Source organism: Coregonus lavaretus, assembly GCF_964263955.1.
Source record: "Coregonus lavaretus genome assembly, chromosome: 3".
Lineage (NCBI taxonomy): Eukaryota > Metazoa > Chordata > Actinopteri > Salmoniformes > Salmonidae > Coregonus > Coregonus lavaretus.
In genome coordinates, this window is record NC_139990.1 from 16,138,329 (window position 1) to 16,210,417 (window position 72,089).

Here is a 72,089-nt window from a genome sequence, read left to right on the forward strand (position 1 = left end):
ACAAGTAAGGCGTGGCCTTACCTTTACCCTGCAATTAGACATTATGACCAGCAGAGATCAGCGTACTCAAACTTTTGACATAGTCCTACAGCTGCACAACAAGCATTATTGTAGCTTCAACAATGCAATCATATCACATTAAGATAAAGATAACTTTATCGGTGAATTGCACACAAGGTCCAACAGAAATGTGACTTCTGCTTTTAACCCAACCCCCTTCGAAATACACATACATACACATAATATTGGAGGGGGGGGGGGGGGGGGTATGGATGTGGGAAGACCCGCGAGCAACTATGGCCCCTCATGATGAGTTCAGATTTTTTTTGTGGCCCCTACCCCATCAAAGTTGCCCATCCCTCGCTTAGCTAGAGATAGGCCTATCTCTACAGTTATCTATAATTTTGATATCAAACTTCAATCATTTGGAGAGGGGAAGGGATCTTATTTTCCGTTTAACTTATTTAAGCAGCACATTCTTTCTTCTGCAACTTCTTTTGTTAATCAAAATGTTTGGAGCGCACTTCTAGTGGGCCACAAAGTAAGTACAGTGTCACGTCACTGAAAATGTGGGACGCTTCATCTTGCACCTTCATTACGCCTGTGCAGACTAATCTCCGTACACCTTCGACAGCGATTTCTGGGCACGGTATTCAAATTGTAGCTAGATAGCTACGTAAGCTAATATTGATCTAAACAGTCTAGCTATGTACAAATTAAAATGTATTCAATATAGTAACCTGATAATAGTTGTTGCCTGAGTTTTGGCACTTTAGGTAGCTAAATTAGCTGGTTAGTTTAGCTAGTTCCGCCTTCAGTTGTGTGATTGAACGACGTAGCTAGCTAACAAGAGATTTAAAGTCGAGTGACCCAGCTTTTGGAGCAATATTTCAAAGGTAAGTGCAGCTAGCTATTATATCTTATTTCTCAAGATACACAACTGTGTCAGTGAGAATGTAAATTATTGTGTTCATTTTTAGGTCAGGAAAGTTGTAACTGGTTAGCGAATAGCTAGCTACAGTAGTGATGAATTAGCCAGAACTCTGAAAACTAGCCACCTGTTGCTAGCTAGCTATTTTGCTTGTAAGCTCCAGTACTGTACTGTAACTCATCTATCATATCATATCACATCACTTTTTGGTATCAATAAGCTAGCTAGATTTGTCAATAACGTTATAATTAAAAGTACATCTTTATCTGTTTGAGTAAATGTTCCTATTTTAGTTAACCATCTAGCTAGCTGATAAGCTAGTGCAACTAGCTAGCTATCCAGGCAGGTCAAGTCAGGTGCAGTGCACAACCACATTTTCCATAAGTCGTTTGGCTATTCTTTTGTGCCACTATAACGTTAATGACATAGTAGTTAGTCGGCAAAATGTTGGTTAAATTGATGGTAAGTTATTTAGTTGGCACATTAGTTATTGCTGTTTGGTGATACACAGCCAGTGCCCTGCTGGTTTGGCCCCATGCAATGCCAAGTGCCAGAACAACAATATTGTGTACATAATTAAAGGTAATTGAAGTAGACTTGACTTTTCCCACAATTTCAGACTACATCTTTATGACATCAAATAGGCCTAAAAGCAGTTCAGCAGACACACACACAAAAGTACCAGCAAGGCATTTTTAAGTAGGCTAGATCTATTTTGTCTAGTACAGTCATCAGTTGGATTGTTTTCAGGACATTGTGTGTCATCGTATCAGCAGGTCAGCAAAAAACCCTGTAGATAGACCCATACAGTAACCTTGCTTCATCCAGCAACGAGCCATTGTTTACAGATGTCTCGTTGCGGAAGCTTCTGTAGCCTGGCATCCTTGATCAACCAAACCTGAACTATTGTCCCACCTAGCTACCTTAAGATGAATGCACTAACTGTAAGTCGCTCTGGATAAGAGTATCTGCTAAATTACTAAAATGTAAATGCCGGGTTGAATGTGTCCTTTACTATCACATAAGTGTTTAAAAACCGTTTTTATCCAGGGTCACCTGTAGAGATTACGTGGTAGCTTACTTTCACGTCACTGTGTGGTCTAGAATGGACTACAATGGCAGCCCACATGCGGAAAATGGGTTTCATTAGTTCAGTTTCATCTCTCTGGTTTCATTGTGTGTAACTATGTAAATCATGTTACTGCGCATTTATTTTCCACTCATTTAGAGAGTAGAGGAGCAAATACTTCTCAGGCATTCCATTGCATTCCTTTTCTGCTTGTTCCAACAAGTGTACATTGCCTTTAGTGCTGACTGGATGTGGTAAAAAGCTCTGTAGAATAGGAGACCTCAGGGTTTATCTGATTTGCCAGGTTCTTCTAGAGAGAAGACAAAAGAGAAGGATTGTTTTTCTATGGTTTTATCAGATTGTTGGTTGTTTTAAAGGTAAGGCTTTGTTTCTATAGGCTGCTTTAACACTTCACTGCAGAAGGTGATGGAAATCTGTAGTCTGGGTTCAAGTCCATGGTTTTAGGGAGGAGATTGGAATGTAATATTTCTGAACAGAAAATTATGGATTTCTTCACTTTCCAATTCAGTGCATGTCATCACATCTAGGCTACCCGGTAATATGCTTTATTTAGTTAATTAGGGCCTATTTGTTTGAAATGGAAAGTGAATGATATGTGGTTAAATATTGTTTCAGACCTGTAATGGTTATTGCACTGCTGTCAGTAGGCTATATGAATAAATTAGACCAAGGGCTAAACCCCCCCCCAGTGCTGCAGAATTAACTTGTGCCCACCCAGCTCTTCCAAGATCTTCCCAGCCTTGCGGCATGATGCTTTACTCTGCTCAAGGAACAAGCCGTTAATCAGATGTCAGGGAGTACAGAACAGGCTACACTGGTTGTCGCTCTCTACAATATTTATGAAAGCTATCAAAACAATTAAAGTGGAGAGCAGCTGATTTAGCACCAGAAGGCATTTTTAGGCTGATGCAGGTGTTATATCGCATCAGTTATTGCCCTCCTACATTTCAGTTTGAGAATTTACTTTTCAAATGCCAAGTACCGGTGTCATTACTAATCTATAGCCTAATAAGTAATACATTAATAATTTGTTGGGTGCTTATATTTGGCCTATCTCACATGTACAAGTGTGTATTAATACGCATGTGTGAATTGGAAATGTGTTTTTTGCTTATCCAACTCCCCCTTAGACACCCTTGGAGAGTGGGGTCACGGCCAGGGTCTGGCATTATCAACGGCGACCCTGAAACAATTATGGTTAGTTACCTTGCTCAAGGGCACATCAACAGATTCTTCACCTTGTCAGCTCAGGGATTCGAACTAGCGACCTTTCATTAACTGGCCCAGTGCTCTAACTGCTAGGCTAGGTGTGTATGTAATTGGCACAGTCAAGGAAGCATCCACACCGTCACACACGCTTTCATTTCAATGAAAGTACATACAATACTCATACCTTACCAAACCTGGAAATATGGCTTCCTTCATCTGTGTTACTTTATTCCTTTCTGTGTCATGTTCTGGTTTCCTGATACAAGAGAGAGGCCATAGGACTCTAAAACAGTCACTTATGTATGCAAACAACCTAAACATACCAGTAAGCGCAGAGAAACATGTCGTCACCTGCTCTGCTCGCTTACCCTGTGAAGCGATGTAAAATGGCGGTAGACAAAGGTGTGTGCGTGTAACTATGTGTTGTTTGTTCAAGTGTTCAGGCCAGGACCTGTTGTGGTGTATTATGGAGCCCCCCCCCCCCCTCCCCTTTGCACTCAGAATAGCCTCAATTCGTCGGGGCATGGACTCTACAAGGTGTCGTAAGCGTTCCACAGGGATGCTGGCCCATGTTGACCTCAATGCTTCCCACAGTTGTCAAGTTGGCTGGATGTCCTTTGGGTGGTGGACCATTCTTGATACACACAGGAAACTGTTGAGTGTGAAAAACCCAGCAGCGTTGCAGTTCTTCACACAAATCGGTGCGCCTGGCACGTACTACCATAACCTGTTCAAAGGCACTTCAATATTTTGTCTTGCCCATTCACCCTCTGAATGACACACATACACAATCCATGTCTCAATTGTCCCAAGGCTTAGAAATCCTTCTTTAACCTGTCTCCTCCCCTTCATCTACACTGATTTTGAAGTGGATTTAACAATTGGCATCAATAAGGGATCATAGCGTTCTCCTGGATTCACCTGGTCAGTCTATGTCATGGAAAGAGCAGGTGTTCTTAATGTTTTGTACACTCCGTGTACATGTAGGCCTACAAATAAATAGCCTATTGATTATGCCATTCAGTATAAGAAAAGCAGAATAACCAGGGCCAGGAAGTCACTTGGCAGGTTCTGTCTAGTTCCACCAAGTGCCTGATGATCCGGCTGCCCTGGCTGGCAGTGGGGATTAGTTGGGCTAATTTAAGTGGCGTACAGACGGACACTGCTACAGCTACTGCTGAGAGGAATGACATCGTGTGTCTGTGTACACTACAGTAACACTGGACTAGTCGCCAAACCGGTTAGACAGAGCAAAGCTGACCAGGTGTGAGATTGCTGCTACTGAAACAGGACAACCTATTAGTTTGTGACTGTTCTATTAGTTAGTTATTTCTCCAATGTGCAGCAGCTAAATGAGTGTGTAGGTTAAGCAGTTCAAGCAGTGTGTTTTTCATGTCACTTTTCATGATCAGGGCTGTGACTGTAATTGAATAACCGTGTAACTGACGGTTATGGATGAAGACTGCCATTAACATTAAATAACTGTTTAAATAGGCCTACATTATTTTTTTTTGTATTCACTTTATTTTCATGTAGATATACCTAATAGTGGGATTGTTCACTAATGATTTATAAGCAATTGTTATGCTAACTTAAACTGTTTACATCTCCTCTTTCCAACTGTCGTTTGATGCTCGAGCAGCTAATCCGCTAGATAATAATAATAATAATATAATATGCCATTTAGCAGACGCTTTTATCCAAAGCGACTTACAGTCATGCGTGCATAATTTTTTTTGTGTATGGGTGGTCCCGGGGATCGAACCCACTACCTTGGCGTTACAAGCGCCGTGCTCTACCAGCTGACTACAGATGCGCACGGGTGTAGAAGCGCTAGCCTATAGGATGTGTGGACTTTTTTTTAAATACAATGCACATTTTCATTGCTTGCTAGTAAATAAATCGGTCTTCTTTTAAAACAGGTTGGATGTGTCTGACTATTCATGAATTATTCAACAGCAGTCGACAAGGTTGTTCTGGCTCTGAGGCCAATAATGTGCTAATGTTGTGTCAAATGGACAATGCGTCAATCCTATCCAACCTGGCATGGTATAATTTGATACGGAACCTTTTCATAATTTATAGACTAATCAACGCTGATAAATAGGCTATTTACATGTTGTGTGTATTTGTTTCTATTTTAAAGATACTATCGCATAGCTGTCTCTCTCCCCTTCATACTTTCCTTGTCAATTCATTATCATATAGCCTACTTTCGGAAAGCCTAAGGTAGGCCTAGGTTTTTTAATACTTTTTAAGGAAATGAGAAATATTTGCTCTTGTCAGACATATGCTGGTGGCTTTGATTGACAGGTCCTTTTACAGGAGTGTGTGTGTGTGTGAGTTTGCTGATTCTCACTATAGGCCTAATGTCCATTCAGAAAGTTTCCTAAAGTAGCCTGTCTGACTATCTCTTTAATAAGAATCAAACGCACCCTTCATGATTTAATCTAGCAAAAGGCCTATTTTCAGAAAAGGCCCTTTCTCATCAATTTTGTTATTTTCGTCCGAATAATTAGGAAGAAAAAACAAATACGAGCACTTCTTTTTTTATTACCCAGTTCACACCAGTTGCGAAATATCGTCCTGCCACAATCCGTCAATTATTTATTCGGAACAGGTTAGATTTTTGCGTCTTTTCGCATGCGAAAATAAGCTGTTGGCCAATAGAAATTATCTGAGACACTGCCACTGACAGGCCGAGCACTGCCACTGACAGGTCTGTGGGTTTGTTGTGTGAATTTAAAATAATTTATCTCTGCTTGTTTTTTTTTTTTACATTTGCAATGCATCAGTGCAGCAAGGTATCAATTTAGCCAATGTGATCATATTACACCAGTGCTAGGCTACACGTCGCTCTCACCATTCAAGCTTCCCCACCAGTTCATTGCCAACGCTGTAGCCTATTTTATAGACATTCAGCAAGCAAGAGGTTTGATCGATGCTTCTCTCCTCGAATAGGCCTAGGTCTATTAGTTTAAAAACTTTTTTTGAAATAAGTTTCAAACTACAGTACCAGTCAAAGTTTAGACACACCTACTCATTCAAGGGTTTTTCTTTCTTTTTTAAACTATTTTTTACATTGTAGAATAATAGTGAAGACATCAAAACTATGAAATAACACATATGGAATCAAAAAAGTGTTGACCAAATCAAAATATATTTTATATTTGAGATTCTTCAAATAGCCACCCTTTGCCTTGATGACAGATTTGCACACTCTTGACATTCACTCAACCAGCTTCACCTGGAATGCTTTTCCAACAATCTTGAAGGACTTCCCACATATGCTGAGCACTTTTTTCCTTCACTCTGCTGTCCGACTCATCCCAAACCATCTCAATTGGGTTGAGGTCGGGGGATTGTGGAGGCCAGGTCATCTGATGCAGCACTCAACACTCTCCTTCTTGGTAAAATAGCCCTTACACAGCCTGGAGGTGTGTTGGGTCATTGTCCTGTTGAAAAAAAAATTATAGTCCCACTAAGCCCAAACCAGATGGGATGGTGCATCGCTGCAGAATGCTGTGGTAGCCATGCAGGTTAAGTGTCACCAGCAAAGCACCCCCACACCATAACACCTCCTCCATGCTTTACGGTGGGAACTACACATGCGGAGATCATCCGTTCACCCATGCCGCGGCTCACAAAGACACAGCGGTTTGAACCAAAAACTCAAATTTAGACTCCAGACCAAAGGACACATTTCCACCAGTCTAATGTTCATTGCTCGTGATTCTTGGCCCAAGCAGGTATTTTCTTCTTATTGGTGTTCTTTAGTAGTGGTTTCTTTGCAGCAATTCGACCACGAAGGCCTGATTCACACAGTCCCCTCTGAACAGTTGATGTTGATGTGTCTGTTACTTGAACTCTGTGAAGCATTTATTTAGGCTGCAATTTCTGAGGCTGGTAACTCTAATGAACTCATCCTCTGCAGCAGAGTTAACTCTGGGTCTTCCATTCCTGTGGCGGTCTTCATGAGAGCCAGTTTCATCATAGCGCTTGATGGTTTTTGCGACTGCACTTGAAGAAATGTTCTGGATTGACTGACCTTCATGTCGTAAAGTAATTATGGACTGTTGTTTCTCTTTGCTTATTTGAGCTGTTCTTGCCATAATATGGACTTGGTCTTTTACCAAATAGGGCTATCTTCTGTATACCCCTACCCCCTACCTTGTCACAACACAACTGATTGGCTCAAATGCATTAAGAAGGAAAGAAATTCCACAAATTAACTTTTAAGAAAGCACACCTGTTAATTTAAATGCATTCCAGGTGTCTACCTCATGAAGCTGGTTAAGAGTATGCCAAGAGTGTGCAAAGCTGTCATCAAGGCAAGGGGTGGCTATTTGAAGAATCTCAAATATAAAATATATTTTGATTTGTTTAACACGTTTTTGGTTACTACATGATTCCATTTGTTATTTCATAGTTTTGATGTATTCACTATTATTCTACAATGTAAACCATTTTTAATAAAGAAAAACCATTGAATGAGTAGGTGTGTCCAAACTTTTGACTGGTAGTGTATATTGCTGGTCATTGTCTATATATAAGCTACTCGTTCAAGAGCTAGAGAGAGAGGGAAGCGAGAGGCCAGTGGATTTGCCAGCAGAGATGCGTGATTTGTGCAAGAATGGAACAGTGAAGAAGACAGAAAGATGTGTAAGTTAAGTTAATTAATATATTAATGCATCATTCATATAGCCTATATATTAGCCTATATATTATAGGCCTGCAAAAGTTAATCTAGGTGACCACCTGTGCTATAGGCAGATTCTAACAGACATACTGTTTTTTGATACCCTACCAAAAGGATTTGAAGCTAAGGTTAGGTTTTTTAAATGTTTTTGGGAAAGGACAAATGTGATTTGCTTATGTGTCTGAGTGAGATGCGTTGTAGGCAGCTTTGATTGATTGGTATTTTTTAGGTGGGTGGGTGTGTGTATGAGTTCACTAATTCTCTATGTCCATTCAGAAAGTTTCCTAAAATAGGCCTGTCTGGACTTCATCTCTTTAATCAGATGGAAGAAAAAAATAATCTGTCTTGTTGCAGGGTCAGCATATGTGCAAGGAATGATGACAGGTGCCAATTTTGCGCTTCCTCTCCTGTTAAATGGGATGCAACGGAATGAAACGTAGCCAAGTGCCTTTAATGATTCATCCTATAGGATGCATAGCCTATATCCTAAAATTTTCAGTAGCATATTATTTTTCCATTAGCATACGATTTTTCTCTCATTACTGTATCCTCTGGCCTCTGAACAACATATTGCCACAGAAAATGACCTCAGCAGCATTGGTGACATTATCCGAATTGTTCAGAGGGAAAGACTTGATGATAATGGTTTATTGCGTCAATTGGAATCAGTATTTTTTAGGAATTCCTCTCCAATCGGACATTTCATAATTCGTATGCTAGACTAATATTTTGATGTAATAACGTTAATAATAATAATGAAATGCTACTGATAATAACGAAGTGTAATGGTAATAGTGAAGTTGCAGAGAAAAGCCACGTGTTTCTTTTGAGTCTGATGTGCGCCAACCCCCCCCCCCACCCCCCCCCCCCCCTCCCCCCAATTACCGTAACCTCAAATTCCAAGACCGTCACAGCCCTAGTCATGATGTGTCTGGATGTATTAGTCCCTAGTGACCGTCCCTGTCCTTCTCCTTGGCAGAGATATTGATCTGTGTCCCAGAGCACATAAGCCCTGTGTTGTCAGCACTCTGTAGTAAAGTACAACGCTCTACAAATCTGCACTAATATTCGCACCTCAACAGTCTGTCAGGCTGTTTTCCATGAGGGGTATGTTTTGTTTGACCTAGACTGACTTTGTTTTCTCTCTTTATAGACAGACACTATTTGGCTCCAATCACAGGAATCCCAGCTGCTACTACTGACTGGGGACGTTACAAGGCCAATGGTCTTCTGAAGTGAGTAAGTTACCTAGCTGTTGGCCCAGAACTGGCTCTACTCAGTCCAAGTCATGCTCACTGGGCACTTTGCCAGGGTTGGTAACTTCTGATTGATATGTAGGTCAAAGACTTGACTTCCTGTTTGAGCTCTGGTCCACGTTCACAAGGCAAATGTTGACGAATGTTGCAGATAGAAATGGCATAAATAGAGCCGACATGAGTCCTTATTTTACATTTCAGAGAGGCATGTTTGTTCTACATGACATATTTCTATTTGGACGTTCCACAACATTGCACCAAGCTGAACGCAGCCCTGCCTTTTTTCTGCTCAGGTTAGTCACATGGGCAGCAGGGAGGGATTCCATTTGTTTTGGTCAGGGACTACTACATTCCAAAGTGCAGCAACGGGCCGATACTGTACCTACCACTAACTGCCCCGCCCATTTCCTGGCACGACAGGCCAGGGCTGCACCTCACAATCAAATCACAAACTGGGTGACCACAGCATTCTGTGTTGCTGTGGTGACCGTTCAACTCAGTAGCGATCGGCCGTTTGTGGTGAACAACTTTGTCAGATTCTGATCCAGCCCTGGGTCTGGGTGCGTCTGCCTCAACGAACAAACACTCCCACTGACTGTCTCTCTCTCAGTTCAAAGAGCAGCTCTGAGCCTCCCTGCATACCCACTAAAGCTGTCCTTAGGTGTGATTACAGGAAAGGTACCTGATCGCTTGAAGAGGTGAATGTTCCTGCGGGCCACATACACAGACAGTAGGCTTCCATTTAATGCAATAAATAACTGGCTGCACTTGTCCTGTCCCATCGTCCAGAATAGAAAATAAAATAACTAACTAGTGTTTTGTTATACATTGTTTGCGTCATGTAGAAGGCTATAGCTTAGTAGTAAAGAAGCTAGGGCTGTCCCCGAAAAAAGTGATCTTCGTTGACTGAGAGTAATCTGTTCTTTTGACCAATCGATTGATGGAAATTTAAAAACGTGTATTTTAACATATCTATCTATTTGTTTTTATATACAGTGGGGGAAAAAAGTATTTAGTCAGCCACCAATTGTGCAAGTTCTCCCACTTAAAAAGATGAGAGAGGCCTGTAATTTTCATCATAGGTACACGTCAACTATGACAGACAAAATGAGGAAAAAAAATCCAGAAAATAATATAATAATAAAATCACATTGTAGGATTTTTTTATCAATTTATTTGCAAATTATGGTGGAAAATTCTTACCTGTAACAAGCTCCCTTTAAGAGTGTGCTCCTAATCTCAGCTCGTTACCTGTATAAAAGACACCTGGGAGCCAGAAATCTTTCTGATTGAGAGTGGGTCAAATACTTATTTCCGTCATTAAAAATGCAAATCAATTTATAACATTTTGACATGTGTTTTTCTTGATTTTTTTGTTGTTATTCTGTCTCTCACTGTTCAAATAAACCTACCATAAAAATTATAGACTGATCATTTCTTTGTCAGTGGGCAAACGTACAAAATCAGCAGGGGATCAAATACTTTTTTCCCTCACTGTATATACACCTGTTCTGAAAGGCCCCAGGGTCTGCAACACCACTAAGTAAGGGGCACAACCAATCAAGCGGCACCATGAAGACCAAGGAGCTCTCCAAACAGGTCAGGGACAAAGTTGTGGAGAAGTACAGATCAGGGTTGGGTTATAAAAAATTATCCGAAACTTTTAACATCCCACGGAGCACCATTTTTAAATCCATTATTAAAAAATGGAAAGAAAATGGCACCACAACAAACCTGCCAAGAGAGGGCCACCCACCAAAACTCACGGACCAGGCAAGGAGGGCATTAATCAGAGAGGCAACAGAGACCAAAGATAACCCTGAAGGAGCTGCAAAGCTCCACAGCTGAGATTGGAGTATCTGTCCATAGGACCACTTTAAGCCGTACACTCCACAGAAGTGGGCTTTACGGAAGAGTGGCCAGAAAAAAGCCATTGCTTGAAGAAAAAAATGGTGTTTGCCAAAAGGCATGTGGGAGACTCCCCAAACATATGGAAGAAGGTACTCTGGTCAGATGAGACTAAAATTGAGCTTTTTGGCCATCAAGGAAAACACTATGTCTGGCGCAAACCCAACACCTCTCATCACCCCTAGAACACCATCCCCACAATGAAGCATGGTGGTGGCAGCATCATGCTGTGGTAGGGACTGGGAAACTGGTCAGAATTGAAGGAATGATGGATGGCGCTAAATACAGGGAAATTCTTGAGGGAAACCTGTTTCAGTCTTCCAGAGATTTGAGACTGGAACAGAGGTTCACCTTCCAGCAGGACAATGACCTTAAGCATACTGCTAAAGCAACACTTGAGTGGTTTAAGGGGAAACATTTAAATGTCTTGGAATGGCCTAGTCAAAGCCCAGACCTCAATCCAATTGAGAATCTGTGGTATGACTTAAAGATTGCTGTACACCAGCGGAACCCATCCAACTTGAAGGAGCTGGAGCAGTTTTGCCTTGAAGAATTGGCAAAATCCCAGTGGCTAGATGTGCCAAGCTTATAGAGACATACCCCAAGAAACTTGCAGCTGTAATTGCTGCAAAAGGTGGCTCTACAAAGTATTGACTTTGGGGGGGTGAATAGTTATGCACGCTCAAGTTTTCTGTTTTTTTGTTTTATTTCTTGTTTGTTTCACCCCAAAAAAGATGTATCTTCAAATTGGTAGGCATTTTGTGTAAATCAAATGATACAAACCCCCCAAAAAATCTAATTTAATTCTAGGTTATAAGGCAACAAAATAGGAAAAATGCCAAGGGTGGTGAATGCTTTCGGAAGGCACTGTACAATTTCAGTAGCACATGCCTTAGAGTGATGTTCTGTGCCATCCTCACGGCTTCCTCCAATGGATTAGTCCACTCAGACAGGTGTGAATCAGATGGGTGTCTTGTGCACCATAAAAAATGTAATGAAAACATTTGTGACTGACTGCTCGACTAAAGAAATCTTGGTCGACCAACATCCTATCGACCAAACAATCGACCAGTTGACTAAATGGGGTCAGCCCTAAAAGAAACCCTACGTGATATTGCCTCCACACATGTTGCTGTTAATAACCAGAACTTGTGCAGCTGGTACTGTGGTTGTAAATTAGCTGGTTGTAATTGGCTAACACGCATTGATGACCTGTGACGCAACCCTGCTTGGATCTGTTCCCTAAAAGCTTACCTTGAACACATCAGGAAGACTGGGCAATAGATAAGTCAGCCACTGAATGCTTTTGGCTGTGTTAGCAAATAAAAAAATAAAAAAATACCAGATAGACATTCACATGATACTGGTTCATTCCTCCATCACCTGGGTCTCTTTCATATGGCCACAAACTTCATATCTGGCTCAGACAAAGTAATTGCTTGTTAGCGACAGGTGTTTACATTTGCCAGTGTAATGAAATTCGTTTTTGGCTTGGCCCAGCTTCACCTGCCTGGCTCATGGCTAGGCTGATTAATGCACAATTATGTCACAGCTGCTGGCTCAGGCTGGTCTTTTAGAAGTCCTCTTTCACTTCCATCTGCTCTCTGACTCAGTGTAAATTATCAATATGAGTCTGGAAAAGCTTGTGGCCTGGAACACTCTACATCAATTTGCTACTGTCCTAAATGAATATGGTGTGTGTGAAGGCGAGAGATTGATTTCTAAGCTCCATATATATATATATTAGAGACTCAAACCGTTTTGAATATGGGTCTAAAGCTATTAATTTTACAGTAACTAAACTGCTTCTTCCTGGCTCTAAGGCCTGTCGGGTGTCTGTTGGGGAGATGAGAGGAAAGCATCACTTTGCTACTCTCTCCTCTCCCCCTTTTACAGACTGAATGCTCTGCCTCCTGGAAAGATGATCTAATGTGGTGTCAATTATTATTTTTACACCAACGCTCTTATCTGAGAGATAATGACCTCTGTTGATAGTCTCCTATGAGACACACACACAGTCATGTAGGATGAGGCTGGCTAGGTCAAACAAGTGTCTAATTAGGCTATGTCATTTATTTGTGTCTGGTGCCGATTTTAATCTGTTGTTAGTTCTACTTCCTCATTTGCTCTGTTTCTTCCTTGTTTTGTCTGACTAAGGAGCTGCTGACTGCTGGGCTTTGGACGGATGGAAAATCAGGGTAAGAAAAGTATGATTTCTATTTAGGCCTAAATCCTATTCTATCCTAGCCTACTGCTTAATGAAAATTGATTTAGCCTAGCTGTAATAGCATGTCATGCCTTTTGTGTAAATGGCTTAGGCTTTATTGTCTAGGAAAATGTGTTTTTGTATGTGGTGGTCTTAGCTTTTGCCCTCAGTCAAAACATCTGAAAACCCACACTTAAGACTGTTCTAACCTAGCTAGATGTTATAAGTGTTGCATGCAATGGTGTTGTGCTTTGGAGATTACCATCAGGAATGGTATCAGAAAAGCCGAAAGTGGTGAGTCAACACTAACAGTGTAAAGTGCCAAGTTGCCTGTGCTGCGCAAGCGATACTAGCCTGTCCTTCCATTAGGGGTTGGGTGCAGCGTGACGCATGGCTCTGTTGACAGGGGCTATCTGGTTGGGCCTCTCTCCCAGCAGAGGACACACCTGTAAAGGTTAGGAAGCAGCTCAGTGTTGTTCTCTGCTGGCCCCACACGGCATTGGCTCTAGTCTCTAGTTTCAACTGCAGAAGAACCTCCATGTGAGTCTATGGAAGAGGAGACTGTACTTGATACTGTCTCGCTAGTTTCTCCCTGCCCTATCGCAGACTGATCTGTTGAGTTCTATCGTTGGATATATTGTTCAAATCTGTTTATTGATCTCTGAAAGGAATGGCTGTACGACGTGAGTCAAATTCTGTTTCTGTTGGTGATTTTGTGATTTCTCTGTTCCGTTCTTGTGTTGAATAGTTTATTTGTTTGTTTGAAACTGGTGAACAATGTCAAAGTAATTTGTGAGGCCATTTTATCAAGCAGAGTCTAAAAGACTGAACTTGATAACTGAATGAGGGAGCGGTGTGATTGTTTGTACTGTAAACTGGCTGAGATCATGTGATATGTGCTATGTGTGTGGCCTCCCCTGGTCTTCCTAAGCCAGGCATTGAAAGACGTGGGGGCTGGTCTGGTGCAGTTCTGGATTGGTCAGGGCACTGTCCTGGTTGACCAACACACACACACACACACACACAAAAAAAAGAGATGTTATGTTGTCACAATGCAGTGAAATTTGTTCTTTTAAGGGGTCAGCCAAAGTACTACGGTGCCCCTGGAGCAAATTAGGTTTAAGTGCCTTGCTCAAGGGCACGTCGGCAGATTTCCAGCTTGTCAGTTCGGGTATTCGAACCAGCAATTTTTCGGTTACCAGCCCAACGCTCTAACCGCTAGGCTACCTGCCACCCTATTACACCTAGAGGAACAGAGTCACAGTCCACCAGCTAGGACAGATTAGAAGGCCAGATCCACTGAACCCTGACCCTGGCTGGCTTTCTGACCCTGGCTGGCCAAGTGGCCCAGCTCAGTATAAATACACCTCACTGATTTGATTTCCCCCCTGTCTCTTGAACTGTTTTCAACGGAGGTGTTTAAACCGGACTGATTCCTTCCCTGTCATAGTGCCCAGAGCTGTATAGGGCTCTGATGGGGCCTTTTATCTCAATGATGGTGGTTTTGGCAGTGACTGGAGTGACATACACTACCGGTCAAAAGTGAAGTCATTAAACTATGAAATAACACACATGGAATTATGTAGTAACCAAAAAAGTGTTAAACAAATCAAAATACATTTTATATTTGAGATTCTTCAAATAGCCACGCTTTGCCTTGATGACAGCTTTACACACTCTTGGCATTCTCTCAACCAGTTTCACCTGGAATGCTTTTCCAACAGTCTTGAAGGAGTTCACACATATGCTGAGCACTTGTTGGCTTCTTTTCCTTCACTCTGTGGTCCGACTCATCCCAAACCATCTCAATTTGGTTGAGGTCGGGGGATTGTGGAGGCCAGGTCATCTGATGCAGCACTCATCACTCTCCTTCTTGGTAAAATATCCCTTACACAGCCAGCTATGGTTCCCAGGGTAGTGGGCCTGATTAGGACCTTTTATCAAAAAGCTGACCTATAGCCTCACATTCTTAACATTCCTGCATGTAATTTCCCCTTGAGAGAGGTCAGTTTTGTGTCATTACCTGGTTCCACCTCTAGAGAGAGCTACAGTGTTCTGCACTGTGACTCAACAGAGGCAAACAGGTTTTTGAATTGAGTAGTGTCAGATTTGAAAAGACGCACACACTCAATCTTTTTTTTTTTAAAGTCAAGGTCATTCACACACTGACTACTTCATTCAGAGCAATAAACAGTTGGCTACTTTTATAGGTTACACACTGTATTCAAAATAGCTACTGTTTGAAACATTGACAGGTTTGAACTAGTGTCAAGTAAGTTATCGAACCAAGAATTGTGCCACCTGTAACTGAACGGTTTAGGAACGTGTGCCGTGTCAACAAACAAACTGCACATTCCCACAGTCAATTAGTCATTCAATCATTCATTGGTTATGGTGGACCTTTTGTAGCTCAGTTGGTAGAGCATGGCACTTGTAATGCCAGGGTAGTGGGTTCAATTCCCAGGACCACCCATACGTAAAAAAAAATGATGCACGCATGACTAAGTCATTTTGGATAAAAGCATCTGCTATTATTATTCATATACACTCGGTGGACAGTTTATTAGGTACACCCATCTAGTTTCAGGTGGGACCCCCCTTTGCCTCCAGAACAGCCTGAATTCTTCGGGGAATGGAAACGTTACTCAATTGGTATCAAGGGACCTAACGTGTGCTAGGAAAAAATTCCCCACATCATTACACCACCACCAGCCTGTACCAATGACACCAGGCAGGATGGGGCCGTGGACATATCCTGACTCTACCATCAGCGTGACGCAACAGGAACTGGGATTCGTCAGACCAGGCAATGTTTTTCCACTCATCAATTGTCCAGTGTTGGTGATCACGTGCCCACTGGAGTAGCTTCTTCTTGTTTTTAGCTGATAGGAGTGGAACCTGGTGTGGTCGTCTGCTGCAATAGCCCATCCGTGACAAGGATCAACGAGTTGTACGTTCCGAGATGCCGTTCTGCGCACCACTGTTCTACTGCGCCGTTATTTGCCTGTTTGTGGCCTGCCTGTTAGCTTGTACGATTCTTGCCATTCTCTTTTGACCTCTCATCAACAAGCTATTAGCGCCCACAGGACTGCCGCTAACTGGATGTTTTTTGTTTGTCACACCATTCTCGGTAAACCCTAGACACTGTCATGCTTGAAAAGCCCAGGAGGCCGGTCATTTCTGAGATACTGGAACCGGCGCGCCTAGCACCGACGAGGATACCACGCTCAAAGTCGATTAGGTCACTTGTTTTGTCCATTCTAACGTTCAATCGAACAGTAACTGATTGCTTTGTTGCCTGTCTGCCTGCTTTATATAGCAAGCCACAGTGGCTGTGGTGACTCACTGTCTGTAGGTGCAAACCATTTTTGTAAACAGGGTGGTGTACGTAATAAACTGGCGACTGAGTGTATATTATATTGAGCTTGACTAGGTTTATTCACACAGTTACTCTCATGCTATGTGAGTTTGTTGTCTTTTAATGAGCTACATTTCCCAATTTAGTTTATTTACCTTCTGATTACTGTCAATATTGTAGGCTAGTCTCTAAAGGTTGAGTATATGCAGTTCTGTGACTGCCTAGGTTCATTGGGCTACTAGTTCACTTAGACTTAGACTATTATAGCTAGGCTAGGGGAAGAAGCAACTGTTGATTCCTTTATGCTCTGCAGTCATAGTTTGAGATGGACTTTCTGCACGTTGCTATTTGCATTATTTGAGAAAACATCTCTCATCCAGCAGGTCTTACTGTATATCATAACAGTTTATCACATTTTTAGGTAGGCTAATCTACTGTTTTATGTATTGGCACAGACTGAGTTTGAGTGTAGGCATTTATACAGCTCCACAAGCTTTCTTGTCCACTCCATGGAACAGGAGTGATTTAAGATCAAGAATAGTTTGTTAGGCTATAGGCCTAGCTATTCACAAATTTGCCTCAGTCATCCAGGCAATGCTGACTGGTCTGGCAATTGTCAAATCTGCTCTTGATAAGATTCTCAGTAAATGGAATGTGTTTGTGGACTCTGGGTTGTATCTTCTTGTAGACTTGAAAGGGTTGCATCCCTAGTGTAGTGTACAGCCCGCTCGGTCTGATTGGCAGTAGGAAAGAAATGCCTTCCTCTCCCACCCCCTCCTTACCTCCCTCCAGGAGCTATTTCTCCTCTCCCCCTCTCAGCCTAAACAGAGTGATTACATGTAACAACACCACTCACTGCTAACATTCAGTACAGCAGGGCTGAAGGAACATTGCTGTTCAACAGGGATTTCTGACTGACACATTAAACACTCACTGAAAGACCTGCTCCTTTTGTCAGTTCACTTCCCCCAATAGTCCCACTGTGAAAGAAAGACCAATAGAAAGCAGAAACACCTCTTGAGGGGGTGTAGCTCAGTTGGTAGAGCATGGTGTTTGCAACGCCAGGGTTGTGGGTTCGATTCCTAAGGGGGGCCAGTATGAAAAATAAAAAATAATGTATGCACTCACTAACTGTATGTCGCTCTGGATAAGAGCGTCTGCTAAATGACTAAAATGTAAATGTGTTCTGTAGAATTCAGTGTGCCCTGAGATATTGTGGTGGTGTTGATTTTAGCAGTGTGTTGACGTTGGGGCATCTTAGGTGAGCTGTTATGCAATTATGTCTTCTCTCTTCCTCAACAGTTGGGCTTTTTCAAAACTATCCATCCAAACTAAACTATCCATAAAATAAGAAAGGAGTGTTTTGATTAACCTGTAAGCAACAACTCTACCATTCAGCTGTCCTTCTGCACAACAACACACCCTTCACTCATGAGTGGTGCACTACACATTATAGGCTATGTAGTTGACTCCGGGAGTGTAATACGACAACTCAGTGACATCACTTCCTCTTTGCATGGTGTGGAGCTCCACCCTCCACCCTCCACCTAGAACCATCTCACCTTCTACCACTTCTCACGTTACCAACCTCTCCTCTCCCCAGCAGACCTGGGTTCAAATACTATTTTAATTATCTCAAATACTGTTAGCTTTTGCTCTAGTCTGCCTGTAGTACCAGATGGGTGGTGTTTGCACTATTGCACATATTCTATTGATCCCATTGTGCCAGGCAAGATCAATCAAGCCCAGATAAAATATCTGAAATTATTTTGAATAATATTTGAACCCAGGTCTGTTATCCAGCGAGCAGAGAGCCCTCCCATTGCCATTGTGCCTGGGTGCTGCTCTCTCTGCTCTGCTGGAGGGGACCCACTCTGACTGAAACCTCTCTGGGCTTGACTACACTGGACTGGCCTACCCTCCACCCCTCTCCTACCCCCCACCACTACCAAGCCCTCTCTCTCACCTCCCGTATACTTTGCCCCTGAAAAATCTGCGGTGAGGAATGACAGGCATCTGAGTCTTCCGGAATGCCGCTGCCTTATAACTGGAGTACCTTATTTATGAAGTCAGCTAGACAGACAGGAAGGAAGGGAGGAGGGACTTAGCAAACTGAGTGAGTAAGCAAGTGTGTGTGTGTGTGTGAGAGCGAGAGCGAGACCAAAACACACACAGTAATAGACGGAAGGGCAGGGCGAGACTAGAAAGAAAGAGAGAAAAAGAGAGGGGTAGGGAACGACATGAACTGAGGGAGTAGAAGAGTCTTGGGTTACAGGAGCGTTAAGGTGGTTGGGTTTGTTGGCGAGGATCATAGCTGGGGATCTATTTTTCCTCCCTGCCGTGGACCCGAGGAGAGGTAGGAGCCGGTGGGACAGGGGCGTGGGGTAGCATGGGACAGAGTGCCAGCAATGCTGAGACAGTGCCCCAGCAACACCAACAGCAACCTGCTCAACACAACACTGGTGAGTCCAAGGACAGAACAGGACAGGAAGCATGTACAGAACCTGAGGACATGAGCTTTTGTATTTGACTTTGTATTTGTTTTTGGAAGAGGAGGTTTTCTGTGAAGTAGCCTACTCAGCATAACGCTGTTTGTTTGTGTTGGCGTGGGAGAACAGAGGACCTAACAGGACCTAAGGACCTGCTTTTGTATTGGTTTCTTTGGAAGATGAGTTTGTTTGTGGAATGTTTTGTAGAGAAGTGTTTGTGTTAGCATGGAACAGAGAGGGTAGGCGGATATGGAGGAGATATAGTGCAGGTGTATTTGTGTTGGAAACAGAGACCGAGAGAGAGAGCGGAGGCAGAGAAGTGCAGGCACAGACCGGTATCAGGGAATTAATGTATGTTGATGGAATGTGGTGATTGTGTAATACACCAACCTCACTGACCACTCTGCTGTCTAAACTACACCAACCTCACTGACCACTCTGCTGTCTAAACTACACCAACCCTACTGACCACTCTGCTGTCTAAACTACACCAACCTCACTGACCACTCTGCTGTCTAAACTACACCAACCCTACTGACCACTCTGCTGTCTAAACTACACCAACCTCACTGACCACTCTGCTGTCTCTGTGTGTGTGTCAGGATTCCATCTCTTATTATGGTGTTGTACAGTTTGCCTAGCCTAAAGCCCCCATCGGTCCTCTCTAATACACAGAGACAAACACAGAAACCTGTTTTTGCTGCTGTGTCTGTCAGAGGGCGGAACACATAACTGTTGAATTTAGACTGTTCCTCTGTGTGCAGAGAGAGATCTCCAGTCTCCGCTTGATAGGGTGGTGGCTCTGTATAGTTGAGCTCCAGTCTATTAGGCTTGGATTGTGAGTTGTAGTCAGTGAGAAGAACACGTTACAGTTGGATTTAGGCCTAATTGTCTCAATCTCTGTACCGTGCAGCGTTTTGGTGGGGTGGTGGCTCATCCGAGATTGTCTTAGAGACATTGGAATGAAGCAGAATGCTAATTTCTGTGGACAACGGACAATAAAGTAATCTCCTTAGTATCCCACTACTTCTTGTGCTCAAGTTTGTTGGGCTTGTATTGTGAGTTTCTAATCCAACTAATGTGAACCGCATGACATGGTCTGGTCAGTCAGTGTTTGCTGTGTGATGTTGTGGACTTTGATAGGTTGGCATTGTTTTGTTGTGACCTTCGAACTCTTTAAAAAGGTAAAGAAATTGCATGCCTTGGTTTAGGTATTTTATCTGTACAATGTGGGTTTTATATTAGAGCCCGTTGGGGAATGTTAATGTAGTGTAAGCCTAGTAGGCATTGTGTACTTTAAACTGAGTTGGTAATGTTATGTAATGTAGTTATTGCAAACAATAAACTTGTAACACATGTTGACTCATACAGTGCAGTACATACATACAGTGAGGGGAAAAAAGTATTTGATCCCCTGCTGATTTTGTACGTTTGCCCACTGACAAAGACATTACATTTACATTTTTTTAAATTTTAGTCATTTAGCAGACGCTCTTATCCAGAGCGACTTACAGGAGCAATTAGGGTTAAGTGCCTTGCTCAAGGGCACATTTACGTCATTTAGCAGATGCTCTTATCCAGAGCGACTCACAAATTGGTGCATTCACCCTATAGCCAGTGGGATAACCACATTACAATTTTTTTTTGGGGGGGGGGGGGTGGAAGGATTACTTTATCCTATCCCAGGTATTCCTTAAAGAGGTGGGGTTTCAAATGTCTCCGGAAGGTGGTGATTGACTCCGCTGTCCTGGCGTCGTGAGGGAGCTTGTTCCACCATTGGGGTGCCAGAGCAGCGAACAGTTTTGACTGGGCTGAGCGGGAACTATGCTTCCGCAGAGGAAGGGGAGCCAGCAGGCCAGAGGTGGATGAACGCAATGCCCTCGTTTGGGTGTAGGGACTGATCAGAGCCCGAAGGTACAGAGGTGCCGTTCCCCTCACTGCTCCATAGGCAAGCACCATGGTCTTGTAACGGATGCGAGCTTCAACTGGAAGCCAGTGGAGTGTGCGGAGGAGGGGGGTGACGTGAGAGAACTTGGGAAGGTTGAACACCAGACGGGCTGCGGCGTTCTGGATGAGTTGTAGGGGTTTAATGGCACAGGCAGGGAGGCCAGCCAACATCGAGTTGCAGTAATCCAGACGGGAGATGACAAGTGCCTGGATTAGGACCTGTGCCGCTTCCTGTGTAAGGCAGGGTCGTACTCTCCGAATGTTGTAGAGCATGAACCTGCAGGAGCGGGTCACCGCCTTGATGTTAGCGGAGAACGACAGGGTGTTGTCCAGGGTCACGCCAAGGCTCTTCGCACTCTGGGAGGAGGACACAACGGAGTTGTCAACCGTGATGGCGAGATCATGGAACGGGCAGTCCTTCCCCGGGAGGAAGAGCAGCTCCGTCTTGCCAGGGTTCAGCTTGAGGTGGTGATCCGTCATCCATACTGATATGTCTGCCAGACATGCAGAGATGCGATTCGCCACCTGGTTATCAGAAGGGGGAAAGGAGAAGATTAGTTGTGTATCGTCAGCGTAGCAATGATAGGAGAGGCCATGTGAGGATATGACAGAGCCAAGTGACTTGGTGTATAGGGAGAAAAGGAGAGGGCCTAGAACTGAGCCCTGGGGGACACCAGTGGTGAGAGCACGTGGTGCGGAGACAGCTTCTCGCCACGCCACTTGGTAGGAGCGACCGGTCAGGTAGGACGCAATCCAGGAGTGAGCCGCGCCGGAGATGCCCAGCTCGGAGAGGGTGGAGAGGAGGATCTGATGGTTCACAGTATCAAAGGCAGCAGACAGGTCTAGAAGGACAAGAGCAGAGGAGAGAGAGTTAGCTTTAGCAGTGCGGAGAGCCTCCGTGACACAGAGAAGAGCAGTCTCAGTTGAATGACCAGTCCTGAAACCTGACTGGTTTGGATCAAGAAGGTCATTCTGAGAGAGATAGCAAGAGAGTTGGCTAACGACGGCACGCTCAATAGTTTTGGAAAGAAAAGAAAGAAGGGATACTGGTCTGTAGTTGTTGACATCAGTGGGATCGAGTGTTGGTTTTTTGAGAAGGGGAGCAACTCTCGCTCTCTTGAAGACGGAAGGGACATGGCCAGCGGTCAAGGATGAGTTGACATGCCAAAGACATGATCATTCTATAATTTTAATGGTATGTTTATTTGAACAGTGAGAGACAGAATAACAACAAAAAAACGCTTGACAAAAATGTTATAAATAGATTTTCATTTTAATGAGGGAAATAAGTATTTGACCCCTCTGCAAAACATGACTTAGTACTTGGTGGCAAAACCCTTGTTGGCAATCACAGAGGTCAGACGTTTCTTGTAGTTGGCCACCAGGTTTGCACACATCTCAGGAGGGATTTTGTCCCACTCCTCTTTGCAGATCTTCTCCAAGTCATTAAGGTTTCGAGGCTGACGTTTGGCAACTCGAACCTTCAGCTCCCTCCACAGATTTTCTATGGGATTAAGGTCTGGAGACTGGCTAGGCCACTCCAGGACCTTAATGTTCTTCTTCTTGAGCCACTCCATTGTTGCCTTGGCCGTGTGTTTTGGGTCATTGTCATGCTGGAATACCCATCCACGACCCATTTTCAATGCCCTGGCTGAGGGAAGGAGGTTCTCACCCAAGATTTGACGGTACATGGCCCCGTCCATCGTCCCTTTGATGCGGTGAAGTTGTCCCGTCCCCTTAGCAGAAAAACACCCCCAAAGCATAATGTTTCCACCCCCAAGTTTGACGGTGGGGATGGTGTTCTTGGGGTCATAAGCAGCATTCCTCCTCCTCCAAACACGGCGAGTTGAGTTGATGCCAAAGAGCTCGATTTTGGTCTCATCTGACCACAACACTTTCACCCAGTTCTCCTCTGAATCGTTCAGATGTTCATTGGCAAACTTCCGACGGGCCTGTATATGTGCTTTCTTGAGCAGGGGGACCTTGCAGGCGCTGCAGGATTTCAGTCCTTCACGGCGTAGTGTGTTACCAATTGTTTTCTTGGTGACTATGGTCTCAGCTGCCTTGAGATCATTTACAAGATCCTCCCGTGTAGTTCTGGGCTGATTCCTCACCATTCTCATGATCATTGCAACTCCACGAGGTGAGATCTTGCATGGAGCCCCAGGCCGAGGGAGATTTACAGTTATTTTGTGTTTCTTCCATTTGCGAATAATCGCACCAACTGTTGTCACCTTCTCACCAAGCTGTTTGGCGATGGTCTTGTAGCCCATTCCAGCCTTGTGTAGGTCTACAATCTTGTCCCTGACATCCTTGGAGAGCTCTTTGGTCTTGGCCATGGTGGAGAGTTTGGAATCTGATAGATTGATTGCTTCTGTGGACAGGTGTCTTTTATACAGGTAACAAGCTGAGATTAGGAGCACACTCTTAAAGGGAGTACTCCTAATCTCAGCTCATTACCTCCCTCATTAAAATGCAAATCAATTTATAACATTTTGACATGCGTTTTTCTGGAATTTATTTTGTTCAAGTTCAAATGAAGTTCAAATAAACCTACCATTTAAAATTGTAGACTGATCATTTCTTTGTCAGTGGGCAAACGTACAAAATCTGCAGGGGATCAAATACTTTTTTCCCACACTGTATAATTGTATTTCTTATGTACAGTTCTCTCCTGTGTATACTTCCACTGCATGCATGCATGGTATACCACCACAGTGCTACGCTCGTAGGAATAGAATGTCATTCCAACTTTATGGCTACGTTACTCCATGCAGTTATCAGAAGCTATGTTGACTCAGTGCGTGTCATGGCATTGGTATGGGTCATTTACCGTATGGAGCCTTCAGTATTACTGCTGGTTGCGTAAGAGCAAGCCAAGGATTAGGCTACTCTAGCAGCTGTCTCTGCTTCTCTCTGCTTGTCATGTTAACACAGTAATGGCAGCAGGTGGATTTTCTAAGCCGGGAAACAATGAGTACATTCACCTTGACAATATTGTCGCAGTTTTCGGTTCAAACAAGACGTGTGTGTGTGCGCAGGTTTGTTGTAATATACGTAGCTTGCATGCCAGTAAGACAGTGCTCAACCTGTGGATGGATGTCAAGCTCTCTCTCTCTTTGTGATGGCCTATCAGTCTCTGTAGCAGTGGCCTCTCTCTCTCTCTCTCTTTGTGATGGCCTATCAGTCTCTGTAGCAGTGGCCTCTCTCTCTCTTTGTGATGGCCTATCAGTCTCTGTGTAGCAGTGGCCTCTCTCTCTTTGTGATGGCCTATCAGTCTCTGTAGCAGTGGCCTCTCTCTCAGACAGACAGACACCAACCCCCTCTCCGTCCCCTCCCAGAACCTATTTAGTCTGTCTGTCCAGGATATAGTATGTGGCAGTGTGAGACAGCTGTGAGGCCAATGTGTTTGACAGAGTAAATGTTCACCGCCCACCACTGCACCCTGTCCCCTGCATCGCTGCAGTGCCATACAGTTGAGGTTAGGACCTCTCCGCGGTCAACCGGAGATCACACGAGACCCATATAGGAACTGAACCGAACCGACAAACACTTGTTTATCTCATAGAAATACATGGACCTGACAACAGTGTTCTGAATTTAAAGGGACATGAAAAGGAGCACTCATTTGAATGAGGTGTATCATTCACAGCAACGTAAACTCAGGCTTAGACTTAATCCGAAATGATTTAATATAGGATACAGTATAGCTAGGCTAACAGTTATGGTGACTTGGCATGGTGATTGCTGGTGTTTGAAGTTCAGTTGGTATTGCCAGTTCTGGTGACCATGATAAAGTATGATTCCTCAGTTGTTCCTGTATGGAACTGTCTGTACCCAAATGAAATATAATGTCCTGAGCTTTGCTGCTGATACATTTAGCCTAGACTAACCTTGAGAAGATGTACAGTACTGCAGGGAACTTCATCTCTCTGAGTGTTGACTGTTTCCAGACCAGCACAGTTGTCATGCGGCCTGGATGTGGAACTATTTACAGTACATATTATGCATACTAGATGCATGTTTTAAGATGCATATTGGCATTAGGTCTGATGTAATCTTCAGGCTAGAACAGTAGTTCCCAAACTATGGGTCGCGACCCCATGTTTGTCACCTGATATGAAAATGGGGTCACGGGAGAATTTCAAAAATCCTTAAAACAAAAACAAACAAAACAAAAAATATATATACACTACTGTTCAAAAGTTTGGGGTCACTTAGAAATGTCCTTGTTTTTTTGTCCATTTTAAAATAACATCAAATTGATCAGAAATACAGTGTAGACATTGTAAATGTTGTAAATGGCTATTGTAGCTGGAAACGGCTGATTTTTTTTAAATCGAATATCTACATAGGCGTACAGAGGCCCATTATCAGCAACCATCAGTCCTGTGTTCCTATGGCACGTTGTGTTTGCTAATCCAAGTTTATCATTTTAAAAGGCTAATTGATCATTAGAAAACCATTTTGCAATTATGTTAGCACAGCTGAAAACTGTTGTGCTGATTTAAGGAAGCAATAGAACTGGCCTTCTTGAGACTAGTTGAGTATCTGGAGCATCAGCAATTGTGGGTTCGATTACAGGATCAAAATGGTCATAAACAAATAACTTTCTTCTGAAACTCGTCAGTCTATTCTTGTTCTGAGAAATGAAGGCTATTCCATGCGAGAAATTTCCAAGAAACTGAAGATCTCGTACAACGCTGTGTACTACTCCCTTCACAGAACAGCGCAAACTGGCTCTAACCAGAATAGAAAGAGGAGTGGGAGGCCCCAGTGCACAACTGAGCAAGAGTACAAATACATTAAGTGTGTCTAGTTTGAGAAACAGACGCCTCACAGGTCCTCAACTGGCAGCTTCATTAAAAAGTACCCGCAAAACACCAGTCTCAACGTCAACAGTGAAGAGGCGACTCTGGGATGCTGACCAAGGCAGAGTTGCAAAGAAAAAGTCCAGTGTCTGTGTTCTTTTGCCCATCTTAATATTTTATTTTTATTGGCCAGTCTGAGATTTGGCTTTTTCTTTGCAACTCTGCCTAGGTCAGCCTCCCGGAGTCGCCTCGTCACTGTTGACGTTGAGACTGGTGTTTTGCAGGTACTTTTTAATGAAGCTGCCAGTTGAGGACCCATGTTGTTGGTCCCATGTTTCATGAGCTGAAATTAAAGATCCCAGAAATGTTTCATATGCACAAAAAGCTTATTTCTCTCACATTTTGTGCACACATTTGTTTACATCCCTGTTAGAGAGCATTTCTCCTTTGCCAAGAAAATCCATCCACCTGACAGGTGTGGCATATCAAGAAGCTGATTAAACAGCGTAATCATTACACAGTTGCACCTTGTGCTGGGGACAATAAAAGGCCACTCTAAAATGTGCTGTTTTGTCACACAACACAATGCCACAGATGTCTCAAGTTTCCAGGGTGCGGTCAAATGGCATGCTGACTGCAGGAATGTCCACCAGAGCTATTGCCAGATAATTTAATGTTAATTTCTCTACCGTAAGCCGCCTCCCAACATCGTTTTAGAGAATTTAGCAGTACGTCCAACCAGCCTCTCAACCGTAGACCACATGAATGGCGTCGTGTGTGCGAGCGGTTTGCTGATATCAATGTTGTGAACAGAATGCTCCATGGTGGCAGTGGGGTTACGGTATGGGCAGGCATAAGCTACGGACAATGAACACAATTGCATTTTATCGATGGCAGTTTGAATGCATAGAAATACCGTGACGAGATCAATTTTTTAAAAAGGCTTCTGTGACCAACAGATACATACAGTGCATTTGGAAAGTTTTCATACCCCTTGACTTTTACAGCCTTATTCTAAAATGGATTAAATTGTTGTTTTTCTCATCAATTTACCCACAATACCCCATAATGACAAAGCAAAAACAGTTTTTTAGAAATGTTTGCGAATTTAAAACATCACATTTACATACGTTTTCAGACCCTTTACTTAGTACTTGGTTGAAGCACCTTTGGCAGCGATTACAGCCTAGAATCTTCTTGGGTATGACGCTACATGCTTGGCACAACTGTATTTGGGGAGTTTCTCCCATTCTTCTCTGCAGATCCTCTCAAGCTCTGTCAGGTTGGATGGGGAGCGTCGCTGCACAGCTATTTTCAGGTCTTTCCAGAGATGTTCGATCGGGTTCAAGTCCGGGCACTGGCTGGGCCACTCGAGTACATTCAGAGACTTGTCTCGAAGCTACTCCTGTGCTGTCTTGGCTGTGTGCTTAGGGTCGTTGTCCTGTTGTAAGGTGAACCTTTGACCCAGTCTGAGGTCCTGAGCGCTCTGTAGCAGGTTTTCATCAATGATATCTCAGTACTTTGTTCCGTTCATCTTTCGCTCGATCCTGACTAGTCTCCCAGTCCCTGCCGCTGAAAAACATTCCCACAGCACGATGCTGCCACCACCCTGCTTCACCATAGGGTGGTGCCATGTTTCCTCCAGACGTGACGCTTGGCATTCAGGCCAAAGAGTTCAATCTTGGTTTCATCAGACCAGAGAATCTTGTTTCTCATGGTCTGAGAGTCCTTTAGGTACCTTTTGGCAAACTCCAAGCAGGCTGTCATGTGCCTTTTACTAAGGAGTGGCTTCCGTCTGGCCACTTTACCATAAAGGCCTGATTGCTGAAGTGCTGCAGAGATGGTTGTCCTTCTGGCAGGTTCTCCCATCTCCACAAAGGAACTCTGAAGCTCTGTCAGAGTGACCATTGGTTTCTTGGTCACCTCCCTGACCAAGGCCCTTCTTCCCCGATTGCTCAGTTTGGCCGAGCGGCCAGCTCTAGGAAGAGCCTTGGTGTTTCCAAACTTCTTCCATTTAAGAATGATGGAGGCCACTGTGTTCTTGGGGACCTTCAGTGCTGCAGAACTGTTTTGTTACCCTTCCCCAGACCATCCCTACAGTGAAGCATGGTAGTGGCAGCATCATGCTGTGAGGAGGTTTTCAGTGGCAGGGACTGGGAGACTAGTCAGGATCGAGGGAAAGTTGAACGGAGCAAAGTACAGAGAGATTCTCTGTTTTGTTTTTGCTGGCACTGACTGGCTTCTCTGTCTCTTTCGGTCTCTCTCAAACAGTGTTCTGTGGAACTGAGGTGCGCCTGGCGCCTGCCTGCCGCAGGGATATCAGCACTCCCATCTTCCCCTCCTGAATCTTGGCCCCGTCTCGCACATCTTGCCATGTCTTGTCTCCCAACCTCTCTCTTTTTGCCGTCTCTTTCTCTTTCCTCTGCTCGTCTTTTATAACATTATTATTTTGTTTAGCAGACACCCTTGCCTGTAGTGAATTGCACCTCTATCCTGTTTTTAGCATTCTTTTATCTATTCATACTATTTAGTCTGTCACAACTGAGCGAGGACAGAGTTGTACTTTTGCCTGAGGGCACGATATGCCTTCTCTCTCCCTCTAGCTCTTTGAATCTGTCAAATTGCCAATCGAGAGAATTCGATCTGTTGCTTTCCACTTACCTTTCATCCCTCTTTCTCATTCCAGGGTGTCTGCTAAGAGTCAGAATAGAGGAGGATGAGGGAGAGATGGGTGGAGGAGTGAATTGAGGATGACGTTGCAAATTGGCTCTGTCCTAAAGTGTGACCCATAGACTGGATTGGTGTGACCTCAGTAATATAAGGCAGATGACTGTAACATATGTCTGGCGTTTTATATAGAACTCAATGTGAACTGGGTGTGTGGGAACCTCATGCTATTCACAGCTTCCTGGCAGGTTCCTTAGGTAGTGCATTTGATTCAGTCAGTCAACCATCAGTCTGCTGTTTGTCCTAAGCACCGTTGTCTTATGCAACAAGTCGACTCATCACCTAAGAATAGGTGGATATTTCACACCCAGTCTTCCTGGATCTGTTACATGGTTTGCAGCAGCATGTGATGTCATCAGCTGGAGACCAGTTATGAGTCATGGTTTCTGGGAGAGTAACCTAACCCTGTCCTCTCTAACGTGTTGCTTGTTTGTATATTATGCTCTTTGAATGCAGTTTCTGTGGTAATTATGTGTGTAACTCTTGACTGTGTGACTCTTGACTTATGTTTGTATTGAAACCATCCTACTCCGACTTCTCACCACCAGAATGAAACGACGGTCTCAGTTCAATGTTAGAAACTCTTGAGTTGGAGCAGCAGCCAAAGACGTATTATCAACATACCAACATAAGAATCTCTGCCAACTGGTACAACTCAGCAGCCAATAAGAATGGAATTCAGACCAGCCTTCAGCTTTAAGCCTGGCTCAGAGTCTGTACTGTGGTCTAGTATGACACCGACACTCTGTACTCTAAGATGGCAGTGGAATGTAGCACCAACTAGCTCAAGCCTAGTTCATAGTCTTGCAGGCTCTAGTTGTGTCTTGTTTATTATCCAGTCGTGTGGTCAAGTGCTGCAAGGAAAGACCTAGTTAAGCTGCAGCTGGCCCAGAACAGAGCGGCACGTCTTGCTCTTCATTGTAATCAGAGGGCTAATATAAATACTATGCATGCCAGTCTCTCTTGGCTAAGAGTTGAGGAGAGACTGACTGCATCACTTCTTCTTTTTATAAGAAACACTAATGTGTTGAAAATCCCATATTGTTTGCATAGTCAATTTACACACAGCTCTGACACACATACTTAACCCACCAGACATGCCACCAGGGGTGTTTTCACAGTCCCCAAATCCAGAACAAATTCAAGAAAGCGTAGTGTTATATAGAGCCATTATTGCATGGAACTCCCTTCCATCTCATATTGCTCAAATGAACAGCAAATCTGGTTTAAAAAACCCCCAGATAAATTAACCCCTCACGGCAAAACGCCTCTCCCCTATTTGACCTAGATAGTTTGTGTACAGTGGGGGGAAAAAGTATTTAGTCAGCCACCAATTGTGCAAGTTCTCCCACTTAAAAAGATGAGAGAGGCCTGTAATTTTCATCATAGGTACACGTCAACTATGACAGACAAATTGAGAAAAAAATTCCAGAAAATCACATTGTAGGATTTTTTATGAATTTATTTGCAAATTATGGTGGAAAATATGTATTTGGTCACCTACAAACAAGCAAGATTTCTGGCTCTCACAGACCTGTAACTTCTTCTTTAAGAGGCTCCTCTGTCCTCCACTCATTACCTGTATTAATGGCACCTGTTTGAACTTGTTATCAGTATAAAAGACACCTGTCCACAACCTCAAACAGTCACACTCCAAACTCCACTATGGCCAAGACCAAAGAGCTGTCAAAGGACACCAGAAACAAAATTGTAGACCTGAACCAGGCTGGGAAGACTGCATCTGCAATAGGTAAGCAGCTTGGTTTGAAGAAATCAACTGTGGGAGCAATTATTAGGAAATGGAAGACATACAAGACCACTGATAATCTCCCTCGATCTGGGGCTCCACGCAAGATCTCACCCTGTGGGGTCAAAATGATCACAAGAACGGTGAGCAAAAATCCCAGAAGCACACGGGGGACCTAGTGAATGACCTGCAGAGAGCTGGGACCAAAGTAACAAAGCCTACCATCAGTAACACACTACGCCGCCAGGGACTCAAATCCTGCAGTGCCAGACGTGTCCCCCTGCTTAAGCCAGTACATGTCCAGGCCCGTCTGAAGTTTGCTAGAGTGCATTTGGATGATCCAGAAGAGGATTGGGAGAATGTCATATGGTCAGATGAAACCAAAATAGAACTTTTTGGTAAAAACTCAACTCGTCGTGTTTGGAGGACAAAGAATGCTGAGTTGCATCCAAAGAACACCATACCTACTGTGAAGCATGGGGGTGGAAACATCATGCTTTGGGGCTGTTTTTCTGCAAAGGGACCAGGACGACTGATCCGTGTAAAGGAAAGAATGAATGGGGCCATGTATCGAGATTTTGAGTGAAAACCTCCTTCCATCAGCAAGGGCATTGAAGATGAAACGTGGCTGGGTCTTTCAGCATGACAATGATCCCAAACACACCGCCCGGGCAACAAAGGAGTGGCTTCGTAAGAAGCATTTCAAGGTCCTGGAGTGGCCTAGCCAGTCTCCAGATCTCAACCCCATAGAAAATCTTTGGAGGGAGTTGAAAGTCTGTTGCCCAGCGACAGCCCCAAAACATCACTGCTCTAGAGGAGATCTGCATGGAGGAATGGGCCAAAATACCAGCAACAGTGTGTGAAAACCTTGTGAAGACTTACAGAAAACGTTTGACCCGTGTCATTGCCAACAAAGGGTATATAACAAAGTATTGAGAAACTTTTGTTATTGACCAAATACTTATTTTCCACCATAATTTGCAAATAAATTCATTAAAAATCCTACAATGTGATTTTCTGGAAAAAAAATCTCATTTTGTCTGTCATAGTTGATGTGTACATATGATGAAAATTACAGGCCTCTCTCATCTTTTTAAGTGGGAGAACTTGCACAATTGGTGGCTGACTAAAAACTTTTTTTCCCCACTGTATATATTGATATGTAGGCTACGTGTTCCTTTTTATAATTGATGTAGTTCTGTCCTTGAGCTGTTCTTGTCTATTAATATTCTGTATTATGTCATGTTTCATGCTTTGTGTGGACCCCAGGAAGAGTAGCTGCTGCTTTCGCAACAGCTAATCGGGATCCTAATATAATACCACATTCTGTAACGTTACTGTTGGAGACATACTGTAGCACTGTAGAGTTAGTTAGGGCCTAGTCTATATGTGAAATGGATCCCTTTTTTACGAATAGGGCTGCACGTTCAGTAGGCCTATTTTATAATTTTCTATCCGCCCATGCCTTCATTTTATGTCTTGTAATAAGTGTCATGACACTCACCTCTCTCCCTCCCTTTCTTCCTCCCTCTCTCTCCCTCTTTCCCTCCTTCTCCAGATGATGAGGTGGACTTGCAGCAGAGTACAACAGGGAGTGAGGGAGGGAACTCATCAGGCGGAACCCCTCCCTCCAAACGCAAGGGCAAGTTCTCCAGCTTTGGTAATATGTTCAAGCCCTGGAAGTGGAGGAAGAAGAAGAGCAGTGAGACGTTTATCGAAACCTCAATAGGTACCTACCCTTTATAAGTAGGCAAATTTATGTATGGATTTATTGTAAGGACGTGTTGAAGTTGAACTTCTATCTTAAGTCAGCTCAAGTCTTCATGGTGTCAGACACGGTTACTCATCAAGGCACCTCTGTTAAGGGAAAAAATTAAGCATTTGTTTACTTTCAGTGTTGGAGAGGAAGATCTCAGTAAGGAGACCTCGTCAGGAGCTGATCGACAGAGGAGTGCTGAAAGAACTCCCAGAGAATGGTATGCAGACTAGGGCCTATCCACAAAGCCTCTCAGAGTAGGGTGCTGGTCTAGGATCAGGCCTTTTTGATCATAATAAATAAGATTATATGGACAGATCCTAAATCTGCACTCCCTACTCGGAGATGCTTTGTGGCTACAGGCCCTGATCATTGTGGAGTAGGCAAAGGACCTAAAGAGATACAAGAGCCTATATTTTATCAACGAGAAACAAAACTATAGTAGGGTAACACTTTTAGAGAATGTTGAGATGTAGAGAATATCTTTGCTGACCTCAAATTCCATCATTATGCGTTTCTGTGTCACAGAGGGCAACAATGTGAACCATTCCAAAGATTCGGTGTTGAAGAATGGCCAGCCAGTGCCCACGGATGTTGACCGGGTCTCAGAGTCAGGGGTCAGGGTGTCCCGGGGGGAGGCAGGCCCAGGGCTCAACCCCACCTGGCTGCCCCAGGGAGAGGACCCACGCCGGGGCAGCGTCCCTTCAGATGACCCCCGGAGCAGGAGCAGGGTGCCCTCCGACGCCTCGCGCTCCAACCGAGCCCCACTGGATGTAGACTCACACGCCAGGCTATCGGCCATAGATCTGGAGAGACGGAGCAGACTGCCGTCTGACGTGTCAGAGAGGAGAGGAGGGTCACTACCGAGAGGACCTGCTCCAGAGGAGGGGAGGCACCGGAGAGAGGAGAGGAGAGACGGGAAAGAGGTCAAGAGAGAGGAGAGGAGAGAGGGGAAGGATGAGAGGAGAGAGGGGAAGGATGAGAGGAGAGATGGGAAGGAGGAGAGGAGAGATGGGAAGGAGGAGAGGAGAGATGGGAAGGAGGAGAGGAGAGATGGGAAAGAGGAGAGGAGAGATGGGAAGGAGGAGAGGAGAGATGGGAAAGAGGAGAGGAGAGATCCTCGTGATGACAGGGAGGAGAGAGAAAGAAAGGATCGGAGGGAGAGGGAGGAGAGAGACAGGGAGGGAGGCGAACGGAGGGATGAGAAAGACAACAGGGAAAAGAGAGACCGGAGAGATGACAGGGAGAGGAGAGATGATAGAGTAGTGAGAGAGGAGAGGGACAGAGATGATCGAGAGAGGAGAGAAGAGGGGGGGAAGGAGGACAAGGAGAAGAGAGGAGAAAAAGATGACAGAAGAGAGGGAAAAGAGAGAAGAGATGATCGTGAGAAAAGAGACGACAGGAGAGACGAGAAGAGAGAGGATCGAGAGAGGAGGGATGACAGGAGAGACGAGAAGAGAGAGGATCGAGAGAGGAGAGATGACCGGGAAAGAAAAGATGACCGGTACAAGAGAATCGATCGTGAAAAGCCAGACGAAAGGAGAGATGATCGTGATCGCAGAGACGATGGGGAAAAGAGGGGGGAAGAGAGGGATCGGAGAAGGAGTCCTCCTAGGGCTGGGAAACCAGAGCCCCTCTTGAAACCTATAGAAGAGGGTCGTCCTGTGGTCAGACCCCACTCTGAGATGGAGCTAAGGCCGAGTCTCCAGAAGACCTCCTCAGAGGACCTCCGTAGCAGGGTCCGCCCTGCCTCCGAGGCTTACAGCGGGAGCACCCTGCCCAGGTACATGCCATCTGAGGAGACCAAAGGAGGGGAGACCCGCGGACGAGCAGGTAAGAAACAGCCTGGGGCGTAAAAGTAAATGCACTTGCTTGTATGTCTGAAGGTTGCTCTGCAGTTGTTGGAGAAGTTAAACAATTTTTAGTGGAAATAAGCACTTCAATGCACCACCAACCCCAGTGTATTGGGCACTTTGCAAGTGCAATGTGTTACTGTCTGCTAGTTGAGTGTCTAGGAGATTCTGTGTTGTATATCTGGTAACTCTGTGATTCTCCTTGTTCTCACCCCTGTGAGAGGACTTGACCAGAATCCGTCTTTACTTAGTTAATCTGTTATAAAGCTGCTTATTGTCCAACGTTGTGTTGCAGCTCATCTCAGCTCTGTGTTCTATGTGCTCAGCACTGTACAGTAACAGTGTGTTTGTTGTGGTTGCGCTTTGAGCCCCAGGGACCATGGGGGAATAGAAACGTATTGTCCTCCTGACCTCTCCCTCTCTGTGTGTGTGTGTGTGTGTCTCCATGTCCTGTCCCTGTCTGTAGAGTCCACTGGTGTCCGCTTCGCCCCTAGCCACACCCCAGACCCTGACTCCACCCGTGACTCCTCCTCCTCCCGGAGAGAGCCGCCTCCTACCAAACAGGCCATGCTTCCTCCTAAGAGCCACCCCACTATCACCTCCTCCACGGAACCTGGCCAGACCTCCACTCCACCCTCCTCCTCCTTTATCTCCTCTACCTCCCCTACTATAGCGGTGGCCAAGCCACCCAGGACTGTCTCCCTGGTCATCAGTGATGACCCTCCTCCCACGCACTCCAACCCCGTCCCCCCTGCACGGTCCAGCCAGGTACCCCCCTCCTCCACCACGGGGGAATCGGCTGCTCCTCCCCATGTACCCCCCCATGCCAAGCAGCCACCTGTACCCCCACCCAAACCCACCAACCGCAACAGCAACCCCACTCTGCTTGGTGAGTTTACCCTGCCTCTTCTCCCTGTTTGTACAGTTGTTTCACTCCATAATGTACTGATTATAATTGTACTACATACAGTGAGGGGAAAAAAATATTTGATCCCCTGCTGATTTTGTACGTTTGCCCACTGACAAAGACATGATCAGTCTATAATTTGAACGGTAGGTTTATTTGAACAGTGAGAGACAGAATAACAACAAAAAAATCCAGAAAAACAAATGTAAAAAATGTTATAAATTGATTTGCATTTTAATGAGAGAAGTAAGTATTTGACCCCCTCTCAATCAGAAAGATTTCAATACTCTTTCGCAAAGGACTCCAGTAGGAGACACTTGTGCTTCCTCGCCAAAAGGAGGCTATCGAGGAAGGGAGGACCGTCTTCCATTTGCCTATTAACAAATTGACACTCCTCGAAGACTCTTCTGTTTCTGGCTCAAACGAGAAAAGGCCCTAGTCTGCAGTTTCAGTGTACAGCGAGACAGTCTCTTAAGAGAGGGCTCGTCTTTGCCGCGTTTATGCAAGCACAACATACTCACACACACACACAGCGCCATACTGGCACTCCTCTGACAGGCTGGGAGCGACTCCAGAGCGTCCAGGGCTCTGATTGGCTGCCTCAGTGTTCCGTGTCCTCTGACCCAGCATGCCGCAGCTGCTCTAGGTCGGAGCCCATCCCAACAGTCTGTATAGTAACAGTTGTTGTGACGCAATTAGAAAATTCCTATGCCATTCTGAAGGCGTGGTCCTCATAGATACTTTACTCCATTTCACACTCACTCAGTATTCATACAGTGGACATCTGGCTAACGTTGTTGTCATGCTGAACATAGAGTTGTGTACAACAGAAATGATAGTACTCATAATTTGGACCTGATAGGCTTTCCGAGTCTGTATTCTGATTGGCTGCTACATTGACACACACACCTCACGGTTCACTTCTGCACACTCAGCAAGTCTTAAATCCTGCAGCTGCTGTTATTTTCCCTCCATGTCTCCTGGCTAATCCCATGGCTCAATGGTTAAATCATATACACTGAGTGTACAAACATTAGGAACACCTGCTCATTCCATGACACATACTGACCAGGTGAATCCAGGTGAAATCTATGATCCCTTATTGATGTCACATGTTAAATCCACTTCAATCAGTGTAGATGAAGAGGAGGAGTCAGGTTAAATAAGGATTTTTAAGCCTTGAGAAAATTGAGACATGGATTGTGTATGTGTGCCATTCAGAGGGTGAATGGGCAAGACAAAATATTTAAGTGCATTTGAACAGGTTATGGTAGTAGGTGCTAAGGGCACCAGTTTGAGCGTGTCAAGAACTGCAACGTTCCTGGGTTTTTCATGCTCAACAGTTTTCCGTGTGTATCAAGAATGGTCCACCACCCAAAAGACATCCAGCCAACATGACACAACTGTGGGAAGCGTTGGAATCAACATGGGCCTCCATCCCTGTGGCACGCTTTCGACACCTTGTAGAGTCCATGCCCAGACTAATTGAGGTTGTTCTGAGGGCAAAAGAGGATGCAACTCAATATTAGGAAGGTGTTCCTAATGTTTTGTACACTCAGTGTATATAACCCTGTCATTGGTCATATACCATAAGGGATCCACAGAATGCAAACATCCATTCTCTCTCTGCAAGAGAGCAGCGGTTTATGTATCATCACAATATGTACATACAATAGGCCTACATCCTCACCAGTCTGTAAACAGACAATCATGTGTTTTCCTGACAGCTTTCTATCCAAAGTCTATCCTTATGCTAGATATTAGATTTAGTAAGATTAGATATTAGGTTACTTCTTAATTGGGCTCCTGAGTGGCGCAGCGGACTAAGGCACTGCATCTCAGTGCTTGAGGCATCACTACAGACCCTGGTTTGATTCCAGGCTGTATCACAATCCGGCTGTGATTGGGAGTCCCATAGGGCGGCGTACAATTGGCCCAGCGTCGTCCGGGTTTGGCCGGGTTAGGCCGTCATTGTAAATAAGAATTTGTTCTTAACTGACTTGTCTAGTTAAATAAAGGTTAAATAAATAAATAAACAATTAATTGAGGTAACAATCTGCCTAGCTGGGCGGCAGTGGCCAGATATTGTGTCCCGCACCTTCAAGCAGCCTGCTGAAGGCCTTGACCTCTGACCTCATCTCTGGCAGTGTCCACATTGAACAGGGCCTCCAGGGTCCACGGTCCCCCTCCTCCTCACTACTGGACTAGCTGGAGAATGCAGGGGGAGCTGGGCCTCTACCTTTCCCTGCCCACCTACCTCCACCGCCGACAGGCTGAACAAGCCTGCTCAGGTACCCTGCCCTGAGGGGCACAACCCAAACCTGCCATGCCACGCTATGTCGCTGTCATTCTGATTAACCATAATCGCTCCACAGCATGTGTTGTGGCACATCACCAAGTCTAATGCCTGACCTATAACAACTGAATAACTGTTCCCCATTCTGCCCATAGCGCGAAGTGTGATGCACCACCAGCATAGATCGATCGTCCCACACTACTTCATTCATTGCATGTGGATTGAGTTGTGGCTGAACTGACGGAACTAACTTGACTTGGCTGGAATGAAAACAATGCATGGAAGTTAGGATAACTGCCAGGCAGTGTGCCCCAGCTTGTTGGTTGTGTCTTCTTTGACTTCGAAGAAAGATCAAGAGAGACTGCGGAGAAGTGTGAAATGTCTTCAAAATAATGTATTCAGACTAATAAAATGCTTTTCTGGTTGTTTTCAAATGATTCAGGCTTTAATACTGCACAAAATGATTTCCATCTAAACCATAGGGTAAGATGTGTACCGTTCATATCCAGGCCTGATATCATCATGCTTTTTAAATATGCTCCATCCATCCACTGGTTAAACGTGCATTGTGCCTTCTTGAAACTAAACGAGTCATCAGAATCCTTTAACCAGTTTGCTTGAGTGTGAATGTGATGCATTGATTGATGCATTTTATATTTCAGATTAGTAATACTCTTTTTCCCTCTTTCTTTCTCTGTCTGTTCTGTCCTCTGTGTCTACTGCATGTCAGTCCTTGTAAATGACTAGTATTCATTCTGTTGTGTGTTTTGTTCCATAGCGGAACTCTCTCAGGCTGGCAGTGGTGTCATCGTTGTTCCTGCCCCCACCAGGCGCTCTCCTCCCACTCCGCCCAAGAGGATGACCCCCGTCACCAAGCACCACTCTGGCGACCCGTCCCCTGAGCCAGAGACCACCGGCCCCTCTGGTTTTGTCCCAGTCCCCATACCTACTGTCCCCGTACCCCCCAGCACAGACCGAGACGACACCAGGGACACCCTCAGGGCAGTAGGGTTCCAACTAACCACCTCTGACCCTGCACCAGCACCCCGACCTCTGTCCCATATACCCACGTCCACTCCCAGGTCCCACCCCCACTTACCGCTCCCCAACCCTGCCTCCACCCCCCTCCCAGTCCCCCTCCCCATCCCTCAGAAGGACCCTCCCAGCCCCACCACAGAGCCGCCCAGCCACCCCCCAGCCTCAGTCCCAGCCATCCCCCTTCACATCCTGATCCAGCGGGCCCTGTGCTCCCCCAGCCCGGCCCAGGCTAACCCAGACGGATCCCAGAGAGCCCATTCCATGCTGTTTGAGTCCCCTCCAGAGTTCCTCACTGAGGCTGGAGGCCGACACTCCCTACCCGTCACCATAGAACCCCTCAGACTGTGAGTACACTACTTATTATACTTCCATAATGTCACAGCATGTCTATTAACCACAGTTCAAACGGGAACAATATTTACGCTAAGCTAGAAACGTGACTTAGATCATTGCAATAGAAAAAGACAAGTATATTCATACTTCATATGACTTGATCACACTCTATTCAACAGAGTCAGACTCAGTTGTTGACATTTCTCCCTCTCTCTCCAGACCTGATGACGATGACTTTGACATGGAGGAGGAGTTGGAGAAGCTTCACCCCAGGCGGATGCTGCCCCCCCAGCCCCCCAGGCAGCCTGAGCTGGAGCCCAGGAGCAGGAGGGGTCTGGTGGTTGACCCCAGGGTCAGTGTGATCCCAGAGGGCCGGGGGCCCGGAGACAGCAGTGAGGAGGATGAGGATGAGGAGACGGACTCTGATGGACCCATCCTCTACAGAGACGACGATGAAGACGAGGACGACAATCCACCAAGTTAGTAGATCTGAAGTCTGTTGATAATATCACATGGGTCTGGTGTTGATTTAGTAAGCAGATCTGAAGTCTGTTGATAATATCACATGGGTCTTGTGTTGATTTAGTAAGCAGATCTGAAGTCTGTTGATAATATCACATGGGTCTGGTGTTGATTTAGTAAGCAGATCTGAAGTCTGTTGATAATATCACATGGGTCTGGTGTTGATTTCAATCTCAGAAGTCAAACTGAAAGAATGAAAGAAAGTACAGTACTATCAAGGAAGGCCGTTTCATTATTAGTAAAAACAGTATCAATAAGGGAAATTCCATATATCTGTCTTTCTGTTTTCTTCCTTCATTTTATTTATTTTACTACTTGCAGGTAAAGCTAAATCAAATGAGTCATGTAAACTGAGTAGTTTATAATGTGCAAATGTGATGTAGAGCAAAAGTATAGTCCCATGTTACTGGAACTGTTTGTCGGTACCACCCAGGTGCCTTGGCCAGCCGTGTGACGAGGAAGGACACCCTGGCCCTGAAGCTGGAGAGACAGCAGGAGAGAGAGGAGCAGGAGGGAGGAGAGGGACAGGACGGAGTCGGCTGGCAGAGCAAGGAGCAGTGGGAGACACTCAAGAACAAGATCGGTACCACGCTCAACAGGTAACTACATCTACAGTCGTGGTCAAAAGTTTTGAGAATGACACAAGTATTGGTCTTCACAAAGTTCGCTGCTTCAGTATTATGAGATATTTTTGTCAGATGTTACTATGGTATACTGAAGTATAATTACAAGCATTCCATAAGTGTCAAAGGCTTTTATTGACAATTACATAAAGTTTATGCAAAGAGTTAATATTTGCAGTGTTGACCCTTCTTTTTCAAGACCTCTCCAATCCGCCCTGGCATGCTGTCAATTAACTTCTGGGCCACATCCTGACTGATGGCAGCCCATTCTTGCATAATCAATGCTTGGAGTTTGTCAGAATTTGAGGGTTTTTGTTTGTCCACCCGCCTCTTGAGGATCGACCACAAGTTCTCAATGGGATTAAGGTCTGGGGAGTTTCCTGGCCATGGACCCAAAATGTCGATGTTTTGTTCCTCGAGCCACTTAGATATCACTTTTTCCTTATGGCAAGGTGCTCCATCATGCTGGAAAAGGCATTGGTCGTCACCAAACTGTTCTTGGATGGTTGGGAGAAGTTGCTCTCGGAGGATGTGTTGGTACCATTCTTCATTCGTGGCTGTGTTCTTAGGCAAAATTGTGAGTGAGCCCACTCCCTTGGCTGAGAAGCAACCCCACACACGAATGGTCTCAGGATGCTTTACTGTTGGCATGACACAGGACTGATGGTAGCGCTCACCTTGTCTTCTCCGGACAAGGTGTTTTCCGGATGCCCCAAACAATCGGAAAGGGGATTCATCAGAGAAAATGACTTTACCCCAGTCCTCAGCAGTCCAATCCCTGTACCTTTTGCAGAATATCAGTCTGTCCCTGATGTTTTTCCTGAAGAGAAGTGGCTTCTTTGCTGCCCTTCTTGACACCAGGCCATCCTCCAAAAGTCTTCGCCTCACTGTGCGTGCAGATTCACTCACACCTGCCTGCTGCCATTCCTGAGCAAGCTCTGCACTGGTGGTGCCCCGATCCCGCAGCTGAATCAACTTTAGGAGACGGTCCTGGAGCTTGCTGGACTTTCTTGGGCGCCCTGACACCTTCTTCACAACAATTAAACCTCTCTCCTTGAAGTTCTTGATGATCTGAAAAATTGTTGATTTAGGTGCAATCTTACTAGCAGCAATATCCTTGCCTGCGAAGCCCTTTTTTGTGCAAAGCAATGATGACGGCATGTGTTTCCTTGCAGGTAGCCATGGTTAACAGAGGAAGAACAATGATTTCAAGCACCACCCTCCTTTTAAAGCTTCCAGTCTGTTATTCTAACTCAATCAGCATGACAGAGTGATCTCCAGCCTTGTCCTCGTCAACACTCTCACCTTTGTTAACGAGAGAATCACTGACATGATGGCAGCTGGTCCTTTTGTGGCAGGGCTGAAATGCAGTGGAAATGTTTTTTGGGGATTAAGTTCATTTTCATGGCAAAAAGGGACTTTGCAATTAATTGCAATTCATCTGATCACTCTTCATGACATTCTGGAGTATATGCAAATTGCCATCATCAAAACTGAGGCAGCAGACTTTGTGAAAATTACAAAGTCTGCTGGGGGGGGTGTTCCCCTATTCTAAACGTGTGTTTCTCTAATCAGGAGGTTGAGTCAGAGACCCACAGCAGAGGAGTTGGAGCAGAGAAACATCCTTCCAGGTAACGCTCGCTCTCTTTCTCTGTCAATTCTATTTTGTCTACATTTTTATGTCTGATTTAATATCATTTTTTCTGTCAATATCAACTTCATGCTTCATTAATCTCCCCTCGCAGTTGCTTTAATGTCCTTTACCTCTAGATAGACAAGCATCTCTCTGGTTTTACTAGTAACCCAAAACGATCTAATACAGTGGGAAATGTCAGTGTGTTGTAGACATCTGCCATACATCAGTCTGTCTACCCTATAGATGCCCCCTTGTGGTCTGTAGGAGTAATTCCATACAATAAAAGCTATGGCTTGCTTCATGCACTTGTTTGTTCTTGAGTTCCAAAATGGTGGTGCCAACACTAAGATTTTTAGATCATATTGTCTAAAACGTATTTTCACTCATATATCCATAATGTAAAGTTTTCACGTGTCTTGTGGTTATCCTCAGACTACTCTGAAAGCACTACTTAAAAGCTTTGTCCTTAGACAAAAAATGACTACATAATGTTCAGACTGCAGTGTATCTAAGACAATGCACTTCCTTGTCCCAGAGAGGGTAAAGACTGTGATTAAAACGACTCCTGTTACTCCTGTGCTGTGTAGGCACCAAGAAAAGCTCAGGGCCCGGAGTGCTGGTCTAGGATCAGGTCCCCCCCCCCCCCCGACCATATAATCATAATCATATTCATTATGATCTAAAAGGAAAAACGGATTCTAGATCAGCACTCCTATTCTGATACGCTTAGTGAATATGGGCCCTGGTCCAGTCTGCCTTTCTCTCTCTCTGACTAGCAGCAGTGTTTCTGTTCTGCCTCTGATGGAATGTCTTGTCTTATTGTAGCCAGGAACGAAGCTGATATCAGGGCAGAGAGGAGCGAGATCAAACGCAGACTCACCAGAAAGGTTAGCCTGACTCACTCACACACACACACACACACACACACACACACACACACACACACACTGCAGAATTAAAACACATAAAGATATATAGTACACTAACCTTCATACACACACACACACACACACTCCGGTGACAAAGCAATCATACACGGATATACAAATAAAACACTCAAATTTAACTAACCACCATAAACTCTTAACTTATCATTTTAGTTCCAGACGTTCACTCTGTGTGTTTCCTCTATACCTCCCCCCAGCTGTCCCAGAGGCCCACCATAGCAGAGCTTCAGGCCAGGAAGATCCTGCGTTTCCATGAGTACGTAGAGTGTACCACGACTCAAGACTACGACCGCCGTGCAGACAAACCCTGGACCAAGCTCACTCCCTCCGACAAGGTGAGTCGCAGTTAAGCGACTAACCAAATACATTGTAGATTGTAAAAGATTGGTATAAAATGGTAAGATTGCTCATCAACTATAGTATAGAGTGACAGTAATAAGAGACTGCCACACACTTTTAAATCTTTGTACCTTTATTTATACTAGGAAGTCCTCTGAGGTTGAAACCTCTTTTCAGACCGAGAGATTCTTTACTTTACTATTTCAGCAGTGTTTTGAATTCCAGACATACTCTGTCAAACAAAAATCCCAAGAATGCAATATAACCGCTGCTTAATGTCTGTGCTGAGATGTCCCCAGAGTATTACCTGGACCAGTGAAGCTAGGAGAAGAGGTTGAAACAGAAATTATTGCATACTTTCTATTATTCAGAGATTTAAAATCCCTGAGGAAAAAGATAGTTTGACCATTTTTTTGATGAAAACTGAGGTCTTATAACATTTGCTGTTTTGTTTTTAAATTTGCAGAACTTTTATTGACAAGTTAAAATCTTGAGAGGTTTATATTTATGAAGTTTTGAGGTTCCAGGATTTGGATATGAGGCAGGAAACTGTGTGGAAACTCATTATACCCAGATGAAGACAGCTTGTCTGTCGAAACAGTGGTTATTAGGTTATTAAATGATTGCATCTCAGCTCCTAGAGTCTTTCCTTTTTCAAGGAAACTGTGTGCCATCGCAAATACGTCTGACAGCTGGAGAGAAGAGCAGACACTGTGGCTCCATTGTCATTTTATTCTCTTAGAAAAAAGCTGGAATTCTGAAGTGTAGGCACTGGTCGTTTTGATCTGTCTGTACTGTACAGTATTAAAGAGTAGACCTGCTCTAGGATGTTGCTGCCTGTACAGTGCATCACACCTGACTCAATCTTTGCTCTCTATTCTATTCAATCTAGGCTGCCATCCGCAAGGAACTGAATGAGTTCAAGAGCTCTGAGATGGAGGTTCACGAAGAGAGCAGGATCTATACCAGGTAAGTGTCCTATACGACACCAATATCAATAAATTATCTTATCAATTATCAAAATGACTCCTCAGATTTTGCTGAACAAGAGGAGAGCAAATACTGGTCTTTTCTTCCCACTTCAACATTTCTTCCAACTTTATGATGAACTCGGGAACTGTGTTTGAATTTTTGCAAGTTGAAACCCTATATCTTCTTAGCCAGTGCACATTATGACTTTCCTCCATCCCCACTCCTCAGATTCCATCGGCCTTAGCTGTTCTCCTTGGCCTGGCTGCAGAACAAGCACTTAAATGCAATACTGAGCCAGGGGGTTGCAGGACTTCAATACGGAGCACACAGACCCCTGTTGACTGCAATATCCACAGCCCCCTGTCCTGGAACAAGCCTGTTCCTCCCCTGTAAGGCATACTATTGATGGCTGCATCTGAAACTATGGACTAGAGGAATGGGCTGTCTGTAACCATGGACTATGGATCTATGGATGTGGCCCCCCAGTCCATCCAGTCATTGTTAAAACCACAGACTAGAACTGTGGCCTATAGATAAACCACTCGCATCTAAAACCATGGACTAGGGATTTGGCCTCTCGGTCAAACCACTTACTGTTAAAACCATGGACTAGAGTTGACGCCCATCGGTCCAACCCCTCGCATATGAAACCATGGGACTACTGGTACTACTGTACTCCAACGTTTATCTGCCTGACAAGACGACCCACAGGGGGAGCAGGAGAAGAAGAACAACTAGCTGGAGGAGGTGGAGTGGTTTAGGCTTATTTCAGCTAACATTTTGTAGGTTTCCTGTGCCAACACTGTGACTATTACAATAGGAAGGACAAGAGGGACAGATGGAGATTGTGACAGAGAATGTCCTGTTTTGTTCCTCACATCACCTCCATTCTCTCTGTCGTTTCCTAAGGCAAGAATGTTCCCAAGAGGCCTTTACTGTACCTGCTTTTTAGAGTTCCCTCAACACTTTGCCTATTTTTGAGAACAGGAAAGAATTGTATACGTATTGATTGTTGATCATGATGATGGTCAACATTAGTACACGGTGGTACTAATGATTTAATGTTCAACTAAATGTGATACAGAACTTTGTTAGACTACATGACACTGGTGAAACCCTCCAGTGTGTGTGTGTGTGTATGGGTACCCACTGGTACCGGCCTTATCTCTGATGGAACAATACATGGATTGGTACGGAAACTGTACGGAGGAAATGTGAAATGGCTATAGCTAGCCTACATATCGGTGACGGGTTTAGTTTTCCAACCACAAGACATTAGTTAAAGTGAAACTCAAATGTAGCTTCTACTAGTCAGCTATCTAGCTGTGTTACATAGACCTTATTCAACATCGCTCCATTTTCCCCATACTCAATGATGTGCATTTTTACTGTATTCTGTTGATTATGTAAGTGGTTTTGTGACAGCCCATAATATAAGCTGACTAATCATTTGTTCAGCGTAGTAATAAGGAACCATATTGTTTAAAATTGACATTTAAAGTAAAAAAAGAAAATACAATTTGAAACGTTAGAAATAATATAATTTAATAGGACACAACTTAAAGCTTACATACACTATAATTATTGAATGGTTGGTGTTGAAAGACTGCGGCAGGAACATGGATATATTTTTACTTCACAAATTGTTTTATTATGTTACTTTGTGTATGTAGGCCAGTGGTTGGCCTCAGCTGTATAGACTTATCCTGTAGATTGATTTAATTGACTTTATATTATATATGTCTTCCTAATATTAACAAAAAATTGTTTTAAATGTAATTAAAGTATTACAACAGTGCTATTTTCTAATAATGATCTAAAAATGTTACAGAAAGAGGGTTACCTTATTTTACAGATGTTTTGAGATCTTTAAAATTACTTGCAAACCTACTGTATAAATGAATGGTCAACTCGCACTCAAATTAAAATAAATGGTTTATCATAAAGCATGTTGTCAACTTGTCATTATCACAATCACTTACTTGCCTTTTGAAAAATACTCCAGGTGAGGGCAGTATTACAGAAACTGTATTGTTTGGCTGCATCTTGAAACTCTTCTATTCTGGGTGGAAAATACAGGGACATTTTGTGTTGTATGGGTCAACAATAGCCTTCAAACTATTATGAATATTTCCTATCGTCATACATGCAGATGAGAAGTGTAGCCTAACTCTGGCAATAGAGTATTCTTGTATTCTTCTTCGACTGTTGGTGCATGGGATAAATAGCCTTCCTTGATCAGGCATGTTATATCATACTGCACATAAAGCCCCAAGTTAAATCAGGTCCTATTTGCTCCTCTCTTCACAGCCTTTGAAATGCTAATTATCGAGCCACGTAATAGAAACACATTAATTGTGCCCACTCGACCTCATGTTAGTTCTTCTTAGCCAATTAGCCGGAGAAAATTGTTATGCAAGTTTTTTAGCAAAGTGAATTAATATCTAATACTCTTCTACTCTTTCTTACTTTATTGCCTTTCATCTTTGCTGATGTATTCTGTTTTTATTGTTCAATTTTTTCCTTTCGTTGAGTCCTTGGACTATCAATTGTGGACAATGTGTTCCACCCACAATAGCCATCAGTGGGTACTCTCCTTACTGATAACAATGTCATTCAGAACAGCTGCACCATCGAGAGCATCTCGACTGGCTGCATCACTGCATGGTATGGCAAATGCACCGCCCTCGATCGCAAAGCACTACAGAGGGTGGTGCGGATGGCCCAGTACATCACTGGGGTCGAGCTCCCTGCCATCCAGGACCTCTATATCAGGCGGTGTCAGAGGAAGGCCCGGCAACCCAAGCCTGTTCACTCTGCTACCATCCGGCAAACGGTACTGGAGCATCGGCTCTTGGACCAACAGGCTCCGAGACCGCTTCTACCCCCAAGCAATAAGATTGCTAAATAGTTCATTAAATGGATACCCGGACTAGCTGCATTGACCCTATCTTGCACAGACTCTATGCACACTTTAGACGGGTTGGCTGACAATGTCACAAATGTTGCGAGCGCATCGATGAGGCCGTGTGGTGTTATGATTCGGAATGGTCAGATAGTTGGCAACATTGGCAAGAAGCTGCCATGTGGGTAATCGTAGGTGGCTCGTATCTTGTTACTGATACATGTTTTGAGTTGTTTTGACTCGTGTCATGTCTATGCTAATATGGCAAAAATTAGCTAGCTAGCTAACCAACAACTGTAACCATGTACAGTATTTTGAGAGACAAGTGCTCATTGTGCAAATGTATTTGTTTTCAATAAACATTTGGACACTAAATATAGTTTACATTTTGTAAACAATCTAAGCCTACCCCATAGTTGTTTTGCCCAAAAGATGTGCATGCATCGGTTTTGTTGCAACCAACAAAAATGTAACTCTTTGGCCTGAATGCAAAGCGCTGTGTCTGGAGAACCAGGCACAGCTCATCACCCGTCGAACACCATCCCTACAGTGAAGCATGGTTGTGGCAACATCATGCTATGCGGATGCTTTGAATGGAGCCAAATATAGGGAAATCCTTGATGAGAACCTACCTGCTTCAGAGTGCTAACAACCTTAGACTTGGAAAGCTGCCACGGTCATCCCCCTCTTTAAAGGGGGTGACACTCTAGATCCAAACTGTTACAGACCTATATCCATCCTGCCCTGCCTTTCGAAAGTATTTGAAAGCCAAGTTAACAAACAGATCACCGACCATTTCGAATCCCACCGTACCTTCTCCGCTATGCAATCCGGTTTCCGAGCTGGTCATGGGTGCACCTCAGCCACGCTCAAGGTCCTAAACGATATTATAAACGCGATCGATAAAAGACAGTACTGCGCAGCAGTCTTCATCGGCCTGGCCAAGGCTTTCGACTCTGTCAACCACCGCATTCTTATTGGCAGACTAAATAGCCTTGGTTTCTCTAATGACTGCCTTGCCTGGTTCACCAACTACTTCTCAGATAGAGTTCAATGTGTCAAATCAGAGGGCCTGTTGTCTGGACCTCTGGCCGTCTCTATGGGCGTGCCACAGGGTTCAATTCTCGGGCCGACTCTATTCTCTGTGTATATCAATGATGTCGCTCTTGCTGCTGGTGACGCTCGGATCCACCTCTATGCGGACGACACCATTTTGTATACATCTGCCCCTTCATTGGACACTGTGTTAACAAACCTCCAAACGAGCTTCAATGCCATACATCCGTAGCCTCCAACTGCTCTTAAACACTAGTAAAACTAAATGCATGCTCTTCAACCGAACGCTGCTTGCACCCGCCCACCCGACTAGAATCACTACTCTTGGCGGGTCTGACTTAGAGTATGTGGACAACTACAAATACCTAGGTGTCTGGTTAGACTGTAAACTCTCCTTCCAGACTCACATTAAGCATCTCCAATCAAAAGTTAGATCTAGAATCGGCTTCCTATTTCGCAACAAAGCCTCCTTCACTCATGCTGCCAAACATGCTCTCGTAAAACTGACTATCCTACTGATCCTTGACTTCGGCGATGTCATTTACAAATAGCCTCCAACACCCTACTCAGCAAATTGGATGTAGTCTATCACAGTGCCATCCGTTTTGTCACCAAAGCCCCATATACTACCCACCATTGTGACCTGTACACTCTTGTTGGCTGGCCCTCACTACATATTCGTCGCCAAACCCACTGGCTCCAGGTCATCTATAAATCACTGCTAGGCAAATCCCCGTCTTATCTTAGCTCACTGGTCACCATAGCAACACCCACCCGTAGTCTGCGCTCCAGCAGGTATATCTCACTGGTCATCCCCAAAGCCAACAACTCCTTTAGCCGCCATTCCTTCCAGTTCTCTGCTGCCAATGACTGGAACGAACTGCAAAAATCTCTGAAGCTGGAGACTCTTATCTCCATCACTAACTTTAAGCGTCAGTTGTCAGAGCAGCTTACCGATCACTGCACCTGTACACAGCCTTTCTGAAATTAGCCCACCCAACTACCTCATCCCCATATTGTTATTTATTTTTGCTAATTTGCACCCCAGTATCTCTATTTGCACATCATCTTTTGCACATCTATCATTCCAGTATTATACGAAATTGTAACTATTTTGCACTATGGCCTATTTATTACCTTACCTCCATAACATTTGAACACACTGTATACATATTTTCTGTTGTATTTTTGACTTTATGTTTTGTTTACCCCATATGTAACTCTGTGTTGTTGTTTTTATCGCACTGCTTTGCTTTATCTTGGCCAGGTCGCAGTTGTAAATGAGAACTTGTTCTCAACTGGCTTACCTGGTTAAATAAAGGTGAAATAAAAACATTAAAAAAGACTGGGGCGAAGATTTACATTCCAACAGGACAATGACCCCAAGCATACAGCCAAAGCAATGCTGGAATGGCTTTAGAACAAGAATGTGAAAGTCCTTGAGTGGGCCAACAAAAGCCCAGACTTGAATCCCATTTTAAAGTCTTTGGAAAGACTTGAAGATTGCTGTTCACCGTTGCTCCCCATCTAACTTAACAGAGCTTCAGAATCTGAAAGGAGGAATGGGACAAAATCCCCAAATCCAGATGTGCAAGGCTGATACAGACATACCCAAGACGACTCAAAGCTGTAATTGCCGCCAAAGGTGCTTCTTCTAAGTATTTCTGTAGTTAATTTTCAATAAATGTGCAAAAATGTAAAAAAAAAAAAATGTTTTCACTTTGTCAGTATGGGGTATTGTGTGTAGATGGGTGAGAAAAAATATATATTTAATCTATTTTGAATTCAGGCTGTAACACAACAACATGTGGATTAAATCCAGGGGTATGAATACTTTCTGAAGGCACTGAACACGCACACATATACTGACAACACACTTTCACATTCATCATATGCTGCTCCTACTCTGTTCTTTATTTTTACTGTTATCTATCCTATTGCTTGGTCACTTTACCCTGCCTTTATGTACATATATACCTCAAATACCTTGTACATCTGCCACACTGATCCTCAACACTGGGGCACCTCAGGCGAACGTGCTTAGTCCCCTCCTGTACTCCCTGTTCACCCACGACTGCGTGGCCAAACACAACTCCAACACTATCATTACGTTTGCTGATGGCACAACAGTGGTAGGCCTGATCACCAACAACGATGAGACAGCGTATAGGGAGGAGGTCAGAGACCTGGCAGTGTGGTGCCAGGACAACAACCTCTCCCTCAATGTGAGCAAGACAAAGGAGCTGATTGTGGACTACTGGAAAAGGCGGGCCGAACAGGCCCCCATTAACATCGACGGGGCTGTAGTGGAGCGGGTCGAGAGTTTCAAGTTCCTTGGTGTCCACATCACCAACAAACTATCATGGTCCAAACACACCAAGACAGTTGTGAAGAGGGCACGACAACAACTTTTCCCCTCAGGAGTCTGAAAAGATTTGGCATGGGTCCCCAGATCCTCAAAAAGTTCTACAGCTGCACCATCGAGAGCATCTTGACCGGTTGCATCACCGCTTGGTATGGCAACTGCCCGGCATCTGATCGCAAGGCGCTACAGAGGGTAGTGTGTACGGCCCAGTACATCACTGGGGCCAAGCTTCCTGCCATCCAGGACCTATATACTAGGCGTTGTCAGAGGAAGGCCCAAAAATGGTCAAAGACTCTATTCATCCAAGTCATAGACTGTTCTCTCTGCTACCGCACGGCAAGCAGTACCAGAGCACCAAGTCTAGGACCAAAAGGCTCCTTAACAGCTTCTACCCCCAAGCCCATAAGACTGCTGAACAATTAATCAAATGGCCACCCGGACTATTTACATTGACACCTCCCACCCCCTTCCCTTTGTTTTTACACTGCTGCTACTCTCTGTTTATTATCTATGCAGAGTCACTTTACCCCTACCTGTACAAATTACCTCGACCAACCTGTACCACCGCACATTGACTCTGTACCGGTACCCCCTGTATATAGCCTCATTATTATTTTATTGTGTTCCTTTTTATTATTATTATATATATATATATATATATATATATATATATATATATATATTTACTTTAGTTTATTTAGTAAATATTTTCTTAACTCTATTTCTTGAACTGCATTGTTGGTTAAGGGCTTGTAAGTAAGCATGTCACGGTATTCGGCGCATGTGACAACATTTCATTTCATTTGATCTGGTACTCCCTGTATATACACTACCGGTCAAAAGTTTTAGAACACCTACTCATTCAAGGGTTTTTCTTTATTTTTACTATTTTCTACATTGTAGAATAATAGTGAAGACATCAAAACTATGAAATAACACATATGGAATCATGTAGTAACCAAAAAAGTGTTAAACAAATCAAAATATATTTCATATTTGAGATTCTTCAATAGGCACCATTTGGCTTGATGACAGCTTTGCACACTCTTGGCATTCTCTCAACCAGCTTCATGAGGTAGTCACCTGGAATGCATTTCAATTAACAGGTGTGCCGCCTTAAAAGTTAATTTGTGGAATTTCTTTCCTTCTTAATGCATTTGAGCCAATCAGTTGTGATGTGACAAGGTAGGGGGGGTATACAGAAGATAGCCCTATTTGGTAAAATACCAAGTCCATATTATGGCAAGAACAGCTCAAATAAGCAAAGAGAAATGACAGTCCATCGTTACTTTAAGACATGAAGGTCAGTCAATCCGGAAAATTTCAAGAAATTTGAACGTTTTTTCAAGTGCAGTCGCAAAAACCATCAAGCGCTATGATGAAACTGGCTCTCATGAGGACCGCCACAGGAAAGGAAGACCCAGAGTTACCTCTGCTGCAGAGGATAAGTTCATTAGAGTTACCAGCATCAGAAATTGCAGCACAAATAAATGCTTCACGGAGTTCAAGTAACAGACACATCTCAACATCAACTGTTCAGAGGAGACTGTGTGAATCAGGTCTTCATGGTCGAATTGCTGCAAAGAAACCACTACTAAAGGACACCAATAAGAAGAAGAGACTTGCTTGGGCCAAGAAACACGAGCAATGGACATTAGACCGGTGGAAATTTGTCCTTTGGTCTGGAGTGGAAATTGGAGATTTTTGGTTCCAACCGCCGTGTCTTTGTGAGATGCGGTGTGGGTGAACGGATGATCTCCGCATGTGTATTTCCCACCTATAAAGCATGGAGGAGGAGGTGTTATGGTGGGGGTGCTTTGCTGGTGACACTGTCTGTGATTTATTTAGAATTCAAGGCATGGCTACCACAGCATTCTGCAACGTTACGCCATCCCATCTGGTTTGGGCTTAGTGGGACTATCATTTGTTTTTCAACAGGACAATGACCCAACACACCTCCAGGCTGTGTAAGGGCTATTTTACCAAGGAGGAGAGTGTTGGAGTGCTGCATCAGATAACCTGGCCTCCACAATCCCCGACCTTAACCCAATTGAGATGGTTTGGGATGAGTCGGACCGCAGAGTGAAGGAAAAGCAGCCAACAAGTGCTCAGCATATGTGGGAACTCCTTCAAGACTGTTGGAAAAGCATTCCAGGTGAAGCTGGTTGAGAGAGTGCCAAGAGTGTGCAAAGCTGTCATCAAGGCAAAGGGTGGCTATTTGAAGAATCTCAAGTATAAAATATATTTTGATTTGTTTAACATGTTTTTGGTTACAACATGATTCCATATGTGTTATTTCATAGTTTTGATGTCTTCACTATTATTCTAAAATGTAGAAAATAGTATAAATAAAGAAAAACCCTTGAATTAGTAGGTGTTTGACCGGTAGTGTAGCTTCATTCTTTTGTATTTTATTCAGTTTGTGTTACATTTTTATGTTTGCATTGTTTTAGCTCTGCATTGTTGGGAAGGGCTTGTAAGCAAACATTTCACGGTAAAGTCTACACCCATTGTATTCGCTGCATGTGACAAAATGTAATTTGATTTGAAACAGCAGGTTCTAGAGAAGACCATGTTTTTCACAGATTGGTAAGGCTTTGTGATTCTGTTCGTGTTATGTTACTTCCATTGAGTCGCCTTGTAGAGCGTAAAGGAGGAATCCTACAGCACATCTTAGTTGATAAACCGATCTACCAGAGGTAATCAAACAGCTTCAGGCTCCGAGACAGTCAGTGCTAGCGATAGCTCTGTAATAGTGATTGCAACCTGGTATGCCCCCTTCTTCAAAAAATTAGTTAAAAGGATGAATAGCTGAATTATAGGCTCTGTCCCAAATGGCACCCAATTACCTACATATTCATTACTTTTGACCATTTGGGACTCTGCCAGAGACTGGTCTATAAAATGGAGCGTAGAGTACTTATCTGGGCAGATGCAACACAATACGATTGTGGCTCGCTCTTCAGCAGTAACCTACATTGCTATCTTATTTATAATGTAGATTGGAGATCCATCTATATGCCCCTGTAGTTTTGTATTTGATCTCAAAGCATTTAGCCCATGGGGCCTCCCTGGTCTGCCTTATTCAAGTTGCCATTGGCAACAATATGGCCCTGTTGAAAAAGTGCTTCATGGCGTTTCCTCTGAAACAGATGATTAAAATCCTGTTAGCCCTATCAAATGCTGAAACAAAAAAATGTATATTTAATGTACCTTCTTGGCTCCTGGAATTGGTGGACCTTTCCAAGCTCCTAAAACAGTACGCCTGATGTTCTGTGAGATTTATTTCTGGGTTCTGAGATTGACATTTTAACAAACCAATCCCTACGATACACTGACCCTACCTTTCCCTATTCAATGGACTGACAGATGCAGGGATCTCTCTCTCTACCATGTAATTGTTGTTGTCATGTAGACTACCTTAGGCTTAGTTTCCCGTGACAGATGTTTGATTCTGGGTAACGAGACTACCTCAGCCTTGACTTACTCTTCATGTGGTTGACAGGCACATTGAATACTGTGTTGTCCAACAGGTAAATGGAAAGTTGTGGAATGTAATGACAGTTATTCTACTGAGCTGAATGTCAACTGGCACTTTGCCGCTACTTACTTGATCACAAAACACCCACTTATCTACCCATCTATCTATTTCTGTCTATGTATTTGTTCACTTTAGTAAATTCTACTATACAGGACAATATTGATCATGGATCTGAATTTGGGGTCATTCTGCTCCAACATATAGTTAAAAAAAAATCTGTAATATGCTTTTGGAACACAGTTGCCTTGGTAACTAGGTACAAATCTGATATATGGATGGAATCATGATGGTGTTGTCTATCTGGTTCTTACAGTAATGAGATTTAAATCATCTCTCATACAGTTCTTCTCTCAGATTTGTTATACTGTATACAGGTATGTGAAGTGATACAAGCTATGAAAGTGACACTTCCTGTATCCTCATTTAACCCATTTAATCCCATCAGTCACAATAGTGCTTTCATTTTCAATACATTGAATCCATGATGCTCGTGGTATATACATTTGTGACCAATGGGAAAATGCAGTGGCTCTAACTTATTATATTTAATCATAGCAGATCATAAAAATGTTCAGTAGATTGAAGTTGAGATGGATTATGGATATTCTTGATCAAGATGATTTTAAAGATGATTTTACCATTAGCCTTTACATACAGTATGTTTAAATCAGTGATTTTGACTGTAAAACGTCATACTTTGTTATTTCAGGGGGAATTGGCCATGTATAGACCCATAAATTGAATTAGTGTAATAACAAATAGGTTTGGTTAGGGTAGACAGTTTATCAGAGCATTGGGGCATAGCCACAGGTGTAAACCTGGTTTGTATGGGTATTTGGGCTGAGATATGCAGGTGTAGATCTGGTTTATATTAGTATTGGGACTCAGTCAAAGGTGTAGATCTGGTTTAAAGTCGTACTGGAGCTGTGTTGCAGGGGTAGAACTGGTTTATAGTTTGAGAATTCAGGCTTTGTCACATTTAGACCTGGCTTAGTTGACTTGTTGGGTTCAACCACAGGTGTAGACCTATTTTAGTACAGGTGTAGACCAATCGTTATGAATATTGGGACTGAAATACAGAAGTACACCAATTTTTATGACATGGCTGACATGTAGCAGTAGAACACTTTAATACAATTATTCACGTGCAGTTGTTCGTAAGAATATTGAGGCTGAAGTACAAGTATAGACCTGATTTGTATGAATGTTGAGGCTTGGGTGCTGGGGTAGACCTGTTTTATATGAGTACGCCCATGGATTTACCTGGTTCATATGAGTAATGGGGTGTAGGGATACTCATACAGGTAATACAGGTAATGGTTCTGTATGGACGTCTGTTGCTCATTCAAATCCTTTCTGGCAACAAGTTTGTGGTAGGAAAAAAGTGAATGGGGCTGGGGCACATGTGTTATACCACAGTATTATGAGTTTAACTATGAAAGTATTTGCATATACAGGTCAGAGGTCACAGGACTAAGATATGCAAATAACAGGGTGTAGGTATGCAGCGAATAGCTGGATATAGGTTACTGTTTGTGACTTGGGGAATACAGGCCTAAGGAAAGTGGGTAACAGGGCTGAGATAGGCAAGTAACAGGGATGAGGAGTATTGGCAAAGGAACTGGGGTCTATGAGTAACAAATAGGGCATTTAGGGCTAGGATATGGGTGAATTGGTATTTGATTGTATCAATATTAGGGTATTGGCATGTGGGTTCTAGGGTTAGGGCATGGGGGTAACTGGGTTTATGTTTGTGGGTAAGTGGGCTGAGGTATATAGATATTAGGGCTGAGGAATATGGGTAAATGTCTGTTAGTTGTATTATAGGAAGAGCACTGTATGTCCCCATCGGTCATTGTGACTGAGACAAAAATATTATTTTTTACTCACTTTTCGATATATAAAAAAATAATTATGAATTACATGTTAGGGTTACTAATGGCATACTATTTGCATAGTGGAATGTCTGGGAAGAATTTGGGAACAAATGGGTTAAGATAAATATAAAAATATACAGTATCTCACAAAAGTGAGTACACCCCTCACATTGTTGTAAATATTTGAGTATATCTTTTCATATGACAACACTGAAGAAATGACACTTTGCTACAATGTAAAGTAGTGAGTGTACAGCTTGTATAACAGTGTAAATTTGCTGTCCCCTCAAAATAACACAACACATAGCCATTAATGTCTAAACCGCTGGCAACAAATGTGAGTACACCCCTAAGTGAAAATGTCCAGATTGGGCCCAATTAGCCATTTTCCCTCCCCGGTGTCATGTGACTCGTTAGTGTTTCAAGGTCTCAGGTGTGAATGGGGAGCAGGTGTGTTAGATTTGGTGTCATCGCTCTCACACTCCCTCATACTGGTCACTGGAAGTTCAACATGGCACGTCATGGCAAATAACTTTCTGAGGATCTGAAATAAAGAATTGTTGCTCTACATAAAGATGGCCTGGGTTATAAGAAGATTGCCAAGACCCTGAAACTGAGCTGCAGCACGGTGGCCAAGACCATACAGCGGTTTAACAGGACAGGTTCCACTCAGAACAGGCCTCGCCATGGTCGACCAAAGAAGTTGAGTTCACGTGTTCAGCGTCATATCCAGAGGTCGTCTTTGGGAAATAGACGTATGAGTGCTGCCAGCATTGCTGCAGAGGTAGAAGGGGTGGGGGGGTCAGCCTGTCAGTGCTCAGACCATACACCGCACACTGCATCAAATTGGTCTGCATGGCTGTCGTCCCAGAAGGAAGCCTCTTCTAAAGATGATGCACAAGAAAACCCGTTTGCTGAAGACAAGCAGACTAAGGACATGGATTACTGGAACCATGTCCTGTGGTCTGATGAGACCAAGATAAACTTATTTGGTTCAGATGGTGTCAAGCGTGTGTGGCGGCAACCAGGTGAGGAGTACAAAGACAAGTGTGTCTTGCCTACAGTCAAGCATGGTGGTGGGAGTGTCATGGTCTGGGGCTGCATGAGTGCTGCTGGCACTGGGGAGCTACAGTTCATTGAGGGAACCATGAATGCCAACATGTACTGTGACATACTGAAGCAGAGCATGATCCCCTCCCTTCGGAGACTGGGCCGCAGGGCAGTATTCCAACATGATAACGACCCCAAACACACCTCCAAGACGACCACTGCCTTGCTAAAGAAGCTGAGGGTAAAGGTGATGGACTGGCCAAGCATGTCTCCAGACCTAAACCGTATTGAGCATCAGTGGGGCATCCTCAAACGGAAGGTGGAGGAGTGCAAGGTCTCTAACATCCACCAGCTCCGTGATGTCGTCATGGAGGAGTGGAAGAGGACTCCAGTGGCAACCTGTGAAGCTCTGGTGAACTCCATGCCCAAGAGGGTTAAGGCAGTGCTGGAAAATGATGGTGGCCACACAAAATATTGACACTTTGGGCCCAATTTGGACATTTTCACTTAGGGGTGTACTCACTTTTGTTACCAGCGGTTTAGACATTAATGGCTGTGTGTTGTGTTATTTTGAGGGGACAGCAAATTTACACTGTTATACAATCTGTACACTCACTACTTTACATTGTAGCAAAGTGTCATTTCTTCAGTGTTGTCACATGAAAAGATACACTCAAATATTTACAAAAATGTGAGGGGTGGACTCACTTTTGTGAGATACTGTATATGTGCTTACCAGTACATTTACTTACCGTATGCCGTTTTCAATGTATTTGACAGCCAAGAAGAAGCCTGACCAAGAAGAAGCCTGAAGCCGAAGACTTTAACGGTTTCATTAGAACTACACACATGAACTACAACTCCCACCAGATGTATATGTCTCACTTTCGACAGCTTGCTGGCCTACAAAAAAAAACTTATTTTTTTGCATTTCCAAAAAGTACTGGCTGGCAAGGTTCAGTAAAAAAAGAAAAAGCGTAATCTAATATAAAACACATCAAACGACCTGTAACTAATGTGTTCTTACCGTCCTGTGAGTCACCAACTCGAGGCTGCAGAAGTTGTAGTTCAAAAGAGACTTTTCTTACATCTTGAGTGTAAAATATTTTTGATAAAAGCCATCGGGTAGAGCAAATCAATACAAAAATACGAATATAGTTTTATATATAGCTTAAATGACCTTGTTTTCGTCAAATTGATAATATAATCTTGAAGCCTAGTCAAGAGATTATGTGACACAACCAATGATTTATATACTGTATACACTAGATTAATGTTAGGGGGCGCTGTGTTGAAGCCACTGTGCCTCCATTTTGGCAGCTATAGAAATGCCTTTATAAATGTCTACATTCGTTTTTGCCACATTTATTCCATTACAGACACCTTAATGCATAGTTTTAAATTATCTGTGAGCTAAACAATCAAATAAAACATATAAAGAAATATAAAAACATTTTCCTTAAAGTATATATTTTTTAGATTACTGATGTTACTGTCACCACTACAACAAGAACAATACTTAAATACATGTCATTTTGCCCTTTTAACATTTAATTGAAATACTGTAGAATTCCATTCATTCCTACGGAGGACCGCTCCTACTGGGGAGTGCCAATATGGCCGACCGGTGGCTTCAAAGCCTCTCAATGGCCAACATCATTGGACACGACCCGGAAGTATGCCATAGGAATGCGTTACTTTCCTATCGTATTAAACCCACACAATCTCCCTCCCCTCATTTAGTAGCTGATGAAAGGTCTTTGGAGATCCAACATGTTTTGATTAAGAAAAGCAATAACAAGCCTTTAGGGGAATATAGTATTGTGGCCTTCAATATGTTCCCACTGTATTATAGCAGCTCTGCAGTGACAGCCCAGTGTTTCTCCTTCTGCACCCTCTGTCCCTCCATCCCTCTCTCCCCCTCTCTTTCTCCCTCTGCCCCATCTCTCTTTCTTTCTCTCTCTCTTCCCCATCTCTTTTCTCCTTCTCTCCCTCTCTCTGCACTGTTCTCATTCCCGTATAATAGTATTTTCTCCATCTCATGGCTCTTAAGTGTATAGATAGAAGATTGAGTCTGCCTGATGCACTTTACTTTGCAGGGTTTTTACCCAGGGAGATTTCAGAAGCCACATGAAAGCTAGGGCGAATGGACCTCTCTCTCACCATGGAGACAGGGAATAGAATGCCTAAAATGTTTGATGGATCTGGACTTGTGGGACTCAGATGGGAGATCAGAAAGATGCCTACGGGCTTCCTTCCCTTGAAGCAGGGCTATAGGTTTTCAAACACCTCTCATATGTCTGCCTATAGAGGCACCCCCAAAAAACGTCTGTAGTTGAGAAGTTTCGTCTCTTGCAGCTGGGTTACAGGTGTACAAGACAACACCACACCCCTCTGTCTATTCATAGGTGTCCAAACAAAACCCTCTTCTTTCCAAATGAGAAGTTTAATGATTAATTGTTTCATTTCTAGATATCATATTTATTTTTCTGCAGAGGCTCAGGCAACAACAGAGAGTGATGAATTTATAGGAGGCAACACTTCTAGCTTCATGTAATAAATGTTTTATATTATTAAATACAACCCTAGAGTAAGACTGTGAAGTCCAAGTATCCAGGTCAGCCTCGCTCTCAACACACACTCAAAGCCATGAGAGCACTGACAGCAGTGTGTGGAGAAGATACACTGAGTGTACAAACCATTAAGAACACCTTCCTAATATTGAGTTGAGTTACCCCGTTCAAGGGCACTTAAATATTTTGTCTTGCCCATTCACCCTCTGAATGGCAAACATACACAATCCATGTCTCAATTGTCTCAAGGCTTAAAAATCCCTCTTTTACCTCTTGAGGATCGTGCCCTTTTTTTAAATATTTGCCTAAAATGACATACCCAAATCTAACTGCCTGTAGCTCAGGACCTGAAGCAAGGATATGCATATTCTTGGAACCATTTGAAAGGAAACACTTTGAGGTTTGTGGAAATATGAAATTAATGTAGGATGATATAACACATTAGATCTTGTAAAAGATAATACAAACAAACAAACATGCATTTTTTTTTTTTTTTTGCATCATCTTCGAAATGCAAGAGAAGGCAAGGAATCTAGGTGTAATTTCGATTTGGTCCACAAGATGGGAGCATTGTGTGTGCAAAGTTTCAGACTGATCCAGTGAAGAATTACATTACTACACAATATTTTGTATCAAGTCTGCCAGGAGTTTTCCCAAATTTTCCGAATTGGGGGATTGGAGCCAGATACAGCAGGGGATCAAACTGTAGAACCCAGTTCCTACATTTCAATATAAAAATTGATTTTATAAAACAAAACTATGCTACATTTTCAGAGGTGAATGTATCAAACCAGTTGCCATGACAAAAGTGTTTGGTTGTTGTGCACTATCCTCAAACAATAGCATGTTATTGTTTTTGCTTGAATAGCTACTGTAAATTGGACACTGCAGTAAGATTAACAGGAATTTAAGCTTTCTGCCCATATAAGACATGTAAGACATGTCTAAAGTTGGGGTTGTTTATTGAGCAGCAACCATCCCGGTATAGGGACACCGATCCCGTAGAGGTTAACCTGTCTCCTCCCCTTCATCTACACTGAAGTGGATTTAACAAGTGAGATCAATAAGATATCATAGCGTTCACCTGGATTCACCTGCAGTCTGTCATGGAAAGAGCAGGTGTTCATAATGTTTTGTACACTCAGTGTACAGTACAGTAATGTATAGGAGGAACTGAAGTGGACTATAGGCTGAGCCAGAGATTCATGGATGAAGCCTGGGTTGGTATGTGATTTTTATGACTGGAGGTGTAGAGTGGAGGAGAGGAGCTATTCTAAAACCTCCCTCACTAGGCTCTTGCATGAAGCATTACAATGCTCTTTGGGGCAACTGTAGGAGAATCACTATGCTGGGGCTTCCTTCCGGCCAAACAGAATATATACTGTATATTTTTTAGAGGACATTATGTGTGTATATCTCTCGTCCTCTCCCTGAAATATACCTCCACACAGCCTCTCCATTTCCATCTCTCCTCCTCGCTCTGAGCTATACCTCCACACAGTTTCTCCATCTCCCTCTCTCCATCCCTCTCTCTCTCTCTCCGTCTCTCTGAGGCTCCCCCTCCCCTGCCATGGTCTATTCTCCTGAGGTGTAGCCACCACAGGCCAAGAGCAGTGATCACCATTAGACAGCAATGCCGGAGAGAGGGAGTGTGTGTGAGAGAGAGGGAGAGCGGAGGAGCGAAAGAGAGGGAGCCTTGTAAGACCTACAGTCCACATTGTAATTACAGTCTCGCATCAGTGACCCAATCCCAGTGCTTCCCCTGAGTGAGGGACTGTTAGTGTCTCAGACTCCTCTCGGGATGATTCAACAATGTACTCCTGTCCTGTCCCTCCAAATTCATCTCTCCTCCCCTAAACACTGTCCTCCAGCCTTCCCCTGGGATGGTGTTCTGGGAGGCATGATGTCTCTACAAAGTCTTCATTATCAGCATCAGCAATGTTAGCAGCCAGTGGCCTTGATGCTGTTGGGAACAAGAAGTGTTTGATGCCATCAGAGAATGACCTGGCACTCCTGCTCTGTTGTAACCCTGAGAGACAGACCATAGCTCACAACTGGAGAGACAACTTAATCTCTCCATGGATCTGATGAATAGCAACTCTCAAACCTCAAAGGGCAGCTAGGAGAGTTATTACTGTATAATAAAATAAGGATAATAGGGTTCTGTGGTTGGAGGTTGTGGTTGGATGCTTGTTGGGAGTAGTCTGTCTCGTGGATGAAACTGAATCCATACCCTTTCCAACTCTTGAGTCCCCCGGCTGCTGTTACATAATTAGCCTATGTGGAGGAAGACAAATGCAATATAAAATTGAAAATGTTCCATCATCATAAATATTCAATGCCCATGTGGATCGATGCAGTAAGTAGGGCAGCTCTGTTCTTTTCAGAGACTAGTTGTTTGAATATGAACACAGACAACAGAAAATCCCTAGTTTCCTCAAGCTCTATCCCATCTCGAAAAACACTTCATTCATCTAGACTCTCCCTGTTAGTGACTACAGTGAACACTGTTGTTCTAAAATCAGAGTTAGACACTACAGGGGGCTAATGAACCGTTTTCCATTAACCTAAATCCTCCACTTCAAATCAGCCTCCTCTAGCTTCATGCAAAATGCTTTTTATGATTACCCGCCCTTTCCTCTTATAAAACCCTGAACCCCCCCTGTGTCTGCTAACTGCTAGCCTCTAACTGCTAACTAGCACACCTTAGCCATGTGTGTCCCAAATGTAACCCTATTCCCTGTGGGCCATGGTCAAAAGTAGTGCACTATATAGGGAATAGGTTGCCATTTGGGACACATTCATTGTTGACTGGTGCCTGTGTCCACCGGCTCCCCCTTCTGGCCTGTAAGTATATCTTCAGAGGAGTGAGACTCATGGGCGGCGCACAATTGGCCCAGCGTCGTCCAGGGTAGGGGAGGGAATGGCCGGCAGGGATGTAGCTCAGTTGATAGAGCATGGCGTTTGCAACGCCAGGGTTGTGGGTTCGATTCCCACAGGGGGCCAGTATAAAAAAAAAATATGTAAGTCGCTCTGGATAAGAGCGTCTGCTAAATGACTAAAATGTAAATGTAAATGTGAGTGCTACCCTCCTCCTCGCTCCAGCAGCCTCCACTGTGACTGTAGCTGTAATTAACAAAATGCTGCTGCCATGCATGGCAATCTAAAGCTAATTAACTAGCAGAGCTTTGTTGAGATCCTTATCCATTCCACTAGGAGTTTATAATGAAACAAATGAATAAATGAAACTCCATGAACAACAAAAAAACTCACAAAGGAACAAAGAAGTTTATTAAAGTTGATAATTTGCTGTCATTGTCAGAGAGGTGGCTGGTGGCGGTGGCTCTGGAGAGTAGGCTAGGTGGGTGGTAACATCATATTATTAATACAACAGAATAACAATAGAATTTAGACCCATTCTGTGGAAATACTCTAGCTGGATTTGTTTTCTCATATCATAGCTTTTCTTCACTGATTATTTTGTAATCTAAACAATGCTCCATGCTCTTTGTTGTTTTATGGTGATCCTATGCCCTCTTCATGTTGTCCATCATGACCCTGCTTTGGAGACGTCAGTACGCTACTGATACCTGACCTAACCTTTGACCCACATCAATAATCAATCCATCAACACCTTTTCATCAATAATGAAACAAGACAAATCTAAGGTGTGTATCGGCAAAGCTATATCTTATTAGTCCCCAAAACATGAATCATTCTTTATTTTGTCCCCTCGAGCTGAAAACAAAATCAGGAATGGACCACGCTGAGTCTCTTCAAGGGGGTAGGAGATGAATTCTTTAAGAGGAAATGTATCTGTGTCATGCAGAACGTGTCACCACTTGTTTTGGCAGCACTTCTGAGAACCAGGAACTTTGAAGATGGTTTGCTTGTTTATGTTTATGTCTGGAGTCTTTGAAATATGTTAACATATAATTAAAATATGTTAACATACATTTAGCTAAATCATCCACAGTGATTATGTTATCAGAGCAGAGAAAACTCAAAATCTCAAGATGAGCCTATTTTTCTAAAGGTAGTTGCAGCAGACTTGGGCCTACACAAAGTGGACATTCAATGATAAAAACATTTAAAATTGGTGCCATTTTGAGCACATGTTATTTTCTCATCTTTCAGCCCCCAGTTCAGAATGGGAACAATGTATGCCTCCCAAATGACCCTGGTCAAGATGTGTGCATTATATAGGGAATAGGGTGCCTTTTGGTACATACAGAGAGCACCAAAAGTATTGTAGCCTGTGAGTGGTTGATGTTTAAGGGTAGCAGGGAGGAAAATCACTCAAGCAGTGAGAGAAAGAGGCCTGCAGATTTTCAAATTACCACTCAAAAAATGTACCGTGAAGAAAAAAGGTTTATGCCTAGCTAACCAGTGATTAATGCAACCTTGCTTTTTTTTACACACCCTAACCAGTACCCTTGAAATGTAAAAGAAGACCTTTAAGGCAGTAACCTATTGTTAAGAAGTTTTGAGGTTCAAATTGTATTGCTTCCTCTATCATGCAGAGGGCCTTCAGCTCTTTGTATAGTAGAGTGTATTTACAATGCAGCTATTCGGTTTGAGTTGTGACTCATGACTAGACCTTGTTTGTTGGTGTCTGAGTTGGTGGCCATGAAGAATTATGTGTGTTATTTTTGCGTGTGAGCTTTGTGTTCTCAGTTTCGTTATTTTTTTCAGTAGCCTTGATCTCTGAACATTGAGTGATGAGAGAGTCAAAGACGTTCACTCATCTGAGCTCATCTTGCACTAAATAACTCACATTGAAAAATATTATTCTACAAATAATTAATTTGTAAGTGGTGCTGTTGTGTAGACTTCTTTGTGAGTTGACGGGGGAGAGTGGGAGTTGTGGACGGCTCTTGGGACACAGTATTACATCCCTGACAGACTCTGTGGAGGCAGGGGATGGGTGGGACTGGCATAAACAGACAGAGGCATGGTGCGCGTGTTTGTCTCAGTCACAGCAGCGCGTTGGCACACACTGTGCCATTACAGCAGCTGTGAATCGATCGACACCTCGGCTCGGCCACACAATATGCTACTCAGCCTGTCAGCTGCCACAAACGCCTGCCCCGCTTGGCTGTGAATCCATCCCCGATCTGCGTACTTAAAGTCTTAATTATCAATCCTCTTCTATCAGAGGGTCTCTCTGGCAGGAGACGTCGCCGGGGCTGGACAGCCAACGCCAGACATCTGACATGTTCAATCTTAAAGATGGAATCCGCATTAGGGAAACAGCGCCTGTCCACCTCACCAACGTTGTTATTGTTTTTGTTTTGTTGACAAAGCGTAGGTGAGGAGTGTCGCGCAGCGTGGAAAAAAAATGTGCAGTACATATTCTGTTGTTCTATTGCAATGATGTTCGAGGGAAAAAAACAGTGTTAATTGTTTACAGTTACTTCTTTGTTGTTGTAATATCGCAAACGGCTGGGGCAGTTTCACCATTAAGTATTCCAGCTTTAAATAATAGATCTGACTGACAAGAATAGCCATGGGAGACCCAAACATTAAGACAGTTCAACTGAGCTCCTAAGGCATTTATAAGTGATAATCTTCAAGAATCAATGGGTTTAAATCATTAATATAAACAATCAAAAACACCTTTAAATATCACATAGTGAACCTTTAAAAATGTATAAATGGCTCACAAGAATCCATCAGCCATGTGAGTCCCAATTCTCCAGACCCCAAAAGTCCTCTATAACCTCTGTTCAGTAAAATGAGGGAAGACATGCTTCTTTCTCAGTCCTTAGGTCCTCTGGCTAAATGACAAGGTGTTAGCTGAATGTGTATGATGGATGGAGAGGTGGCGCAAGATAGTTGCACCAGCAGATAGGCACTAGTAAGGAACCACCTAAATAGGATATTTATTCGTAGGAAGGAACTGGGCCTGTAAGATTATTGACTGACTGAAAAACGTCAGTTCTGAGGTTTCTGACCCTCATCATTACATATGCAAATTTCATAAATAGAGACCTATTGGAGTCTGTGTTCAATTAGGTGTCCTGAAATGATTTGTGTGTCTCTTTGAACGAACTCATTAACTCACTCTCCTCTCAGGGTGACACACACACACACAATGCTCTCAGGCTGGGTAAGTGGAGGTGGTTGACGAGGACAGAATAATCAACCACTCTTCCATGTTATAATGCTAATGTAACGTTATGAAGGGCTTTCAGGCAGAAGGCTTTGAAGTACAACCAGTCTTTTCTTTTTTTTCTTATTTAAAAAATATATATATATTTTACCTTTATTTAACCAGGTAAGCCAGTTGAGAACAAGTTCTCATTTACATCTGCGACCTGGCCAAGATAAAGCAAAGCAATGCGATTAAAAACAACAACAACACAGAGTTACATATGGGATAAACAAAACGTACATCAATAACACAATAGAAAATCTATATACAGTGTGTGCAAATGTAGTAAGTTATGGAGGTAAGGCAATAAATAGGCCATAGTGCAAAAATAATTACAATTTAGTATTAACACTGGAGTAATAGATGTGCAGAAGATGATGTGCAAATAGAGATACTGGGGTGCAAATGAGCAAAATAAATAACAATATGGGGATGAGGTAGTTGGGTGGACTAATTACAGATGGGCTGTGTACAGGTGCTGTGATCGGTAAGCTGCTCTGACAACTGATGCTTAAAGTTAGTGAGGGAGATAAGAGTCTCCAGCTTCAGAGATTTTTGCAGTTCTAGGAAGCCGATTCTAGATTTAACTTTGGATTGGAGATGCTTAATGTGAGTCTGGAAGGAGAGTTTACGGTCTAACCAGACACCTAGGTATTTGTAGTTGTCCACATACTCTAGGTCAGACCTGCCGAGAGTAGTGATTCTAGTCGGGCGGGCGGGTGTAAGCAGCATACATCATAGAGGATGATAAGAAGTAATGCTGAAACAACAAGTGAGAAAATGGTGATTATGAACTCCACACAGAGCAGAGCTATTTTTAGTTGCTTTTCATTGTTACCCGTTAGTGTGGAAGCGACCTCCCGACCTCATATTACAGGGTTGTCATGGCAGCGCTATAACATAAACCACATAATGTATTGACTTTTACCGTTGTGGACAACACAGTATTTGTACATTTGAGTCATTTAGCAGACGCTCTAATCCAGAGCAATTAGGGTTAAATAACTTGCTCAACGGCACATCAACAGATTTTTCACCTAGTCGGCTTGGGGATTCGATCCATCGACCTTTTGTTTACTGGCCCAACGCTCTTAACTGCTAGGCTACCTGCCACCCCTGTATTTGTATAATGTGTTCCTCAGTTTACGTTTCAGTCCAATAGGATTACAGTGTACATTATACTGCTTTGAAATACAATAGGCTTAAGATTGTGTGCTTCAATTCATCATCAGCTGTAAACGCATTATAGTCCAACCAGCTGACATAGCAAGCCGAAGCTTGACCTAGAAAATATGCAACTTATAACTTATCTCATACATTTTGATTAGAACATGAACATACAAGCACATAATTTACTGCCACTTGGCAAATACTTTATGTGGAGCATGATATTATATGTAGGCTGTGTATGTAAATGACATAAATTCAATAAATGTACCTATACAAATACTGACATGTATCTAACATAATGTATACAAGTACACAGTCGTGGCTGTGTAACAGCAGACTGATTAGGATTTATGTCGCGCTGGGGGGGTGTGCTTGTGTGCGTGCGCGTGCGTAGTTACGTGCGTGAATGCGTGCATGTTTAAGATGGCAGGTTGAAGCAGGACCTCCCTCTGCCTTCATGCCTTCCATCTACAATACATCTGGCATCTGTTGCCACAAGCAACACAACTTTCAATTACCGAACCCAGGCTGTTAGCTAGGAGCAATCAAGGTCTCAGTCGCCGCAACTGTGCGTGAGTGTGTCTGTGTACCTCAATTATTTGCTGTTCTAAATGAAGGCACCATTGTTGAGTCAGTGAATGTAATGGACTGTAAAATGTGTCCTACACTGCATAAAATAGCCTGGTCCAGACTGCAAATTGTGTTTAAGAGTCTTTGGCTGCACTGAAATGGCACCCTATTACCTAGTGCACTACTTTTGACCAGACCCGTGGTAGTGCACTATATTGGGAATAGGGTGCCATTTCAGAAGCACCCTATAAGTCCTGTTTTAAAGTCCGGATGCGGATGTCAATGAGATGAGTTGATCACCTTCAGCTCCATCTGTGCTGGGAGGGAGAGGGACAGACGTCCCTGATGTGTTTGCACATAGCATTGTCTACGTGACCCATCTGTTAATGCAAAACATTCTACCATGGCAAAGTTATAGGACAACAACAGACAATCTATCCTTCAGTAAATGATAGCAACCATCGATCACTGTTGTAGTACATCTTGGTCGTTGTGTAAAACTCTTTGCAGAGAGTTGTTGAGGGATGAGGCCAGAGAAGACTTTGGGATTTGAAAGATGACAAATACTGTATACTCTATGTTCCTGGAATAGATGAAAGATGTGCTTCCTACAAGAGTATAGATAGATAAGTAGTTATTCAAGTTGTCTTTTGAGGTACTTTTGAGGTCACCGTGGCATAGTCTGCATCCCTAGATATGGTCCCTGGTCAAAAGTAGTGCATTATATAGGGACTGAAATAAATAATTCTCTCTACTATTATTCTGACATTTCACATTCTTAAAATTAAGTGGTGATCCTAACTGACCTAAAACAGGGAATTTTTACTAGGATTAAATGTCAGGAATTGTGAAAAACTGAGTTTAAATGTATTTGGCTAAGGTGTATGTAAACTTCTGACTTCAACTGTATGTTCCTTGTGAATCTATTCTTCATGAATGGGCTATTGCATGTAATGAAGTAATGGGGACATTATAGTTAATGGATCATGATGTTTACTCCACATCTGATCTGTTGGCAGTTTCCAGGCATCTATTTGCCTAATGGGTTTTGGAGACAGTTTTGTCTGTGTGGTCAGAAAGTCAATAATTATTTTCTATCTTGGTTTCTTCTGAATTCCCTCTTTTATTCTTCCATAAATGTCACAAAAACACAGCTTAATATTTCAAACTATATGAATAAATTCTGTAGAAAACTATCACCCCATTTTCTACGTTTTCCTTGAACCTGATGTGGGTATACAACACTGCTCCCTGTCTTCTACCTCTTTTAGACAATCCATTAAAGTTATGGCATTGACAAAACTCCATGTGCTGCTTCTGATAATACTCTTGAAAAGAGCCATCAATTGATCATAAAGAAAAGGCTCAGCATCACTGAAAGCCAGGACAGACATTTGAGTCATTTAGCAGACGCTCTTATCCAGAGCGACTTACAGGAGCAATTAGGGTTAAGTGCCTTGCTTAAGGGCACATCGACAGATTTTTCACCTAGTCGGCTCGGGGATTAGAACCAGCGACCTTTCGGGTACTGGCACAACGCTCTTAACCACTAAGCTACCTGCCGCCCTGAGAGGACATAGTGCTTTCAGTATGATCTATAATGTACCTTAACGATAACGCCATACACACTCTCTCTCATTCCTGCCACAGGTCATCCACGAGGCTAGCACACACACACACACACACACACACACACACACACACACACACACACACACACACACAGTCGTCAACATAATGCTCTCAGTCCGGATGGCTGGTGTTTTCAGTTCGTTAGTTGCAACAGTTTGGACAGCCACTTTAACAGGTGCTGACAGCCATTAACAATGAGGATGAGTTGAAGCAGCTGTGTCAATTCAGTCACATATGCATCAGGGTAGAAGGTTAGACAGGAAAAATATAAACAGACTGCACCCCACTGGAATAACAGGAACAGAATGCAAAATGTCTTAATAGCCCATAAACCAACTGCAGTTCTAAAGTGCTTGAACAATAATTACTCTCTCAGGGGCATATCCTAACTTCAATTTAGTTGGATTTTCACTTAGTCTCCCAATGAAATCAATGTATGACTAAGTGAAAATTCAACTTAAGTGGAAGTTAGGATACAACACTGCTCTCTGAAGAGATAAATACACCTTCATGTCCACCAAACATTTCAGAATAAGTGCTATGAGTAGTTAGGTTTCCATCCAATTTGCAACAGATTTTCATGAGAATATTCTAAAATCTGCATAAAACAATATGCGCATTTTCCCACCGGAGATGTTTCCATCAAACTGACTTTATGCGGATAAAAGGCTGTGCGTGATTACGTAGTGCAAATGCAAATAACTTTTGCCATTAAATTCCCATGTACTGAATGAAAAATACAAGTTAAATGGGTTTCCATCACATTTTCAACTCTACTGATGGTTTTGTCACAAAAACTGTTGTGTTATATAGCAAATGTGCCCACTTTGGTCTTGGCACATGCGCTCTAGCCAACAGCTCGCAGATACAGTTCGGGTAGGCTACATACATTATGACAGGGTTTCCCAAAACTCGGTCCTCGGGACCACAAGGGGTGCACGTTTTGATTTTTGCCCTAGCACTACACAGCTTATTCAATTAATCAACTAATCATCAAGTTTTGATTATTTCAATCAGCTGTGTAGTGTTAGGGTAAAAACCAAAACGTGCACCCCTTGGGGTCTTGAGGACCAATATTGGGAAACTCTGCATCAAGAGATTATTATGGATACGAGTAACATTATTTGTATTTGTCAAAAGGGCAGCCAAGCATTGATCATCATGTCACCAGAATAAGACCCTCTATATATTTGGGAAAGGAGCATGCACTTTCACCACCCTGTGAAGTTCATCATAACTTATTTAATATGTAGCCTAATAAACTGCATGGTTTTCCGAGACGTATTGGGAGGACCACACAACATATCATCGCGTGACTCCAAGTTTACTTCGATATGATGGTTATTATTACATTAACATTTTAGTCATTTAGCAGACGCTCTTATCCAGAGCGACTTACAGTTAGTGAGTGCATACATTTTCATACTGGCCCCCCATGGGAAACGAAACCACAACCCTGGCGTTGCAAGCGCCATGCTCTAACAACTGAGCTACAGGGGACTACATTTATATCAATATTTGCGCATAAAGGCATTTCCACCGATATTTCTCACATAATTAATTTTACAGACACAAAAAGATCCCACCATGTCGAACAAACAAATTGTCTGTCAGCAATTATTAAAATTGTATCCATCAGCCCGGTCATTACTTTTTTAATGTGTCAGGTAATTCATCTACATGAAATGGTTGGATGGAAACGTGGCGTATATTAACTTTACATAGAACGTTTGGTGAAAGTTTAGCCTATTCAAAGTATTAAAACTCCCTGCGCCAGCATCTAAACTCTAATAAGGACTTTCTTTGTATTCTGTGTGAGCAGTTTTCTCTCTGGCCATACCCTGGGTTAAGCTGAAATGATGCCCCTGCATAAACAAGTTAGATGTTCACCAAACTTCTAGGAATAAGAGCCATCTATTAACTCAGCTTTTGATTAAAAGTTTGGCGGAAGTCAAAGTCTACGGTGCTTGCTCTCTTTATTAAAAGTTCCTGCTCTGGCTAAAAACTCTGGTATAAACTCTTGTATAAACTATGGTATAACCTCTGGTATAAACTCTAGTATAAACTCTAGTATAAACTCTGGTATAAACTCTGGTATAAACTCCGGATATCATCTTTGTATTCAGTGTAAGCAGCCTTTTCTCTCCAGACTAGCTGCATGATGGAGCTGTTGGTCTCTAATGGGGGTGGATGTTAATGAAGGATTTATAATAGGCATGAACCAGAGAGGAGGTAGAGAGAGAGAGATAGAGATAGAAAGAGGAATATCTAATGTTACTGTTATCTAAAGCACTGCACTCTTTAGTCTGGGCCTACGTTTGAGTTCAGCTCATATAGCAAAGGCCTCTTTCATGTTTCCCTAGTCGTTGTCTGAGTCCCAAATGGCACCCTATCCCCTATAGTACACTAAATAGTTCACTATAAAGGGAATAGTGTGAAAGGTTGGCTTTGTGCTAAACTGTCACTACGCTGACAGCTGTCAATTAGTGAGAGTGGACGCCCTCAGAGAGAGGAGAGTGAAGGTGAGGTGAGTAATATACCAAGCACATGTCAGCATGCATGGCTGCACTGAGATAAAACAGCCATAAAAGTGATTCAGGAGAGAAAATAGGGACATTTCTCTTTCATATCGGGACAAAGAGAGCTGTCTTGTAGCTGTTGTTTTTAGTCGTCTACTTCTGAGTCACAATCATCCAACCAAGATAGAGATAGTCACAATCATTCAACCAAGATAGAGATAGTCACAATCATTCAACCAAGATAGAGATAGTCACAATCATCCAACCAAGATAGAGATAGTCACAATCATTCAACCAAGATAGAGATAGTCACAATCATCCAACCAAAGATAGAGATAGTCACAATCATCCAACCAAGATAGAGATAGTCACAATCATTCAACCAAGATAGAGATAGTCACAATCATTCAACCAAGATAGAGATAGTCACAATCATTCAACCAAGATAGAGAAAGTCACAATCCTTAAACGGCATTCAAATATTTGAACACACACAGGGTGCTGCATTACATATGAACTTGACATGACACGAACATGAACCTGACAATCTAACCAGAGAAATTTGAAATGTTTGCAATCTACCAGTGCATGTTGTCTTTCCATTTCTCTCCATTGAGAAGAAGGATTGCGATAGAAAGGAAAGGAATGCAAGTCTTGTTGTGTGCTTTCCCAAATCCTTTTACAGTAGCTGTAATGAATCAAAACCTGCATGACTGTTTCCGTTGAATTTCTTTTGAATGACCTTAAAACTGGTGGCAAAGGAGACAAAGGGGATATCCACAGACTCAGTCCTCATCTTGACAAACCCATTCTGCAGCTCTGGTCCACAGTTAAAGACAAACAACTCTGTAAGTCCTGCCAGCTCCAGACTATTCACATTCATTGCAGGTGTGAGAAAAAGAGGAAAGATGCTGCAATTCAAATGCTGTTGTTCATAGTATCCCCAATGCTGTGAGGGCAGATTGTGTGTGTGTGTGTGTGTGTGTGTGTGTGTGTGTGTGTGTGTGTGTGCGTGTGCGTGTGCGTGTGCGAGAGGGGTGGGAGCTGGCACACAGGGATGCAGGGAGGAATTAA

The 72,089-nt window shown here is 43.3% G+C and overlaps 1 protein-coding gene across 6 annotated transcripts; it reads left to right on the forward strand.

The window, feature by feature from the left end:
- Positions 1-605: 605 nt before the first annotated feature.
- LOC311120464 (uncharacterized protein) lies at positions 606-45,546 on the forward strand. 6 transcript variants are annotated; one of them, XM_084157852.1, is made up of 15 exons: positions 606-896; positions 9,083-9,168; positions 13,251-13,291; positions 31,937-32,107; positions 32,274-32,354; positions 32,663-33,967; positions 34,454-34,876; positions 37,969-38,572; positions 38,781-39,040; positions 39,517-39,682; positions 41,282-41,337; positions 42,168-42,229; positions 42,487-42,624; positions 43,521-43,597; positions 43,829-45,546. In XM_084157852.1, exons 3-15 carry the CDS (start codon positions 13,279-13,281, stop codon positions 43,842-43,844), a joined length of 3,372 nt encoding a protein of 1,123 aa, XP_084013978.1. In that variant the 5' UTR covers positions 606-896; positions 9,083-9,168; positions 13,251-13,278; the 3' UTR covers positions 43,845-45,546. The 6 variants fall into 6 exon arrangements, with proteins under 6 accessions (XP_084013978.1, XP_084013977.1, XP_084013981.1 ...); XM_084157851.1 differs by having other exon boundaries at positions 9,083-9,164; XM_084157855.1 differs by lacking the exons at positions 606-896; positions 9,083-9,168; positions 13,251-13,291 and adding an exon at positions 13,760-13,839.
- Positions 45,547-72,089: the final 26,543 nt, after the last annotated feature.

Excerpts from the sequence above, each read along its gene's own strand:
- LOC311120464 (XM_084157850.1), top strand. The coding sequence starts at position 19,047 with ATGGGACAGAGTGCCAGCAATGCTGAGACAGTGCCCCAGCAACACCAA. Across the intron at positions 32,355-32,662 it reads GAAAGAACTCCCAGAGAATG|AGGGCAACAATGTGAACCAT; the intron begins GTATGCAGACTA and ends TCTGTGTCACAG. Across the intron at positions 39,041-39,516 it reads CGAGGACGACAATCCACCAA|GTGCCTTGGCCAGCCGTGTG; the intron begins GTTAGTAGATCT and ends GGTACCACCCAG.